The sequence below is a fragment of the Lemur catta genome, chromosome 6 (assembly GCF_020740605.2).
Source record: "Lemur catta isolate mLemCat1 chromosome 6, mLemCat1.pri, whole genome shotgun sequence".
NCBI classification, from domain to species: domain Eukaryota; kingdom Metazoa; phylum Chordata; class Mammalia; order Primates; family Lemuridae; genus Lemur; species Lemur catta.
Genome location: NC_059133.1, coordinates 58,617,144 through 58,678,091, shown reverse-complemented (window position 1 = coordinate 58,678,091; position 60,948 = coordinate 58,617,144). Strand labels below are relative to the sequence as shown.

The 60,948-nt window shown below is 47.2% G+C and overlaps 4 protein-coding genes and 1 long non-coding RNA gene across 8 annotated transcripts; 1 reads left to right on the top strand and 4 right to left on the bottom strand.

Moving 5' to 3' along the window:
• Positions 1-228: 228 nt before the first annotated feature.
• RHEBL1 (RHEB like 1) lies at positions 229-17,144 on the bottom strand. 3 transcript variants are annotated; one of them, XM_045555016.1, is made up of 9 exons: positions 16,976-17,144; positions 3,351-3,530; positions 2,679-2,750; positions 2,055-2,134; positions 1,713-1,795; positions 1,566-1,622; positions 1,315-1,362; positions 896-977; positions 229-737 (listed from the first exon to the last, which is right to left on the bottom strand). In XM_045555016.1, exons 2-9 carry the CDS (start codon positions 3,400-3,402, stop codon positions 648-650), a joined length of 564 nt encoding a protein of 187 aa, XP_045410972.1. In that variant the 5' UTR covers positions 3,403-3,530; positions 16,976-17,144; the 3' UTR covers positions 229-647. The 3 variants fall into 3 exon arrangements, with proteins under 3 accessions (XP_045410972.1, XP_045410971.1, XP_045410973.1); XM_045555015.1 differs by having other exon boundaries at positions 3,351-3,944; positions 16,984-17,050; XM_045555017.1 differs by having other exon boundaries at positions 2,067-2,134; positions 3,351-3,944; positions 16,984-17,050.
• Positions 17,145-17,632: 488 nt separating this feature from the next.
• Positions 17,633-22,497, bottom strand: DHH (desert hedgehog signaling molecule). The gene is made up of 3 exons (XM_045555018.1): positions 21,948-22,497; positions 18,971-19,232; positions 17,633-18,690 (listed from the first exon to the last, which is right to left on the bottom strand). The coding sequence occupies exons 1-3, from the start codon at positions 22,248-22,250 to the stop codon at positions 18,065-18,067; spliced, it is 1,191 nt and encodes a 396-aa protein (XP_045410974.1). The 5' UTR covers positions 22,251-22,497; the 3' UTR covers positions 17,633-18,064.
• A 2,320-nt stretch (positions 22,498-24,817) lies between these two features.
• On the bottom strand, positions 24,818-36,746 carry LMBR1L (limb development membrane protein 1 like). 2 transcript variants are annotated; one of them, XM_045555013.1, is made up of 17 exons: positions 36,326-36,746; positions 33,708-33,792; positions 32,647-32,680; positions 31,469-31,608; positions 31,180-31,283; positions 30,401-30,527; positions 29,808-29,875; positions 29,499-29,564; positions 29,107-29,179; positions 28,928-29,011; positions 28,755-28,831; positions 28,156-28,233; positions 27,933-28,006; positions 27,590-27,680; positions 27,422-27,488; positions 25,604-25,765; positions 24,818-25,401 (listed from the first exon to the last, which is right to left on the bottom strand). In XM_045555013.1, the coding sequence occupies exons 1-17, from the start codon at positions 36,395-36,397 to the stop codon at positions 25,334-25,336; spliced, it is 1,470 nt and encodes a 489-aa protein (XP_045410969.1). In that variant the 5' UTR covers positions 36,398-36,746; the 3' UTR covers positions 24,818-25,333. The 2 variants fall into 2 exon arrangements, with proteins under 2 accessions (XP_045410969.1, XP_045410970.1); XM_045555014.1 differs by lacking the exon at positions 29,808-29,875 and adding an exon at positions 29,704-29,772 and having other exon boundaries at positions 29,499-29,563; positions 36,326-36,737.
• Positions 36,747-49,561: 12,815 nt separating this feature from the next.
• Positions 49,562-53,353, bottom strand: LOC123640424 (tubulin alpha-1B chain). The gene is made up of 4 exons (XM_045555012.1): positions 53,117-53,353; positions 51,340-51,562; positions 51,020-51,168; positions 49,562-50,728 (listed from the first exon to the last, which is right to left on the bottom strand). Exons 1-4 carry the CDS (start codon positions 53,117-53,119, stop codon positions 49,748-49,750), a joined length of 1,356 nt encoding a protein of 451 aa, XP_045410968.1. The 5' UTR covers positions 53,120-53,353; the 3' UTR covers positions 49,562-49,747.
• LOC123640425 lies at positions 52,737-59,899 on the top strand. The gene is made up of 2 exons (XR_006735977.1): positions 52,737-53,200; positions 59,730-59,899. It is a non-coding gene; the product is annotated as an uncharacterized LOC123640425 (long non-coding RNA).
• Positions 59,900-60,948: the final 1,049 nt, after the last annotated feature.

Sequence of the window (60,948 nt, the reverse complement as noted above, 5' to 3'; positions counted from 1 at the left end):
TTGGATGGGAGTGGCAGCCAACTGGGCTCAGCATAGGGGGAACCCAGCAGAATAGAAAGGTGGGAAGGCAAGTGTTACGACTTAGGATAATGGTCCTTAATTAAGTGAGGAGTAAGGAATAGAAACAACATAGGAGGAAAGATTCCCCAAAGACCACAGCTATCACTCATTCCTTAGAAAAGGAGATATTGGCCCTGAGCTCTCCCCAGATACAGAGAAGTCAACAACAAAAGATTTCTCAGTTTATTTGCATATATACATTGTCACCCCAGAAGCCAGCTCTACTTCAGGAGTCCCCAGCTCCCCTTTCCCAGCCAACACCCAAAACCTACACAGGAGGAAGGGCCCTGGATAAAAAATGCCCAGGACTCATATCCCAATCCCACAGGTTCCAACAGAACTCATTTAGCAAAAACAGAGGGCTAGAGGCCAGTGCCCATGAGACATCCTTGCCCCTTTGTAAACATTGACATCCAGGCCACTGAAGCCTGGGGAAAGTGTGCAAACATGAGGATACCACACTGTGTGCCCAGAGGGCCAGTAACACAGCTGGCAACCATACCCATGAAGTCCTGAGGGCATGCCCCCCACTGGAGCCTGGCGAGTGCCAGGGGCAGAAACAAGGCAGTTATCCTACGCCCCAGGGCTCACATGAGATGGCAGCGACGCTCTTGCCCATAGGAATTCTCCACACGCGAGATCTCCTGGATGACTCTGGTGAAGATGTCTTGAGTCAGCTACAAAGGATAGGGATTCGGGGCAAAAGTCAGTTCAGTGCCAATACCATCCAGCTCTGGGGTAAACATCCCACTTCCCCAACATCCCCACCACCAAGCAGTGCTATGAGAAAAACACTGCCACCCCCCACCACCCTCCTAATCTTCAGGCCCAGGACCTGATTGTCTCGAGCAGATGACTCCATAAATGTCGCACCCCAGGACTCTGCCAGCTTCTTCCCTTCAATTGCCTGTACCTCTCTGGAAGCAAATTTAGGATATAAAGATGGAGGAAAGATGTCTCCAAGTGCTCTGCAAAATCTTTAAAATCTAGACTTCTGATCCATCCCACTTCCCCAAGTTTGGGAGGAGGGTTGGGAAGGAGAAAATATAAGTAAACAAAGGAACAATGGGTGAATCTAGGCTAGGACTGAGGCTTGAAATATGAAATTGTGGCTTTTGAGATAGAAACTCTCAAGTCAGAGATGAAGAGAGGTGAAACAACTTGTTTGCATCAGTGGCAGAGCCAGGACAAGAGCCTGACTGATTCCTAGTCCAGCTCACTTCCCTTTGCCCTGAGTGGCATGGATTTACATACCTGTCTGGAGAGAGATCTGCCTTGTTCCCCACTAGCACCACTGGCAGCCTATGAGGAAACAGAAGTTACTACAGGATCCCCCCTCCCTCTCATTTCCCATACTACCCAACTCCTTCACATCAAGGCTGGACAACTCATCAGACCAGGCAGGATCTATGTCCCAGCCTCCCTCTAATTTGGACAATTCTCCCCATTCCTCTCTCCCACCCCCTCATGCCCACACTATGTCTCTATTCCCCAGGGCCACTTACCGAGTTTTCCCGTGGCCTTCATGTAACTTTTGGTACAGACTCCCAATGACTTGGAAGCTTCAAACACAAGAAATGGAGTTATAACCTTAGTTCTGAGACAGTCCTCAGGTCCTCCCAAGTCCCCCACTCACAACCTTGGTCACTTACCTATGCAGAGAGGTGACAGAATACACAAGCACATAACCATGGACCCCAATGATGAATGAATAGGGCAGAATGCTGTACTCATCCTAACAAGAAACAGAAACATCAATACCTAGATCCATACCACTCAGATGACAAAGGTTGTCAGGACATACAGGTGACCCTCCCTGGGGCACTCCCTACTACAGTCTCTTCTATTCAACAAGTACTTATGGAGCAGCTCCAATAAGCCCTATACACTATTAGCAGCTAAAATGCTTTTTTTTACTATTACTGTACAAACGAGCCACAGAGACTACAAGGCTTCATCTCCTAGGGCTGAACTGCCACATTTAGATACCCTACCCCAACTGGTACCTGCCCTGCTGTGTCCACCAGGTGTAGGTGAAACTCATCTTTGCCAAGAGTCACTATCTTGCTGTAAGCTGAAAAGAAAAGAAAACTTGACTGTGAGGTGCTTTGTAGGCCCAGCAATGTATGCCCCCTTACATTCTATTTTTTCTTTAAGAGATGGAGACAGCGTCTCACTGTGTTGCCCAAGGCTGAAGTGCAGGAGCTATTCACAGGCTAGATCATAGCGCACTACAGCCTCACTCCTGGGCTCAAGCAATTCTCCCACTTCAGCCTACCCAGCAGCTGGAACTACAGTGGGGTGCCACAACCCAGCTGCCCCCTTACATTCTTAACCCCAGGGGGTGACATAGATAGACCAGGTCCAAGGAGTTCTCCAGGTAACCAGACAGACAGACATGCTAGGGTTTATTGTCTACATCTATACTACTCTGGATTCAGTATCTTGGAAAATCCACATCCTAGGCACGCATAGAAAAGATTGCTAGAGAAGAGATTAGACTTAACGTCTAAATAAATCAGCCCCTTGGCACCAGGGAAATCCCATATTATGAAGTTGGGTGGGGCACCCACTCTCCCAATCCCATCCCCAGCACACCAGGGGAGAAGTCTACTCACTATTCTCCACTGTAGGATCGTAGCCTTCCAAGAACTTGCCTTCCACAAATTGATGTGCCAAAGATGTCTTCCCTGTGGGGAGCAGTGGTAGTTGTAGCCATATCCACCACCAACATTAACATCCTCTGTTCTTTCAGACTGTGACCCAGGACCAAAGGGGACCCCAAATTGGCCCCCTAGCCTGTGAGTGCCCCAAGCAATATTTTCCCTTGGCCCACTCTCAACCTCTTTTTCCCAGGTCTCTGCACTTTGGCTACCAGATGCATTTAGAAGCCCCCAAGAAATCTTTTCCGCCACTTTTCCCCACCCCACCCTCGGGAAGATCCAGGATTCCCTAAAATCAAGTCCTACCTGCCCCAGGATACCTACAACTATTTGCCCCACGCAGACCCTGCCCCCATCTTCAAATGCTGACCCCACCCTACCTCCAGAGTAATGCTGGGGACCCCTCGGAGGTTCCCAAAGCCAAATCCACATTAACCCTTACGTGCTCCCGCTTCCTGCAGCCCTCCACACACTACCAGCCTTTCTTCCTCCACCCTTCCAATCCTCGCTCTACACCCGCGTTCTTACGATGCCACCATTCCTCCCTAGGTCGCGTTCGCGCGGCAGCGCGCCTCTCTGACCACAAAGCCACTGTGCATCCGTGCGCTCGGCAGGGCGGAGACTCACCTACAGAGCGGTATCCAAGGATGACCACCTTCCTGTAGCGGACCAGCGGCATGGCAGGAGCCCGCTCCAGAGGCTTGCAGAATTGCGGGCTGAGATACCCGAAGAAGAAGAGGTCAGGGTGCAGGGAGGCGCGGCAACCGGTGCAGGAAAGTCGCTCACCGCGAAGCTGCTAGGGGCAAGCTAGAGGGAAACCAAAACAAGCGCCGCGCCCGGAGCGGGCCACGTGATCACAACACAGCACGTCTAAGGCAAGGGAGCCGGGCGCCGGGGGAACTACAGTGCCGCGCCGCTCAGGGCTCCGCCCCCCGGGCCGTTCGCCATTGGTCTATTAGAATGGGTAAGGGCGGGGCCGCCGGCAGGAGGGAAGGGTGGGCCTCACGTGGAGCGGGAGCGCCGGGAGCTGCGCGTGCGCAGACTGGAGTCGGTTCATTCATAAAGAAAAAGAAAGGAACCCGGGGTCCTAGAGGTGTTTGCGCATTTGCAGCCTAGCAGAAGTGGCTGCGAAGAATGGTGGATGGAAAATGCCGGTTGTGTTTAGGCTGGAGTTTCAGGTCAAAAGATTCTAGGCCTCCCTTTTGCAAGGTTTCTGGGATCCTTGGATAGGAAAAAAAGGTAGATTTCAATATATTCCCTCTGCTTCCCCGAGCCTTCAGCCCCAGACCTTTTGTTATCAGCTTTCCAGTCTTCCAGCATCTAACCTCGGAACTGCAATTCTTGTGCTTGGGAAAATTGCTAGAATTTGTGACCAGGTAGTCCGAGGTTTCGTAATCATCATCATCATCATAATCAATGAATTCATTTATTCAATAAATATTTACTGAGCCTGTATACCGCATGTTTCAGGCGTTGCTCCAGCTTTGAGGATAGGGCAATGAACATGACAAACAAGGTCACTGCTCTCAGGAAGCTTAAAACTTGTTGTGGGAAAAACAAACATATTGATAGGGGAATATCAGATAGTGTTAAATGCTATAAAAGATGGTGTGATGAGAAATGACCGCTTTAGATTAGTGGTGCTTTCTCTTAGAGGAAGCCCAATCTAAACTGAGATCTGAATGACAATAAAGAACCAACTAGCAGAGGATTCAAAAAGAATCCATACAGGCTAAGAAGCTAAGATGGAAATAAATTTGGTAAATTCTGGGCAGTGGTGGGAGATAGTTAGCCTAAAGCAGATGAAGTCTAAGAGAATGTCAGAGGCCAGGCTACACAAAGGAATATGGGCTGATTCTAAGTACCTGAAGATGTTTAAACTGGGGCATGACATGATCTGAATTGTTTTCCTAGAAGATCTCCTGGGCTGTGGAGAATGGATTGGGGTTTGGGGGGAACAGGAGCAAGAGAGAGATCAGCTAGGAGACTATTACTTGTAGTCCAGATGCGAGATGAGGGTAGCTTGACTAGAGTGGTAGTGATGAATGAAGTAGAGAATTCGGGATATGTTTTGAAGCTGGGGTCAAGCTGACTTGCGATAGGATTGGATATAGGAGGTAAGGGGGGGAAAGGAAGGAAAATACCTGCATTTTTAGAGACTCCTATTATGTGCCCGGTGCATTTTATTATCTCATTTAATATTCACAACAGCCCTAAGTTTGATAATTGGTATTATTCATTTATTCATCAGCAAATATTTATCAAACAGGAACCATGTCCTGGGTACCTTTCTAGGTGCTGGGAGTAGAGCAGCAAACAGCACACACAAGGTCTTTGCTCACAAAGAGCAAGTATTCTTTTGGGAGAAGACTAACAATCTACAAATAAACAACAAATAAGTTGTAATAAAAAAGTAATAACTGCAATGGGAAAGAAAATCAGAAATTAGTGGGCTAGAGAGTAACACAGCTCTTCTGTGATTGCCAGTAACTCCCTTCCCTCACCCTTCAGGCCTACAGTGGTAACAGCCTTTCTGTCACTCACCTTGGGGTACTGCTCTACACATTTACACATTTGTTTTTTTGTTTTGTTTTGTTTTTGTGACAGTTTCCCTCTGTTGACCAGGCTAGAGTGCTGTGGCTTCAGCCTAGCTCATAGCAACCTCAAACTCCTGGGCTCAAGCGATTCTCCTGCCTCAAGTAGCTGGGACTACAGGCACGTGTCACCATGCCCAGCTAATTTTTTCCATTTTTTAGTAGAGATGGGGTCTCACTCTTGCTCAGGCTGGTCTTGAACTCCTGAGCTCAGGGGATCCTCCCACCTCAGCCTCCCAGAGTGCTAGGATTACAGGCATGAGCCACCAAGCCCAGCCTGGATTTAATAAAGAGACTATTTACAAAGGTGTGGGCAGGGGCCAGGTGTGGTGGTTCACGCTCAAGGTTAGGAGACCAGCCTGAGCAGGATCAAGATCCCCGTCTCTACTAAAAATAGAAAGAAATTAGCCGGACAACTAAAAATATATAGAAAAAATTAGCTGGGCATGGTGGCACATGCCTGTAGTCCCAGCTACCCGGGAGGCTGAGGCAGAAGGATTGCTTAAGTCCAGGAGTTTGAGGTTCCTGTGAGCTAGGCTGATGCCATGGCACTCTAGCCTGAGCAACAGAGCGAGACTTTGTCTCCAAAAAATAAATAAATAAATAAATCCTCTTCAAGCTCTCTTATTTTGATCAGGGAGAAAGTGAAAGGGCTAAGGGCTAAGACAAAGGGCTTTCTCGGCTTGTGGCGTTTTCTTTTTTACTTAGCAATGGAAGATCTCACAGCAGATTTTCACTACATCTCCTTGAACAGAAGTGTTTCATATGGTCATTTTTAGCTAGATTAAGGAAGCTTGGATATTTTAGCAATTTCTTTTCCAACCTTCCACGGTAAAGGAAGACAAAAGACATCCAGGCATCATGGATCGCTTGAGGTGAGGAGTTTGAGACCAGCCTGGACAACATAGTGAGACCTTGTCTTTACAAAAAAAAAAAAAAAAATCTTTTTAAGAAAGGAACCCCAGACATGGTGGCACATGCCTGTAGTACCAGCTACTTGGAAGGCTGAGGCAGGAGGATTGCTTGAGCCCAGGTGTCTGAGGTTGCAGTGAGCTATGATGATGCCACCACACTCTAGCCAGGGCAACAGAGCAAGATCCTGTCTCAAAAAAAAAAAAAAAAAAAAGGAAGGCAAAAGACAAAGTGATTAGAAATAAATGTAAATCCTGCACATTTTATGACCAATGTTTGTTTATTAAATATTTGTTCATTAAATATCAATCATTTAAAAAAGTAATGCATAAATGGTTACTTTGTAAAGATCACAGGTATGTGAAGATCACACATATATGATCAAATAAAGGAAGTAAACTATACTAATGTTGGGTAAATGGACTTGAAATAATATTTCTAGTGACAGCATCATACATTGCTGTCTCAAACAACTGAGACAAAATAAAGATAAAATGTTCCCAAAAAGCTGTTTTAAGTACCTCTGTAAAAAGTGAAAGCATCTTTACTACATCTGCATCTAGATCATATTGCATCTGTTTTCTAATGGATTCCATTGCACAGGTCTTCAGGGCTTGTTGGTTTTCCACAGTTACCAGTTCACCTCCCTGCTGATGTATCAGTTATTTATTGTTGCATAACTTGGTGGCTTGAAACAACAACAATGTATTTTTCTCAGGATTTTGTGGGTTGAATTGGTGTTTCTTCTGTTGACTCTCCTGGACTCACTCATGTATCTACAGTCAGTGGAAAACCCACTGGAAATTGAAGGTCTAACAGGACCTCACTTATGTCTGGGGCCTTGGTGCTGGGTATTGCCTGGGCCTCTCACTCTCTGCATGTGTCTTATCATTCAGTGGTCCAGCTTCTTTATATGGTAGCAGAAGCACCCAAGAGGGCAAAGATAGAAGCTGTATGGCTTCTTGAGGCCTTAGGCTCTGGAACTCATCCAGCATGACTTCTGCCACATGTTATTAGCTGAAGCAAATTACAAAGCTAGCCCTGATTCAAGGCCCAGGGAAATAGACTTCATTTCTTGATGACAGGAACTACAAAATATTGTGGCTATATTTTTCAATCTGTCACAGAGTAGATTTATTATGGCAAGAATTCAATCTGGAATTTTCCATTTACCTGGCCCCCAGGTTTCCACAGCTGTAGTTGAGCCTTCAACTCCATCCTCACCACCCACACCACCTTGGAGCACTCTGATTGTGCCTTCAGGGTAGAGAAGGAGGCCATATACGGCATCTGTCATAGAAGTTGAGTGCTCAGTCTACACTAACCTGAACTTTCTTATATTCGGTCTGTTGTTGTAGTAACTTGGACATTAAGAACATATTTGGATGTAGCTGGGTGTGGTGGCTCATGCCTATAATCCCAGCTACTTGGGAGGCTGAGGCAAGATCACCTTGAGGCCAGGAGTTTGAGCCAGCCTGGGCAACACAGAGACACTCCACCTCTAAAAAAAAAAAAAAAAGAAGAAGAAGAAGAAGAACATATTTGGCTACAGTAACAGAAAAATCAACTTACAATAGCTTAAAAACACAGGGATTTATTTTTCTCATGTAACAAAGCTGGAGGTAAGTGGCATTAGTCTAGTTGCTCCATAATGTCAAGTCTGACATTTCTACAGTTCTCTTGACCTTTTCATTATGTTTGTCACCTCATGGTCACAAGATGATTTCACCTTCAAGTATTACATCTAAGTTCCAAAAGAGGCTCTAGCGATCATAAAGGCACTTATATTGAAAATGAATATTTTCATATCAATATCAGAGTTTGAATAAAACTATTCTTGCAATGTAAGAATAGAAAAGCAGCAAAATAGCAGTATTCTATTATATTATAGGACATGTACTTTTAAATATGTGCAGTACATGGAAGTTAATACATTAAATATTATAAATTAGACATTTGATTATTTAATTCCTAAAAGTGTGTTCAAGCAAGTTGGCCAAACAACACCTTTTCTTTTCTTTCTTCCTTACTTTGAGACACTGTTGCCTGTGCTACAGTGCTGTGGCGTCAGCCTAGCTCACAGCAACCTCAAACCTCTGGGCTCAAACGATCCTTCTGCCTCAGCCTCCCCAGTAGCTGGGACTACATAGGCACAAACCACCATGCCTGGCTAATTTTTCTACTTTTAGTAGAGATGAGGTCTCATTCTTGCTGAGGCTGGGCTCAAACTGCTGACCTCAAGGGATCCTCCCGCCTCGGCCTCCCAGAGTGCTAGGATTACAGGCGTGAGCCACCGCGTCAACCAATACCTTTTGTTTTGTATCTTCTAATTAGGAAAATGAATGATCATTCAGTTGATGATCAAAAGCATCAAATTTTTAAAAATAATATGCATATATAGAGTTAAGATAAAATGCAAACATGTTATGTTTCTTAGGTTTAAATTAGCTGATAAGGCCAGGCACAGTGATCACACCTGTAACCCCAGCACTTCGGGAGACCAAGGCAGGAGGATCATTTGAGGTCAGGAGTTTAGGACTATCCTGGACAACATAGCAAGATCCTATCTCTACAAAAATATTTTTAAGGCTAGCCAGTGGTGGCTCACGCCTGTAATCCTAGCACTCTGGGAAGCCGAGGTGGGAGGATTGCTTGAGGTTAGGAGTTTAAGACCAGCCTGAGCAAGAGTGATACCCCATCTCTACAAAAAATAGAAAAATTAGCTGAGCGTGGTGGCACATGCCTTTAGTCTCAGCTACATGGAAGGCTGAAGCTGGAGGATCACTTGAGCCCAGGAATTTGAGGATTCAGTGAGCTATGAATCCTGCCACTGCACTCCAGCCTGGGTGACAGAGCAAGACCCTGCCTCTAAAAAAAAAAAAAAAAAGTAAAGGAAAACAAAGAAATTAGATAATAAGTTACTTTGGGTGCTCCCTGTCACTTTCTAATCTGAAGATCTTTCTCTAAAGACCCAAACCTTAGGGATATGGTTCTTACTAACCTCTCCACCCTGCACTCTCCTCCATCCTTTATAGACTGCGTTAACGCCCTCTGGTTCCCAGATAGGTTTAGCTAATACAAAGCATTGGCCAGAGACTTGAGAACAGAGGACAGAAGGTTGGAATGTTTATTCCCCTAGTCTCTGCTGGGCCACCTCTTGATAGTGGCTATGCTCCTCTACAAGAGGCCACAGATCCTATTGGATGGCCCTCTCCTTCAGCTACCACTGAAGTTACAGTTCTCTCTGGGTCTTAGAACCCTTTCTTCCTTCAGGCCTAGGGGTGGTAATGGTTCCCCACAGATGGCCAGACTCAATGCTTCACCACTCTTGTTGTACCCCTTCACCCTAACCACACCTTTGTGAATAGCTCTTTTATTATATTCTCAATTCCCCATTTGAGTGTGCCATTTGTTTCTTCCAAGGACTCTGAATGATACACCTCTGAAAGATATAGTAAGGGAAACTACTGAGTAAAAGATTAGAAGGCAAATTTACATTGTCTCATCACAGTAGAAGCAACTATAATAGAAGCAATAAATAATAATATGGGTATTAAGGGACTATAGAAACAGTCATGAAAATAATACAAGGTTTGGGGGGGGAAAACTGCAATAAGCAGTGAAATTTTTGCTGCTTCTTTTGCGGGCAGGTCAGTACCACCAGGAGAGCTCTGCTTTGTAAGGATCACACTGGTGGCCCTGTGGAGGAGGATGTGCTGAGAGAGGGGTTGGGGTTGGAGGCAGGAATCCCTAATAGGAAGCTAATACCCAGGAGGGGTAAGATGAGGGCCTGGACTAGGCTAGTAACAGAGAGTGTGGTGAGGACTCATACAAAGGGCACAGCATATAGAAGTTATGATGCTGGTGACCCTGGTAAAGGGGACAAAGTGAAGGAAGATGGCAATTTCATTTAAAGAATTAGAAGACACATAAAGAAGAGCAGGAATTCTTTAGTGGGGGTATGGGGGACATTGAATAATTGGATTCAGTTCTGACATGTGGATTTTGGGGCACCTGCCACATATTGACATGTTGATGGACCAGTTAAGGACGTATCTCTACCTACTCCCCCCAAAATAAGCAGGATACATGTACAGGCATCTTCTCTGTATGTATGTTCCCTATGTCTGGTTATCCCCTCACTCGTATATATTCCTACCCTTGACTTCTGCCAGCATGGAGTTTGATAAATACCAACCTATTCAGGAAGATGGGAAGTTCTTGGATCCTCTAATGCTGTGGTCCCCAACCCCCAGGCTGCAGCCCGTTCCGGTCAGTGGCCTGTTAGGAAACAGGCAGTGCATCACTGCCTGAACTCTACAGCCCCACACCCCTGGACAGTGGGAAAATTATCTTCCCTGAAACTGGTCCCTGGTGCCAAAAAGTTGGGGACCATTGCTCTAATGAGCCTTTCTCCATCCAGGGACCACAACCAGTAATTTACAAAATAATTGAACCACGACCTGTTGAAGCTGGAAGAATCTCATAAATATTTTCTAGAATTGTCCTTTCTTTCCATCTCCATTGCCACCTCTTTATATCAGCCAACATCATCTCTCATCTGCATACTTGCATGGTCCTTTCATTGGGCTCTTCCCTGAACCAGGTAGTCCCCTTCTAATCCATTCTCCACTCAGCAGTTAGAGTAATCTATTTAAAACACAAATTTAATCAGACCATTCCTCCAAGCTAAAATCTAATTAAATTAATTTAATCCACTAAAATGATTACCTATTTCTCTTGAAAAATATCAGAATCCTTAGTATAGCACAATGCCTATGAGTATTTGCAGAGGAATATTTGTTGAAGGAAGGGAGTCAAGTCTCTGGATCTGGGAAGAATTGCTTTGTCCCTTCCTGAGTTAATTTCCCTTCCTGAGTTAAATCTCAGGGTACCTCCCTACTTCTAACTTCTTGGAAGCGCCTAATTCTAGCCTCTGGCATCTCAAAGTGATTCTCTCAAGGCCACACAGCTGGTGAATAAGAACCAAATAGAATATATAGCCCTATTGTTTTTAACTGTAGAGTCACAGTTAAATAAGAAGCAATCAGTTTAAAAGTGACAACCACTGGCACGATGCTTGATCCTCCCCAGACACTCCCACCAATAGTTTCTAGGCCTTTGTATAGTCTATTAACGATAAAGGAAATTCATCAGGGTAGGGTGGCTCACTCTTGTGATCCCAACACTTTGGGATGCCCAGGCAAGAGGATCTACTTGAGCCCAGGGGTTCAGGGTTACAGTGAACTAAGATTGCACCACTGCACTCCAACCTTGGCAACAACAGAGTGAGACCCTGTCTGGGGGAGAAAAAAAGATGAAGGAAATTCACCTACCCTTCATCTTTAGACAATTCTAACAGTTATTAAAAATCAAACAATTCAAGGCCGGGCACAGTGGCTCACGCCTGTAATCCTAACACTCTGGGAGGCCGAGACAGGTGGATCGTTTGAGCTCAGGAGTTCGAGACCAGCCTGAGCAAGAGTGAGACCCTGTCTCTACGAAAAATAGAAAGAAATGATCTAGATAGCTAAAAATATATATAGAAAAAATTAGCTGGGCATGGTGGCGCATGCCTGTAGTCCCAGCTACTTGGGAGGCTGAGTCAGGAGGATCGCTTGAACCCAGGTGTTTGAGGTTTATGTGAGCTAGGCTGACGCCACGGCACTGTAGCCTGGGCAACAGAGTGAGACTCTGTCTCAAACAAAAAAAAAATCAAACAATTCAAAGAATATTGCATCCTAGTCAGTTTATTGAAAGATAAAGAGAGTAAGGGAAAGGAGGCTATGGGTGAGAGAGAGAGAGACCCACACCCTCCTTTCTGTAGTGGTCCCAAAGTGCTTTGGGCCAGCTGCCTCCAAGAGAAGAAGGTGGGTAACAGGCTCTTGCTCAGTTAGGGAAGAGATCTGTGATATCTATTCTCAAAGATTCTATAAGATACTATAGACTAGCCAGGGACTAGAACAAGGATGGGATGTGTATAGAGGAAATGGATTAATCCCAGCTCAAATGTTGGGTGGAATCCCAGCTGCTGCAGCTGCTGAGGGCTTAACCAGCTGTTCCCTGGGCAGCTGCAATGCTCTGCCCAGGCCTGGCTCTCAGGGTGACAGCTCTGTCTCAGCTTGTGGCCATCAGCTCCAAGCTAAGCCAAGGCTCTGCTAAAGGGATCACTGGAAAGTAAAAGAGAATAGCAGAGAAAGAGTCCTTAGTTCCAAGGACTTCTGTTTGGACACCATGTGGTTTGAAATAAGACAACTGTGTTCTTAGGTTATGTGGTCCCAAGAAGAGAAGTTGAGAGACAGTTTAGGTTTAGGTTTCTGAGAGAAGCAAAGCTCAGGCTGGAGGTATCACCTTCAACTCTGTTTCTATCCTATCCTCCTCCAGTTTCCCTATGCTGCCCCCCACTATCTGCTCCCACAGGATGCTCTGTGTGGGAGTGGGAGCATTTTCTACTTGTGATTAAAACTACAGCATGAACACTCAGATGCTCAGATGAGGACAAATCTACATAGGGATAAGGATAAACACTATCTAAACAGCCCTGTCCAATTGTCAATTCCTTTTGTAAAATCTAAGTTTGATTATTCCTCTTGGTAGGATTATTCCTCTGTTTCAAATCCCACAATTGCTTTTCATATTTAGGACAAAATCCAAAATCCTTAAAGCAGATCACATCTCTCTCTGGCTACACTGAACTTGTTGATGCTCCTCAGATGCATCTTACTCTTGCTCCCCAACCCCAGGCCTTTGCTTGCGCTTTTTCCTCGCTTGGACAACTCACACCCATCTTCCAGGTCTCAGCACAAGTGTCACTTCTCATCTCTTTGACCACACTCGACAACATTCTAATCACTTATGCCTGTCTTGCCAGATGAACTGTAAGAGCCGTGAAGGGAAGGGATTATGTCCATGCCTGCCTTTATTGTCCTGTCTCCACCACACAGCACAATACTTGATGTATAGTAGGCACTCAGTAAACCTTATTGAATGGAAGATAACCCCCTCTCAGAGAGATGTTCCTTTGTATGAATCAAACAAGTCACCTACAGAGACAATAACGGGGGCGGGGGTTGAATGTGCTAATTGGCCACAAAACCCCTCATAGGGAAATAGACCTCAACCAGCTTTCTTTCCCATGGCACCTGTCTCAGTCTCCCAGCCAGAGAGGAAAGCTTCCTCTAACGTAGCACAGACCACAAAAGCACAGTCAAAAATAAACATGTCAAGTTTCTAAGTCAGAAATGTTCATTTTTCAAGAAGCGCTGATTATTTTCACTAAGGTCTTAGCATTGGCCTCTTCCTGCTTCAAAGATTTCTGGAAGTTTGTATCAGTGTGCTAAGGATGTCATAACAAAATACCACAGATTGGGTGGTTTGAGCAATAGAAATTAATTTTCTCACAGTTCCAGAGGCTAAAAGTCCAAGATCAAGGTTCTAGCTGATTTGACTTCTGGTAAGAGTTCTCTTCCTGGCTTGCAGACAGCCACCTTCTCCCAATGTCCTCATATGGCCTTTCCTCAGTTCATGTGCATGGGGTGGGGAGTAGAGCATGAACACTCCAGTGTCTCTTCTTACAAGGGCACTAATCCTATAGGATCAGGGCCTTACCCTTATGACTTCATTTAACCTTAATTACTTCCTTAGAGGCCCCATCTTCAAATGCAGCCACCCTGGAGGTTAGGCTTCAATATATGAATGGGGGAGGGGAACACAAACATTCAGTCCATAACGAAGCTCCACGTCCCCTCTCCTTCTCTAGTCCAAAAAGAGCTAAGAATCTTCTTATGCTTTCTGCATTGGTGTACTAGCCTGCCATGGCTTCCTGCCAGAAACCTATACCAACATATGTATTTCCTTAACCCGATGGCTAGACAGTTTCAGTTAGGAAGGGCAGCTGTCTAGTCAGGAGGAAAAAGAGCCAATGAAAATGAGAGAAAAATAACTGTCAGAAAGCAAGGAGGACTTTGTAGTGACTCAATGAAAGGATTGAACAAGAGTGAAAAACAACTAAGGCCCCACATGATGCGGCCCCATCCATCAAAACAGTCTTATTTCTCATGACTCCTGCTCCATTTCCTTACTTCCCAGCCGTGATAACTTGGGCAAATGACTTAAGCCTCTCTTTCCCTCCGTTTCCTCATCTGTAATACCATCTGAGAGGGTTATTGTGAGGATTAAATGAATGCTCCAATGTGCCAGAACAGGGCCTGGCGTATATTGACATTAAGTTCTCAGTAACCATTAGCTACATATCGTTACACTCCCCAGTCTCCTGCTCTAAATAGGCTTCACATCTTCATCCCAGATTCCAAGTTCTTGCTCATGATGTTCCTTCTGCCTGGAATGCCCTTTCTAGTCTCCTCCGCCTACACATGCTTCAACATCCTAGTCAGGCTCTCCTTCCTCCACAAGGCCTTCTCTGTACTAATATGGCATTTACTGCCAGTTCAACTCATCCCAATTAAGTAACAATGTTGCTTTGGCTGTTACATATTTTATGTGTTTATATCTACTTCTCCAGGAAAGAAGCTGTTTCTTAACCTTTTGTGTTTTTCAGTGCCTACTACAGTGCTACACTGTAGATGTTCAGTAAATCCTGCTAGAAGAAAGGAAAGTAATAAAAGAAAGACCAGATTCTGGGCAATAAAAAGGTCACCTGAACCTTTAAAGGGTGGTTCTCAACTCTGATTTCTCAGTATGCGGAGAGATCTTGCCAGGGTTATCACACAATGCTCCTTAAATTCTCAAAACAAGATTACCTTTAATTATACTTTAGTTCTAAAACAAACCCAAATCTGTCACACACCACCTTCTGAAGAAAAGAGTTTTATCAAATCAAACAATCACAGGTGTGACACAACCCCGGAAAGTTTGCACTGATAATGCTTTTGGTGGAGTGATGAGAAGAGAAGCAGTCAGAGAACAGATAGCAGCAAAGGCAGCAAGAAATGCCCAAAGAATAGATAACATTTACTGAGTGCCTATTGAGGACAATCCCTGTCCATGATCCTGTCAGAGAAGTGTCATTAACCCCAGATCTATGTGACTTCCAAGCCATGCTCTTTCCCTCATCCTCATTGCCTATTTTGTTGATGAGAAGAGCTGCTGCGGTTGGAAGCTGTTGCATGGCCAAGTGAATATGCCCACCTGCTTCATGGAGACAGTGCACTTTGCTGCTTGAGAGCAAGTTATGAATTTCTTTTAGAGAGCTAGGAGGGACCTCAAGGGAACAAGGATAAGAAGGGATGGAAGTGGGGGTGGGGGCGAGAGGTGAGCCTCAGGCCTAAGGAAGTTAGTTACCCACAGGATGTAGTTTAAGAAAAATCAGAGTTCTTCTTTTCCCCAACTTAATAAGTTGGGGAAGTTGTCCCTGGACAACTTATTAAAGTGTTTGGAGTTGCCATTATGGTTTTATGATTAAAGGCTTTATTTTCAGCAGGCCTCTAAGATACATGCATTATCTGGGAAGGACAGTAGCAAAACCAAGGAGCCCATCAATGCAGGAGGACTAATTAGTTTATCAGATTAGTCATCACCTGGGGCGACATAACAGGAAGGTACTAGGATCTGATAGAAGGAAACAAGAGGTTTGGATAGAAAATAGGAAAGGTCCAAGCTTGGAGTGTGTTTCTGAGACCAGGAAAAGAGAGGATGGCAACAGGCACCTGGTGTGGACTGAGGGCAATGGTGGGTAGAAGGACACTAAAGGCAAACTTAGCCCCACTTCCAAATACTGCCTTTACCAAACACTACCTGGAACCCTATTATGCTCTCACCTCCTTGACTACTGAACTCAAGGGTCACAGGGTGAAGGGCATGAGGAGGCAACTTCGATGTGTAGGGAAGTCTGGACTACCAGAGGTATACTACTATACCTCTAGCTTCTGGGAGCCACAGAACTAAGTTAGGCATGACGGATGTAAAAGTGCCATGGTCTGGAAGGGCTTTCCCAAAAAAACAGGTGGCTCCTTGACAACTCCTAACACGTGTGGCCCAGTCCTGGCAGGTTAACAAGGCCCACCACCTCTTCCCTCCCAGGAGAGGCTCGTTTGCGCAGGTCCAGTACACCCATCCATGTAGCATAATTTTGTGGTCCCCAAACTCCGGGCCATGGCCTGGTACCGGTCCGTGGCCTGTTAGGAACCCGGCCGCATCACCGCCTGAGCTCCGCCCCTGCCCCGTCCGTCCGTGGAAAAATTGTGTTCCGTGAAACTTAAGCACCTAGCCACGCAGCAGGAGGTGAGCCGCTCCCCATAGCACGCATCTCCGCCTGAGCCGCCCCTCTTACCCTCGACGTGCGTAGAAAAATTGTCTTTCATGAAACCAGTCAACCGCTGGTAGCCACTTGCCTTGCATCTAGGTGAGAACCATATGCGTACGCCTAAATTCTCCTGGAGGCCACCAGAGGGCGGTGTATAGCAGGGAGCGCACAGCTGCTACAGGCAAGGGCGGGCTCTCTGCGGTACCAACAACCCGAGACTATCCGTCCCCTCTCGCCCCCCACCGCCCTAGACACTCCCCTTCCCAAGCAGCCCAACTTCCTCCGAGCTTGCATTTCTAACTCAGGGGCACCTGTCTGGATTCCAAGTATCTACTGCGTTGGAACCCAAAGGTTCCCAAAACACCCAGGCCAGGGAAGCAGAGCCGGTGATAATGGCAGAGGGAGGAGGAGGAGCGACAGGGGGAGCCAGTAGAACCAACAACGGGGCGGGCAATCGGGAGGGGAGCTCGGGTTGCAATACTTACATACATACCCTTGCTTGGGAGCCTATTTTCCCCGCATACACTCAGGCTGAGCCCTTCACTCTGCGCAGCCCTTCGGTAAGGAAAGGTTCCAGCACCACCCCCATCCTTTTCTTAGGCCACGAGTGTGTGGGAACTGTAAATTATTAGCTAGAATTCCCGTGGGTCATCAGTAGGCCCAGTGACATTCCAGAAACAAACATCCACCTGATCCAGACGCTGCCACCAGGGTAAGACGTGGGCCAGGCTGATTCATGGCCTGGAGGGTGGGGCCAGGACTGCTGGCTAACAATAGGAGACTGAGATGATTTAAGTACAGTACCCATAGCGGCCTGAGCCCTCCGTGGAGCCCTTATAAACAGAGAAGGGATGTGTACTGGCTTTCCTCCTCCCTGACAACCCTGGACCTTCCAGTCTGTATGCAAGCTCAGGGCGGATTGCTGGTCCTTCTCTGGATGGGAGGTGGAACCACTCCCACCCCAAGGGCATGACTCTTCTGGTCTCCATTGCTGATGGATTGGGATGTCCCCTTTGAAAGGAGGAAAAGGGTCCAGAAGACTCTTCTGAGAAAGGAGGGGGGAGCCAAAAGTAAGGTGTTGGCTCAGGTTGGTCCCCTTTCCCACCCTGTCTGGAGGTGAATCACCCTCTGGATAGAGGTGCTTTCCAATAAGCTCCTGGAAGCCCTCCCTTTATTAGCCCACCAGGAAAACGTCAGACATCAGATTGGCTGGCTGTGTCAGACGGTGTTAACGGCATGCCCCAGCCCCTCACCTTGGCAGGCTGGGCAAGCAGATCATTATATTACAATTTATAAATAGAAAATAAAATTATTGGGTGGGATTGTGGCACTGGGGAAGAGGCTATATAGTCCTTGTCAAGGAGTGCCCACCATCATCCCCACCTACCTAGGACCGCGAACACCTCCTCTCAGTTCAAAGTTGCCCTTAAACCAGACAGTTCCCACAGAGCCCCATTTTTCTCCCTATCCCTCCCTCCCTCTCCCAATCAGCATCGTCTACTGCCCGCAACCCCAGATCTCAGCCAGCATGCCCCGTTTCGTTGGGCGCCTCAAGGTTTCTATGCCTGGGGCGCTCAGCCCAGCAGCTCCTCCGCCAAGCGATAGAGGAGCCGAGAGTACCAATGCATGCCAGTCGGCTGGACAGCCCCGCCAGGGAGGAAAGCCCCCAGCGCATGCAGCAGGCGCAAGGGAGCAAAGGCGCGGTGCGCCCACTGGTGACTCTCTAGAACAGCGTAGCATGAGGCCAGAACATCGTTGACCAGCAGCGTCCCGTGTGCAGTAAGCGGCGCGAACACGCCCACGGCTTCCTCACGCGCCACGCGGGCCACGCGCGCCGGCCGAAGTGCATCCCCGCCTGGCGCCAGCACCGAATCCCCAGCGCGTAGTCGGCGCGCAAACACCGGTGCAAAGTCGGCTGGAGCAGGCGCCGGCCCTCGAGCGGCAAACACCAGGTGCCAGGGAGTGAGCAACAGTTTGCGCGGGGGCCACTCGGTCTCTACAGCCACAAAAGAGGCCCGGCGCTGCAAGTCCCGGTCCAGAAAGAGCAGGACTGGAGTGGGCACCACCCGGCCTGCCGCATCCGCCGCCAACACCCAGTCTCCGCGGTGCAGTTCCCGCAGCCCCTTCCGCTCGCCGCTCCGCAGGCGTACAGTGGCATTTCCCGGAAAGCAGCCGCCCGCCCGTACTGCCAGTGAGTTATCTGTAGGGAACAACCATAAGGAAGATTGAATCGAAACCAGCGGTTCCAGAATGTTGGGACAGATTCTCAAAGATGTGAGTCAAGCCCAGGACAGACCTCACCAGTCCTGCACAACGCGATTTCCCATTAATGTGGCCCCAACCTGGGTAGGAATGGAAGACCGGTTTACAACACTAACGCCCGCTTGGTCTCCTCTAGGGTGGCAACAGGGCTACTGCAGACTCAGTTTCCTGGAGGGAGCCTCGTTTGGGCAGACCTTACCACCCGCCCCCTACTGTACCAGCTTTGACCGACACGTGGACGTGGTTGCGGGACTCGTAGTAGACCCAGTCGAAGCCGGCTTCCACTGCTAGGCGCGCTAGCAACCCATACTTATTGCGGTCGCGGTCGGACGTGGTGATGTCTAAGGCACGGCCTTCGTAGTGGAGTGAGTCCTGAGCGTGGTGGCCGTCCTCGTCCCAGCCCTCGGTCACGCGTAGGCGCACTCCGGGCCACATGTTCATCACTGCAATAGCCAGTGCGTTCACCCGCTCCTTACAACGCTGGCGGGGAATAAAGAAGTCAGTCTCCCCACCACGAGTCCACCACCATCGGGGCAAAAGGGACCTTGATAGGAGGATTGATTCTTCTTTGTTATCTGAGCCCTACTCCTCTCCCTCCCAACATTTGAGTGCCCTGGGGAAGTGAGAATCTGAATAGGTGTAGTCGCCAATCTGCCCTCTTTTCCCAGGGTGCCGTTGGAGAACTGTGGGGTCACCTCTGAGGTTGAGAGGGGCCACCCATACCTAGCTAGCTGTTTCCCCATTTTTAATGACCGCCCCCCACCCCTAATGGTTCTGGGACCTCGACTTATCCTGGGAGAGGGCCAGAGTTGAGAGAGCGGTTGGAAGCGTGGTCCTTGGTGTGGTGGTGGGGGGTTGGCTTCTGGAGAGCAGCCCCAGTTTGAGCCTGGCCCCCGCCCCAGGCCCCGGCTGCCCTCCCTCCGCCTGATTCATCTTTTGTTTCATGGCCTTCCCTGGCACTGGGCATCGCTTCCTTCCTTCCTTCCTTCCTCCTCCTCCTTTCGGCCCCTAGCATTAACCCCTTCGTGATCTGGGTACCCCCCCACAGAGGTGCCCGAGAGGAGCTGTGCGGGATCAAGGCTACTGGGAAAAGGGTTGGGGTGGCGGGGGCTGTGCGAAGTACAATGGCTATTCTCCGGGATGACTTAACCGAGCGAGAATCCCGGGCCGAGGCCGGGGACGCGCCGGGAGAAGCGGACTCAGCAGCTCCAGCCACAAAGGCGCTTTTCAGCCGCCCCGGCTCAGGGAGAGGAAAGGGCAGAAAGCCGCGCCCCCCATCCCTGCTCCCGCCTGCTAGGTCCCCTCCCCCAGCGCGGCCAGTCCTCCCAGTTCCAGCTAAGGCTCTCTCCATCTCTGTTCCAGATGCAGCCCAGAAAGGCGTGGGAGTAGCACCTGAGGATAACGGGAGCTGCCCATGCGCGGATCTGGGAGGCCCCCTGCAGGGTGGGAGTGGAGAGAAGGAAAAGAAGCAGCGGCTGGAAGTCTGCACCCGGGGGAGTGAGACCACAGTTATCTTGGCCGCTCCAGTCTGGGAGCTGGAGACCTTGGCTCACACCATAGCACGAACACCGCGGGAGGAGGCACCGAGAGGACAGCTTCCTTTTCTTCTTCCCCCTCACACCTCTCACCTCGGACTTGGCTTTCTCCTAACTGCCAGAGGGACACTTCCCCCTTGCCCTTCTCGGGTCGTCTCCACCTCCGCAGGATTGGGGGGGAAGGAGGCAGAACAGGAAAGTGGTAGCTCCTTCCAACTTCTTGTCGTTTTGTCCCCTAAGGAGGCCCTGAGGCCCTGACCTGCGGGGGCAGCAGCCCAGTGCAGAGCCAACTCAATGGAGGCCTTTTGCAGCCAGGGTGTGGGAGATAAGCAGTGCTGAGGGGGTTCCCAGGCCTGTCAGAGCCCCTCCTGAGCCTGTCCCTTGTTCCGCCCCCTCTGCTGCAGGTGGCAGCCAGAGGAAAGAGCCACTATGTTCCATGACCAAGGAGGAAGGAAGGAATGTCCCCTTCCCAAACTCTGGTAGCAGCAAGGCTTCAGGGCAGGAGCAAAAAGGAATTCTTTCCCCTAGACAGGTTTTCCTAACAAAGTAACCTGGAAAACTATGATGATTAATCAGAGGAAATCCGTACCCCTCCCTCTCTCCCCACCTCCCCACTGCATACACAATTAGGTGGTGTAATGGAAAGTATATTGGGCTTAGAATCAGGAGTCCTGAATTCTAGTCCCAGCCATGCCACTAATTAGTTGTGAGACTTTGATTAAATTGCTTTTCCTCCTGGGAAAAGCCCAGCTCTCAGATGTAAAATGGGGGTGGAGTTGGGTGGAGGAATGTTTTCTTTCAGTTCTAACATTCAAGATCACTGGCCAGAGGTGGTCCTTCTCTTTCAAGGCATCGCTAACCTCACCCTCAGTTGTTTCAGTTCCAGACTACAGCAGATACTCAATGATGGTTGTTGAATTTTATTTAATTCTTTAATTCCAAGGAAAGTTCCTCAGCTAAACTGAGCTTGGGGGACCTGGGAGTCCTCTGACTCTCAGGTGGGCCCATCTGTTCTCATTGAGGACTGCTTTTTACCCCAGGACTGTCGTGTAGACCCTAGAATAGCCCTGTCCTAGTTCTAGGACACCTTTCCTGTACCAAAGACAATTCCTGCCCAGCCCTTCCTCAGGTAGATGGTCTGATGACCTGATCCTTGGCCACCACTTTCCCAGCCCCCTTCAGTCTCTTCTGTCTTTGGCCCACCACAGAGCTTTTCCACAATCAGGTCAGGAACCAGGCTAAAGGTAGACCCTTCTGCCAGCTGCCTAGCTAGCTCCTGGCCCCCAGCTCACCCCAGCCCTTCCTGCCTGGCTGGGTGGCTGACCCCCGGTCCACGCCTCAGCCATTTCCCGTCTCGCCTGCCGCCATCCTCCCCTCCTTTCCCCGCCCTGGCTGCCTCTCCCAGCTTCACTCTCACTAGTCAGTCCCTCCTCCCCCTCTCCATCCCAGCTTCTCCCAGTTGGGATCCTTCCTAACCACTCTGTCCCGCCAGCAGGTTCCCCCACCTTTTTTTGGAGGGAGGTGACAGGGCAGGGGCGGGGAGGTCTTTCTTTAAGACTAAGGTCTCTGTAGATGGAGCCCGTCTCACTCTCCTGGGCCACCGTAGGAAAACGGAGGAGTTGGCGGTGCCCTGGCGCAGGTGGGGAGAAGCCCTCCTTACCTCGGTCATCAGGCGGTCGGCGCCACTGTTCTCCTCATCCTTGAAGATGATGTCTGGGTTGTAGTTGGGCACGAGGTCCCGGAAGCGCTCGGAGCCCCTTGCCACCCTCCCCTCGGCCGGCCCACTGGCGCCTAGGGTCCGCTCGGGCACACTGGGGACAAATTGCTTGTAGAGCAGCGGCACGAGCTGCTTGCGCACGTAGCGGCGCCGGCCAACCGGCCCTCGGCCTGGCCCGCAGCTCTGGGCCGGCAGCGCCAGAAGTGCCAAGCAGCACAGCGGCAGCAGACTGGCCGGCAGCGCCATGGGTACAACGGATTGGGGCCAAAAGGGAGCGTTCTTGTCCTCACTAACTCGCCTGTCAGTTGGGCATCTCCACAGGCACCAGAAAGGCAGAGCTGCCCCCAGAGTGCCCTAGAGCTCTCGTGGCTCTGCGCACCTGGCTGCTGCTAGCTCTGCCCACATGTCCCCAGGGGGTCTGGAACCTGCTACTGACGGACCATTATAGCAGGGAAGGGGGGTCGTGGGTGAGTGCCAGCCCAGCCCTTCTCTGCTGCCCGGGTCTGGTGCTGTCAGAACGCCCGGACTCCGCCTTAAGTGGCCCCTGGCCCCGCCCCCCGCCCATCTCCCAGGACCGTCCCGCCCCTCCCACCCGGGCGGGGGATCTAGCAGGTTACCGCTGGTCCTTTTCGCGACTAAAGTATGTCCCATCCTGGAAACGAGGCAGGCACCTGCCTAGTTAATCCTTGTAGCTTTACAGTCCTTGGCTGCCTGGATAAGCATCCTTCTACCTCCAAGCCTAAACTTGGAACCAAACCACTCTCCCTCTGTTACTTGAATTGGATCTTTGCTCTTCCAAAGCCTATCCTGGCAGGCCATGCCCTCTGCTGTCATCCAGGAAGTGTGGGTTCCAATTTCTGCCCAAGGCCAGCCAAGCCTTTTGAAACACAACTAGAGCCTCCCTTCTCGGTGATTCTCCCCAAACCTCCCCCGCTCTCATCTCTCCTCACACTCACTAGCAACCAGGACTGGGAGGTGTGGATAGCAGGGGTCCATTTTCCCTAGTAACTTTACAGCCCTCCAATGAGAACTTCCTCAGACCAAGGGACAAGATTGGTACTTATAGTGCGGGTTAGGATGTCCAACTTTTGTCCCTTCTCTTCTTTGCCAGGCATCCAACAGCTGCTTCTTTTCAAATGAATAACTTGTCAATAGGAAGCTGCTAAAGGGCAGTGGGCACTTAAAGTCTGTAAAAGGTTAAGGGTCACCTCCCTTTACCATCCATTTAGGCACCTCTCTAGCCTTCTCCCTCTCTGGACTCCAGGGCTCTACTCTCAGCCACTCGTATCTCACCTCAGGCACTTCACCTACCAATTTCTATCATTTAGAAATCACTTCTAAGAAGCCATCTCTGATGTCCCAGCACCACCCACCTGTGTTCCCTTGAGAAGCAGTAACTAACTGCTGTGGTGTTACAGTATTAGAATTATCTGGCACCCCTACTAGACAAAGCAATTCTTAAGTACAGGCTTGTTTATCATGTATCTCCAAGGCTAAGTGCCTAGTCGATAGCAGGGTGCTCTGCAAGTATTTGTGGAATCTACACATTTTTGTGTTCCACATTCACCCTCCCCTCACCCTGCTCTCACAGCAACTTTGTGTAAAATAGAAAAAAAGCATCCCTTCAAGACATCTGCCATTTGAGAAAACTGTCATAGTAACTATCCATACAATGACTCTGAGGCAAAAGGTGCCTCTAGAAGTTGTACAATGCACAATCCATATAACCCTAAGTATAAATTTTGCCCCTACCCCCAACATAGCAAGGGGACTATTCAAGGAACTGATAGCTCCTGGAAAGATGAGGTAGGAATCAAAACCCTTGTCAGCCATTTCCTTTACTCTTTATCCAAGTCAGGGAGGACAAGGCTGAAGGTGTGAGTGTACAGGGGAGGTTATCCTATTCCTGTGCCCATGTCCTACCCACAATACTCAAGGTACAGAAACAAGGCCATAGGCTGGGTGTGGTGGCTCACACCTGTAATCCCAGCACTTTGGGAGGCTGAGGTGAGAGGGTTGCTTGAGGTCGAGAGGTCCAGACCAGCCTGAGCAAGACTGAGACCCTGTCTTTACCAAAAATAGAAAAAATCAGCCTGGTGTGGTGGTGAGTGCCTGTAGTCCCAGCTATTCAGGAAGATGGCTTGAGCCCAGGAGTTTAGGTTGCAGTCAGCTATGATGACACCACTGTACTCTAGCTGGGGGACAAGGTGAGACCGTCTCCAAAAAAAAAAAAAGCAGAAGACAGAAAAAGAAACAAGGACAAGGCCATGGGTATAAGGAAGAGGTCAGGGCACCAGCCAGCTTTAAGTAAGCAAAGCTGGCCGGGCGCGGTGGCTCACGCCTGTAATCCTAGCACTCTGGGAGGCTGAGGTGGGAGGATCGCTTGAGGTCAGGAGTTCGAGACCAGCCTGAGCAAGAGCAAGACCCCATCTCTACTAAAAATAGAAAGAAATTATCTGGCCAACTAAAAATATATATAGAAAAAATTAGCCCCGCATGGTAGCACATGCCTGTAGTCCCAGCTACTCGGGAGGCTGAGGCAGTAGGATTGCTTAAGCCCAGGAGTTTGAGGTTGCTGCAAGCTAGGCTGATGCCACGGCACTCACTCTAGCCCAGGCAACAACGTGAGACTCTGTCTCAAAAAAAAAAAAAAAAAAAAGAAGTAAGCAAAGCTAAGGGAGGAGGAGTTTTCCACTGCCCAATTATATGGCCTAACACCAGATCCAAGTCCCTAAAGGATGCTAAGAATGCAGAAGAAAGGGAAAGAAAAGGATGGTGGGAGCAAGGCTGTCCAAATAGACACAGAGACAGGCTTTTTAAAAAAACAAAGCAAACTCTGAGATTAACTTTATTGCTGATGGGTGTAGCCTCCTTTTCCCTATGCCCTTACTCTTGCCGGTAGTCCAAAGCCCCTCCAGGATAGAACAGTGCTTAGGCTCTGCTGGGCCAGAGGCAAGGGAGACAACCTGCCTCCTGGCCTGCCCTGGCCCAGTCCCTCCCCTCCCCTACCCTATTGCACATCAAATCATGTAAACATGGCTACAGGCATGGCCCGGAACAGCAGTGAGGCAGATTGATGTGTAAACAGATTTGGGACCAGGAGCTAGAGCCACTCACCCAGCCTTGCCCCATGCTGAGTCTTGAAAAGCTGGGGGGCCTGGTCCCAAACTCTGGCTCAGATTATGCAACAGTGCAGATGGCTCAGCTCCCCTCTGCCATCCACCCTCTCAGACTCCTGGTCCTGAGGTCCAACTACCCTCAGGCTCCCCTCCAGGCCTAGGCAGCAGATGGCAGTGTCCAGTTTTCTCCCCCCCATCCCCAGCTGGAGGTCACTGGTGCTGGGTCTTCCTAGATGCCCGGGGGAAACTGGAGACAGGCAGCGGCAGTCTGTCCAACCCTGCAGAAGAGGGGGAAGTGGACAGTCAAAAGCAGGGCATAGGTCCAGTCCCCCAGGCATAAGACAACCAAGCCACAGTATGGGTGGGTGAGGTATGTTACACACAAAGCAGGAAGCACACCCTCTCCCCTGCTGGGATGACCAGTGGTCCAGGGTGCCCCATCTTACAACCACCCCACCAGGCTGCCCCCCTTCTTCTCACCAAAGGCCCGGATCAGCTCTGCCCGCACAGCTGCAGTGAAGGTCTTCACCAGACAGAGTGTGGTGAGGCCTGCAAAGGCTGCGTTGTAGAGGAACACGATGTAGAAATTGCCCAGCCAGTTGAAGCGTCCAAAGTCACCCAGCAGGTCAAAGCGAGTGAGCCCTGGAGTACAAAAGCCAGGGTGAGAGGTGGGCTCCCCAGCCCCTCTCCTGCTACCAGCCCAACTTTCTGCTGCCTCCTGGTGGCCACATCTCAACACTGCAACTGATAGGTTAGCCTCTCCTCTGAGTCAAATTCTCCTACCTCCCAAGCTCTGTCTCAAGGGCAATTTAGGGCTGTTGAAGGACGTGTCAACAGCTAGGCTTGCTCCAACTTCCTTTCCAGAGTCTGGCATCTTCTCCTCCAATGGAGACCCCTCTGGCTACAGGCGTCCCTAGGAGCTCCTCAGGCCTGCTACTTACTTGTTTCTGGGCCAGGAACCTACAAGCTGCTCACCAGGTTTCTTTTAACAGACAGAGCAGTGTGGCAGCTAAGAGCTCAGACTCTGATCAGGTTGCTTTGGTTCATATCCCAACTCCACCCCTAACTAGCTGTGTGATCTGGGACAAGTTCCTTAAACTCTCTGTGCCTCAGTTTCCTCAACTATAAAGTAGAGAAAAGAATGGGACTGTAAGAATTAAATTAGACAACACACATGAAGTACTATATGTGCCAGGCACTATTCTAACATTTACTGGGCCCCTAATAATATTGTCATAAATCAAAAGTCTGCCCCCGCCTAAATATTCCTATCTGCATCCAATCTAAATGAATTAACTGGTGGACCCACAAGTCTACTTCCTTACTAAATTCTCATGGCATAAGCACAAATGATATAGTGGGAAGAGTATAAACTTAAGAACTAAATAGAGATAATTTAAATATGAAATCATTTATAAAATACAGAGGATGAAGTGGTGGTAGGGTTGTTACCTCTGTAGCTCCCGTACTGCCTTAGGGTGAACTAGTTACATTTCTAAACTTTTTTGTCAGGTAATTCTAGATCATAGCATTAAAGGCAGGAGAAAGACTGGGTGGGTGTATTACCTGACACCCCAGTGTGTGGAGAAGGTATTGGACTAGGGTTCAGGAGACAAGAGTTCTAGATTGACTTGGTCTTGCCTAAAGCTGGCTTTATAATTCTGGGTCTATCAATAAGCTTCTCTGTGTCTCTCTCCTTTTCATTTTTTTAGAGACAAGGTCTCACTCTGTTGCCTAGGATAGAGTACAGTGGCATGATCATGCCTCACTGCAGCCTTGAACTCATGGGCTCAAGTGATCCTCCTGCTTCAGCCTCCTGAGTAGCTGGGACTAGCTTGCACACCACCATACCCAGCTAAATTTTAAATTTTTTGTAGAGATGGGGTCTTGCTGTGTTGCCCAGGCTGGTCTCAAAGTCCTAGCCTCAAGCGATACTCCTGCCTCAGCCTCCCAAGTAGCTGGGATTACAGGTGCATGCCACTGTGCTTGGATGTTTCTCATCTTTCAAATGAGAACATTTATTAGATGATCCACCCAGAAGGAAGATTTCAGGAAAAGTGGTGCTCTCCCACCAGAAGTAGAAGTAAATGGGAAAAGCATTGAGATGTAGCAAATGTAAAAAGTATGAGCTTTGAAACAACACTACCCTGACACTCAGTGTAGGCACCTTATAGAGCCTCAGTTTCCCATCTGTATAAACATGGGGATAATATTAATACTGACTCAAGTTTGTTGTGGGAATTAGAGCATGTAGGTACTCAAAAAAAGCCAATTCCCTTACCTCCTTTTGCTACTTACCCAGGGTTCGAGAGAAGACGGGAAGTGCTGAGCTTAGGACCAGGAGACAGACACAGTTCCCAATTATCTAGATGGAAGTAGGGAGAAGAAAGGTAAAGGTAGCAGAGCTGCCAGCACTTAGTACCCATCCATGCACCCAGGAGGCTTCCCCTACTCCCTCCCAGCTACCTGCGTCATGGCTGTGTCATGCCATCTGGGCCGCAGGCTCCGAAAGAGTGAAGAGCTATAGAAGCCCACAACTGAGGACACCATCAGGTAACTGCCACTGGGTTAGGGAAGAACTGGCCAGCTCCCAAGGATTAATACTTCACCTTAAAGGGAATAGACCTCTCTCCCAGCCCTCCTTTCAAAATCATCTTCTCCTTGTTTTTGAACCCAAGGTTCAAACTTGCCCCCTTTCCCATCACTCCCTTCCAGAGTCCCAGAGGAGACAAAGTCCAAGAGGAGCTCTGTCCAGAGTCCCAGGAGACAGATTTGGAGAAGAGGCAATGGTGAGTTTCCAGAAGGATACAAGATGAGTACAACCTGAATGACGGCACCAAAGGAGCCCAGCTTGGAGAAGGAGACCTGGCCCAGGGAGGCACCCTGAGGAGGGGAGCAGTGTCACTGTGGAGCACTCCCCACCATCAGCACCACCCAGTACCCAGCCCACCCTCTGTCTTCAGCTTCTGCCCCTTCTCCCCAGCCTTGCCTAGGCCCTCTGCAAAGGATATGGTGAGAGGGCAGCCCAGTACCTGCATGCCTCGGGGCATGGCAGCCTCATCAATGAGTAGCTCCAGGATGTGGATGGCCACAATGAGCACAGACAGGCCCTGTGGGAGGCAAGGCCACAGACTCCCATTCCTCCCTGAGCCCACAGCTGCACCCAGATCTGAATGTTAAGAGCAGAGACTTTGGTCCAACATTTTTAGTTTCTAAGCCTAGTTCTGCTTCCAATTAGTTGTGTGGGACCTCCTCCAGGCCATTATTAGCAACAGAGTGCCTTTGATGCTATTACATGATACATCTCTTCCAGGTGGAAGGATTGCAAATCCTCGAACTCAAAGACTGGAGAGGAATGGACTGGATTTAAATGCTTATTCTCATCACAGAGCAAACCTGCATAACTACTCAATGGCTTTGTGTGACTTTGGGCAAGTTACTTAACTTCTCTGTTTCATCATTTACAAAATGGGGATTCATGGCCTCAGCATAGGATACAAAATAGGCACTCAATGAGGCAACCACTATTATTAACGGTAACCAGGTCCCCTGCATCTCCTTCCTCCTCCCTGAGAAGGCCTAAAGCGCTCAAGGGCCCATTCCCCACCCCCACTGAGGGCGGTATACCTACCGTCAGCACCAGCAAGCACAGCATGGCCAGGGGGTAGCCCAGGTTCCGCTGCCAGGCTGAAGCCTTCCGCCGCTTCTCTGTGCAGGGATGGGAGGCTGTTAGCAAGCACCTAGAACAAGGGGCTACTCTCCTTGGGGAAACACAGCTATCCTAAGCCCTACTAACCCACATACCCAGCAGGACCCTCTGTGTCTGCAGGGCCAGGACCTGTCTGTGCAGCAGCTCCACGTCCAAAGGCAGCCAGCAGGAGGTGGGATCTGAGGGCAGGGAAGACAGTGCTTGCTGTCCCCCAGTCCTGCAGTCCCTGCCCAGGCCAACCCCACCATCCCAGCTGGGGAGAACTGCAACTCACTACAGATCCTGCGGGTCAGAGCTGCCTCCTCAAAGGCTGAGCAGTACAGCTGCTCCTCCAGGTCTTCCAGCAGCTAGGGGCAGGGGAAAGGGAAGGACTAACTGTCAGAGGCTCCCTGACCATCCCAGGGCTCCATAGTCCCAGGCCTTCCCCTAACCTTCATTCGCCACTGTGGCCAGCAGCTTTGTCCAAGCCCTCCCAATTGCCTTGTGTTCTGCCTTGTATGTCTGATGACCAGCTCCAGATGACAAGGGTACAGAATACAGGAGTCAACAAAGGCTGTAGCCCCCTGCAGGTTGTGTACTATACAACTATAGGGGTGTTTCATTGTTTGGCTCCAGCTTTGCAGAAAGCTCACCCTGCAGGATCAAAGGGCAAGGAAAACTACATACCCGGGGCTTGACCAGCAGCTTCCCAGTGACCGAGAACATGCGGGCAAGACCTAGCGGAGTACACACTGTGGGAACAAGAGCCAATCACCTGCCAGACCCTTCTCTCCACTCTTACCCTTACCCATCCCTCCATTCCCTCTCCTTCCAGCCTAGTTGCTCTGGCCCAAGGACCCTACCCATTCTCTCCCAGACCCTGCACACTCACCCAGAAGCAGCAGGACCCCGAGGAAGGAGATGCATGAGTAGAGGTAGGGGAGGTAGTACTCCCAGAAGTCTAAGGGTAAAAAAGAAGCATGTCAGCAGAAGGACCAGAAGCAGCAGGACCCCGAGGAAGGAGATGCATGAGTAGAGGTAGGGGAGGTAGTACTCCCAGAAGTCTAAGGGTAAAAAAGAAGCATGTCAGCTCATCTCTCTCCTCTTGCTTACTGGGGGCTGACAGGCCTCAGAGTCTAGATAGGACACAGTACAGAAGCCTCCAGGGGTTAGGCAAGTGCTGCAAATGAAGAAAGCTCGCCAGCATTATAAGAGTGAGTGGCACGGACTATAGTAAACTGGAGATCCTAAGCCCTAACTAAAGGGCACAACTGCTATTTGGCCCCAGTTACCAGGGACTAGTATAGCCAGATTCTCTTCCTTGTCAATCAAAGCCAGATATCTGGATATTAATGTGAAACCTCCAAATTCACTGAATCATATATATTTTTTAACCATTGCATGGGACCAATGGAACATTTCTACAGGTTGATTTAGCCAGAAGTCCCTCAGTTTGAATCTTCAGTCTAAGGGAGAGGGTGCCAACCTTCTCTCCACTTCAGAGGGATACAGTTGTTCCAGGAAAGGGGACATGGGCCAACTGAAGTGCCACTCAGCCTGGAGGCAGGGGAAAAAGCTGAGCCTCTCACCATAGAGTGACTCTCTGCTGGCCTTGTTGTTGTCCACAATGGCTGACGCCACCCATACCATGCCCAGCACCAGCAGAGTAAGGAGCATCAACATCACCACCGTCTCATAGACCCGGCCCAGGACACCCTACAGAGGGAGGCAATAGGTAAAGGGGACAAGGGGGTCAACATCAGGACAGTGTGGGTGGAGAAAGACATCGGTGATAGCGGCTAAGCTGGGGGAACCAGAGAGGTCTGGATTCAGGAGGAAGGAGAGGGTGTTTCCTTCTTGCTCTCCAAGTTTATCTGGAGAAGGTCATCTAATATCCTTCATTTGCAACCCCTTCCCCAGATCCATTCCTCATCATTGTCTGCCCTGAGAGGCTGACCTCTGATGTCTGCATCACCCAAGCTCTTTGCCCCCCAGTTTCCCGTTCAGCTTGCCTAATGGGAAGGACCAGCAGGAGAATGGAAGGTAGGAAGTTTCCTACCTGTGTTTCCTCCCATCTTTGGCACCATGGTGTTGGCAGTGGCTATGACTCTAAGACAGCAGCTCCTCTGCTGGGCGGCCACACATCCCCAGCTTCAGCTATCAGTGGGTTCTAGAAACTATTTCCTCCATTTGTCCACATAGGCCTAGGGGTGGTGATGACTTCCTACTGTCACTAGAGCCTCAAATTCCTTGTTTGTTCCCTTAACTCTGACTAAACCTCTGCAAATAATTTCTTTATTAAAATCTCTTCAGTTGAACCATTTGAGTGGAATCCTATTTCCTGCCTGGATATATATTCCCTACTCACCTTTCTGGAGCCAGCGAAGCCCTCAGACTCGGTGAAGAAGTATGCAAAGGGCATGAGAAAGATGAGGGATAAGTTGGAGAATAGAAAAACGAGGTTCCAGAGGCCTGAAGCAAAAAAGAGAAAGCAGAGGTGGTCAGTAAAGGGAGCAACCCACAGGGGACTAACCACATGGTGGAGGAGAGGGTGAGGGAAGGGTGACAGATGACTGATTAGCCCAAGGCTGCCTGAGCCTGCCTCATGCTACGTGCTCCCCATCCCCACCTCAAGCTGTAACCAGGAGCCCACGCACCGTGGATGAGGGAGCCGTTGAGCCACTGGATGTAATAGTTCCGAGGGAGTGAGAGCAGCACCTCGTTGCTGATGATGGAGAAAGGGAGGAGCAGGACAGCACCCAGGGCGACCGCCAGGGTAAAGGTGCACAACTCGAGCCTGGGCAGAGAAGGGGAGAGTGCCCCTGCTTAGTTCAGCACTCACTGCCCTGTGCCTAAGAAGCGCTATTTGTCCCTGGGGGCACATGTGGCGTCTAGAACCTGCTGTAGCAGTGACTGACCTAGGGAAGGAGCTGTGCTGCTGGGGCTCTATCCACTGCTGCCACACCCTAGGCCTTTAGCTCCAGGGAAGCCTTGGCATGTGGGATGGGCACATCAGACATTCATGGTAACCTGGTCTCCTGCCATGTCACTTGCCCAGGCTGACCCCAGGTATGTGATCTTCCTGTACATGCCTATAGGGTGTGCCAGGCATGATGCCAAAGCTAAGGGTCCTGGCTTATCTTCTCTGCTCAGAGATATGATTTCTAAGCTTGCCTCCTTCGGCCTGCATGAGAGCAGGGTCACCCCATACGGCTATGCCGTGCATGAAGGCAAGAGGGCAAAGCAGGACAAGGGGGAGCCGAAACCCAGCTTCATAACCAAGGCCTGTGCCCTGGACTGCAATGGCTGAAAAGAAGGGACACTTTTATCTAGTTGGTCCATCAAGGGTGGAGGGCTGCCTTCTAATCTGTTGACCCAGAGGGGTCATCTCTCTCTCTCTCTCTACATGTGTCAGTGAATAACAGCACCTGGAATAGGGCCTTCCCCTCAGAACCAAGCATGCCACCCTCAGGAGTTTCCACCTTCCCCACACCTGGCTCTGTTTCCATCAGTCTACACCCCCACCTCACTCCCTCCCCACTGGCCCCTGGGAGGTGAAGCCAAGCTGAAGCCATTTCCAGTGACTCAAGTCCCAGTTGACAGTTCCTGGACGTGAGGTTTCCAGAAGCTCCTGGCCTAACCAGGGAGACAGGAATAGCAGCTTTTCTGCGTGTCCTCAGGTTGAGCTAAGGCCGGAAGAAGCCAGAAAGGGGATGGAAGCAGAAACTCTCCCTTCACTGTATGAGACCCCCTTCTCCCCCCAGCTCCAGAGGCCTCCCCTAGATCCCACCTCCTAATGACTACTGATGTCAGGTGCTGAGGCAGTGACACTTACGCAATTTTGTTGACTGTGGCATCTTCATCATCCACTACAAGAGACAGAGGCACAGGGAAAGAGGCAGGATGTCATCGGGCAGCTCTGGAAGCCATCTGTTACACTGTGGCCCCCTGCCCCTTCCCCAGCCCCTGAGAGGAGGCAGAGCTGAGTAGGAGGCTCTGGGAGACCTCACACTATGAACCCCACAAACTATTCTCCAGCCAAGGTGGTAGCTTAAAGATCAGTGTTCCCAGATGGAAAGAATACAGGCCAGAAACTCCCCTACTTCTCCCCTTCCTTCCCACATCTCTCCCAGCACAGGTTCCTCTTTGTAAGCGCAAAATATAAACAACTGGTCTGTGAGGTTGGTTATACCAGTGGCTGGGTGCAGGGAAGGGAAAAGAGGGGAAGGGGAAGGGGACATTCACAGAGAAAGTCCCCAGGGGAATTACACTAGGGTAGCTGCCTTGTTAGATGGGGGCTCTTGAAGCCATCCTGAGAGGAAGGAAGGCTGGAGCCAGGACAGGATGATTTGGATAGTCTGGGGCTAGGAAACAGGGCAAGTGTGTCCCCCTTCAATCACACAGTGTCTATGGGAAGGAAAGTGCCAATCTGAGCACACTTAGGTTCTCTATAAAAGGAAAGGCCACCATCATCAGGTCCTGGTGCCCCAGAGGTCTTTGGTCCTGGCTATGGGAGCACTAGGAGAGGAGAAGACACAGAGCCTGTTCCCCTAATGACATTCGGCCTGCAGTTGCCCACCAGGTTCACAAAGGGCTTTCACATTAACTGTCTCATTTGGTCCACATAGTGGACTGGGTAGATACTGTAATGCCCATTTTGTACGATGAAACTGAGGATTGGGAAAGTTACATGACTGGCCCAGCAGACACTTCCATCTAGACTTTCCAATATACCACCCTGTCCCAACCTGTGAGGAGGGGAGGCTGAAGAGGCAAAGGCTCAGAACAGCCCAGCAAAGCCACCTCTCCTGTCCCACCAGGCACCTTCGGTCCAGTCCCCTGAGGCTGGCCCCATGGCAACAGGAACCCTGGCAGAAGGGAGAGAAGTCACAGTACCTGTGGTGAACTCAGCAGGCTTCTTGAAGCGGGTCAGGAAGATGTGGCAGAGGATGTAGAGTGTCGCAAACAGAAGGGTTGAGATCTGTGGCAGAATGTGAGCTGGGATGAGAAGCTCTAATCCCCAGCACATTCCACAGCCCCAAGGGCCTCTCTATTAATTCTGTTGGGTCACTTCCCCAAAACAAGGCTCCCTATTTCCAAGGGTTCCTTCTTCCTCCCCAGCAATTCCTTCTAGTCAGGGCCTCAGGAACCTCTGAGGACCAGACAGGGGCTGTCCCCATGCACCTGGGGAAACAGCACCATTCCTAGTCCTACAAGCACTTTCCTGGGAGAAAATAGCTTCAGCCCAACCCTGGTTGGTAAACAGGCAGAAAAAATTCCTAGAGATGCACATGCACACACACCTAAAATAGGCCATGAACCAGAAGGAATTACTCTGAGCACATTATTGGAAAGGGAAGCAGGTTTGAGGGGAGCAAGAAGTCTGCATTTTCCTGGCACTCCACCCCTACCCCACCCCCACTCTGCCTTGACCAAAGCTCTAGGAGAGAATAAATAGGAATCATGTTTCTAGACCAAGTCAGAATTTCTACTCTATGTTTATCCAGGGGCCATGAAAGATCAGGTCTGCGCTGGGCCAAATCAAAGCCTCATTTAATCCTCTGCCCCTAAGAGCAACCTTAGTTGGGGCCCACCATCTACAAAGTTTCTACAGCCAGCATCAGCTACTTTAAAGCCAGTCCATTCTTGGCCCTTACCTTAAGTGACTTCCAACTCTAAAGCCAGGCCTCTCAGGGTCTGTTCCATACCCTTGAGTGGCTGGACCTCCAATTGACAATTATGGCAGAACTCGGCCAGGTTAATCTGCACATGGATCCCTACCCTACCACAAGTAAGCTGCTATAGCAGAGGAGGGGCTATGATCAGCTTTATAATCAAAACCAGAGAGTCTCAAGAAGAGATGATATGGTGTCTGAGGTAGGACAAGACATGATCAGTCTCATGGGTCTTCCAATCTCCAAGAAGAGCTGATCCCACAGGGAATCTGCATACAGGGATGGAAGAAGCCACAGAGACTCAGGAGAGCCATGGGTCTATGACAAAGTTGTAGCTTTTGACATTATGGAAGCAGAATAGAAGGAGCCACTCAGATTGCAGCCGCAGGATTTTACAGCCTAGCCTTCTGCCCTGGGCTTGCGTAATAGCTAGGAACTGGGGAGGGATCAAAAGGTCAGGCTGGAGTTCCACGCAGCTCCATAGGAGGTTAGGTTGCTCCCTAGCCTCTAGATGGGAGCCAGGTGGGGGAGGCACCAGAAGTCTTCAGTCTGCCCTTGGCCAGCACTGTTATCCTCAGCTAATGGGATTAAGGATGGGGGAGACATCCAAGAGGCTGCATCTGTCCAAGGTCTTATCCCTCCCTGTTCTCTACTTTCTCAAGGCCTGGGTGTACCTCCACAACATGCTCAACCCCACCATGTGGGACTGTCTACCCAGGAACATGCAAGGGAGGCTTCCTGAAAGCAGACTTCTACTGGAGTTCCACACATGGACTAATATACTTTCCAGCCTTCACCCATAAGGGCAGACCTAGTTAGTCCTGCCTCACTTTACCCCTCCTCCCATCTGAGGCTGCTCAGGGCCAGCTAGAGCCCAACCTGAGAAAAATGAAGGACGACCCATTAGTGGGTTCCTCCACTCATTAACACCTCTAATTCTTCCAAACTGTTCCCTTTCTATTTAGTATTTGGAGACGACAGGTACCCTGGGGAGCTCTGGGGAAGGAAACAGGAGAGGGATGAGAATTCCAAGTAAGCCTGACGAAGATATGGCTCCCTAGGCTCCACTGGGTGCCCCTATCCCAGAAGGGTCCAGTGCTGCGCGGCAGGTTCAACGGTTCAACGGCCAGGTGCCCTCTGGAGCACTAGGGGGACCACTCACAGGGGAAATCTCTGAATGGCTGGGAAGTCTTTCAGAGTTTCAAACAAACACCAAGAAGAGAGAAAAAAGAGAGGGAAACCTTGCTTGGTTGTTGCTCGTCTCTACACATTAGAATCCACCCCAGCAAGAGTCCTTTTTTCCAAGGTGGAAGACGATCGACCAAGTCCTTCGGTTCCTCCCGCCTGCCATCCCTACGCTTCCCAAGCCTTTCCTGGAATCTAGCTCAGAGTGACGATGCCTCCCCTCAACATCATATGGGTTTGCCCCTCAACCCAGTTTGAGGGGCAAACCCAAATCAACCCGCCCGAAGCAAATCCATCCTTCTCCAACGATCAGGCAGGTTCGCCAGCCTCAGACACACGGAGACCCACCGCCAGAACAGCCGCGGGGTCGCGCACAGGAGGAAGGGCGGGGGGAGGGGCGAGCAGGGGAGGAACGGAAACCGACGGGCTTTGTTTATCGCGCAGGGACCCAGCTGATCCGATCTAGGGGTTCGCCAGCAGGGCACCCGCCCTTCTGTCCGGACGGAGGCCTTCGTCGCCGGTCCCTGATCCAAGCAGGGTCTGACAGCGCTTTGAGCCCCGGTGGGCTCCCACCTGAACTTCCACCTCTCCCTGCAGCACCCGGGCTGCTCCTCGCCTTGGTCCTACCCCTTCTTGCCCAGGTCCCGCACTCACAATGCACTCGCGGACCCTCTCGTGGAATAGCTGCTCTCGCACGGATAGCACTTCGTAGTCAGCTGCTTCCATACTCTGCTCAGCATGACTGGAGTTGGGGTGTCTCCGGGCCCGGGGAGGACGAGCGGGGATGAAGCCGCCGCCGCCGCCAAACACCCGGACCCAGCCAAGGAGCCTTTCCTCGCAGCCTGCGACGGAAACTCGGGGTACTGCAGAGCTCGGATTCAGTCGTCGGCAAGCCCCGCCCTTAAAGGGGCAGGCACCAGCCCGCCTAGTTTTAAAGGACTCCGGTCCCCCCTTTGTTCCCTCCCCTTTAAGGTCAGGCCACGGTCACGTTTCAACGCAAACAGCAGCCACCAGGCTCGCTACGAGGAAGCGGCGGTCTGCTTCCACCTTTTAAGAAACCGAGTGACGACACAAGGGATGGGCGGGTTACTTCCAGGGAGCGGAACTCATTGGTTCCTAGAGAGCTGCCGCTCATCACTGGAGGAACGCTGATAGGCTCGCTCCATGGAAGGAGGCGGGATCTTTTGGGCCCACAGACGCTCATTCTAAAACTAAGCAAGTGTCTCCTCCCTTGCTGTTGAGAAGTGACGGTTCCTGGACTTTAACAGCGGCTGAGACGTTAGTTTGACCTTGGTTAAATGAACCACTTGGATCAAGCCAGACAGGCAGGATGTGAGCGCACCATAGCGGTTCTGAAAGGTACCGCTGTCTAGTAACCCAAGGTCCGGAGCAGCATTTTCTGTGTATTTGTGTTGGAGTGCTCCCCACCCTCTGTCTCCTCGCCGCCAGGAGTTTTCACTCAGTCGTTTTTGTGGAGGGCCTCGTGTGTGCTGGAACAAATACTAAAGAAAACTGGATAGAGAACTACAGAAATGTCCCGACACTTTGTGAGGTAATGCTCACAGGGGATCATTGGTGAGGCGGGCTGAGTCTAACATTAGCTTACCACCTACTATGTGCCGTTCACTTTAGTCTTTTTTTTTTTTGAGACTGGGTCTCGGTCTGTCTCCTGGGCTAGTGTCATCATAGCTCACAGCAACCTCAAACTCCTGGGCTCAAGTGATCCTCCTGCTTCAGCCTCCCCAGTAGCTGGGACTACAGGTACGTACCTCCACCCCTAGCTGTATATATATATATATATATATATATATATATATATATATATATATATATATATATACATATATACATATATATATATATATATATTTTTTTTTTTTTTTGTAGAGACAGGGTCTAGTTCTTGCTCAGGCTGGTCTCGAACTCCTGGCCTCAAGTGATCCTCCAGCCTCAGCCTCCCAAAGGGCTAGGATTACTGGTGTGAGCTATCGCGCCTGGCCCTTTATAGTCGTGATTGGAATTTTATTTTATTTTTTATTGATTGATTGATTGACGGTCTCACTGTGTTGCCCAGGCTGGAGTGCAATGGCTATTCATAGGCTCCGTAATTGTGTACTACAGCCTCTAACTCCTAGGCTCAAGGGATCCTCCTGCCTTAGCCTTCCAAGTAGCTGGGACTACAGGTGTACACCACCGCCCCTGGCTTTGTGATTAGAATTTTAGAGATTAGAAAATAATGAAAGGTGGTGACATACCCAAGTTCACACAGTTAAGGGATATAAATTACCTTCTTGTGACCTGGCTACCTGTACTGTTTAGGATGTCCCACCTCATGGAATTGAACCCTTTCTCTAAATTGGAGGGAGCAGTACACACACACACACACACACACAAACACACACAGTATATACTTGTCTTTGGTGATAGCAAAGTAATAAGAGGACATGAAGAGCTGATTTCCCTCTTAGCAACCAAGCTTGGAGTGAAAACTCCAATGGAGAGAATGAATAGAGACAAAGAGGAGAAGATAGCTGGCTGGGTCCTTGGTGTGCTGCAAGGAAGGAAAGGAAAGATGCAGGGAGATGCCTTGAGTCTTTTGAGTGTGTTTTAGGAACAAACCTGAATAGATCAAGGTCCTGCCCCGGAGGAGGTTGCAGCTTGTCAGGGAGGGAGGGCCCTGGTGCTAAACCTTTCTTCTCAGGTATTTATTTCAAATATGAAAAGCAATGTGCTTTAGTGGTATTAATAAAACACAAATCAGATCTTGTCCCTACTCAAAGCCCCTCAAAGGCAATCCAATTGCATTTAAAATTCACCTCCCTTAAACAAGTCTGCAGGGCTCTCAGAAGTTGCAAAATGTTAGCCTTTGGGCTACGTTAGACAGGCTGCTTGGTTTGGCTCACAGCGTTTTTAACAAATTTGAACCAACATTTAAAAATAAGGAGGCTGGTCCAAGTGCAGTGGTGTTTACAACTAATTGATCACAACCAGTTACAGATTCCTTTGTTCCTTCTCCACTCCCACTACTTCCATTGACTAGCCTTAAAAAAAAACAAATAAATAAAAATTTTAAAAATAAAATAAATAAAAAGAAAAATCAGGAAATGACACTTTTAAAATTCAGATTCCTGTCTCTTAAACAGAAGGTCTGGCATAACTGGGCAACAAGGACCTACGCTTCTATCAATAGGGCAGGATGTGCTCCAGTCTTCCACATCCCTCATCGCTCAGTTTTATACCTCACCAGTTTTTCCATTTACATCGTCAGCCCAGCTGTACATTTGAGTTTGTGACCCATGACCTACCCCCTCTTTACTGCAACTTGGCATCATCCTCACCCTGGCTAGTCAGTCCCTGGTAGACACTGCCAGGTTCTTTCCCACCTCTGGACTCTGGACTTGCTGTTTCCTTTGCCCAAAAGAGCTCTCCCCTTCCTCTCTTCCTTCCAAATTCGCTTTTGGCTGGCTCCAGTCTCCTTCAGGCTTGACTTTTTTTTTTTTTGAGGCAGAGTCTTGCTCTGTTGCACGGGCTAGAGTGAGTGCCGTAGTGTCAGCCTAGTTCACAGCAACCTTAAACTCCTGGGCTCAAGCAATCCTTCTGCCTCAGCCTCCTGAGTAGCTGGGACTACAGGCATGCGCCACCATGCCCGGCTAATTTTTTCTATATATGTTTTTAGTTGTCCAACTAATTTCTTTCTATTTTTAGTAGAGATAGGGTCTCGCTCTTGCTCAGGCTGGTCTCTAACTCCTGACCTTGAGCGATCCTCCCGCCTCAGCCTCCCAGAGTGCTAGGATTACAGGCATCAGCCACCATGCCCGGCCCTTCAGGGTTGACTAAATGTTACCTGCTCAGAGGAGTCTTCCCCCCTTACCTTATCTAAAGCAACTTTTTTTTTGTCATAATATTTATCACAAGTGGCCACAATTGTATTTAATTTGTTTGCATTTGTTCATCAGCCTTCCCCCATATAGACTCCTCAAGAGAAAGAATCATGTCTGTCTTAAACAGGGCTATTTCCTTAGACCTTAGCCTGGTGCCTAATATCTATAGGCACTCAAACATTTGCAAATGTGATAAAATATGGCAGGAATTGCTAATAATCAGAAGAGCTGGGTTCTAGCAGCCTGTCTGTCATACTGAGCTATACTTCCCCCTCATCTCATCTCATTTCATCTCATCTCGTCTCATCTCATGTCATCTTATCTCATCTCATCTTCAGATTGCTTCCCAAATCTATGAATATAATGTTCACAGTACTTTATAGTTTACAAAGTGTTGTGACATCACCTGAGTCACAGACTATTATACTTACAACAACTGGTTAGGATGGATTCTGCTTGGAGACTTATCATATAGAATGCATAGATGTGTACCACTAAAATGAATTTTAAAAGCAAAGTATTGGGCTGGGTGCGGTGGCTCACTCCTGTTATCCTAGCACTCTGGGAGGCCAAGGCGGGAGGATCGTTTGAGGTCAGGAGTTCAAGACCAGCCTGAGCAAAAGGGGGACCCCCATCTCTACTAAAAATATAAAGAAATTAGCCAAACAACTAAAAAATAGAAAAAATTAGCCGGGCATGATGGTGCATGCCTGTAGTCCCAGCTACTTGGGAGGCTGAGGCAGAAGGATTGCTTAAGCCTAGGAGTTTGAGGTTGCTGTGAGCTAGGCTAACACCATGGCACTCTAGCCTGGGTAACAGAGCAAGACTCTGTCTCCAAAAAAAAAAAAAGGCAAAGTATCAATAAATGCATCAGTTCAGAACTGCATATAAGACAAGCTCAAGCTCAGAACAGAGAGAAGCAATCTAGAAGACTTCCTAGAGAAAGTAATTTTGAGCCTAGCAGCAATCTGATTTAGTTGCTTACAGTCCTGAGCCCTTGTTTACAAATCCATTGGAAGCACAATAACTTTCTTTCCAGTGCCTGTGATTAGAATTGGTGAAGGGTTCTCTGTTTACTGAATTACCATTCAGAACTCTGTACAAAAAGACACTATACAATCTTTCTTTAAAATTTACCAAATTTCCTTTTTTTTTTACTAATCCATTATATTGAAGCTATCATCAAATCTTCCTTCGTCCAAATCATTTTTTTGTTGTTGTTCTTTTTTTCCCCCAACACGTGTTACTACTGTTTATGTCCAAATCCTACCTACTTCTAAGACTGAACTGAAATAATATCCTTTCTCTAATCCTTTCTTTGTTTTTTTTTGTTTTGGGGGGTTTTTTTTTTGTTTTTTTTTGGTTTTTTTTGGTTTTGTTTTGTTGTGAGACAACACCTCACTCTGTTGCCCAGGCTAGAGTGCAGTCGTGTCATCACAGCTCACTGCAACACCAAACTCCTGGGCTCAAGCCATCCTCCTGCCTCAGCCTCCAGAGTAGCTGGGGCTACAGGCATGCACCACCACACCTGGCTAATTTTTTATGTTTTTAGTAGAGATGAAGTCTCACTCTTGCTCAGGCTGGTCTTGAACTCCTGAGTTCAAGCAATCCTCCCACCTTGGCTTCCCAGAGTGCTAAGATTACAGGTGTAAACCACTGCACCCGGCCTATTTTTTTGTCTTTGCTTTTTGTAGAGGGTCTCCATATTGATCAAGATGATCTTGAATGCTGGCCTCAAGTGCTAGGATTACAGGCATGAACCGCCACATCCAGCCTCTCCAGTTCTTTCTTAAAGGAACTTCCACCTCCTCTAAATTTTTAAAGTAACATCTAGCTGTTCAGTGGGCAATTAACAATTGGCCATATATGCACTGTCTCATAACATTTGTTATCTTGAGCTGTTATTTAAATCCTTTGTATTGTTTAACTTTATCTTCATTTATGTCTTTTCTCCTTTCCTCTCCTCTTCCAGAGTTAGAAACATGTATTTGGCTTCCAATTTACCTCCCTCATTCCATCCCCAATTCTTAACCCAGCACAGTTCTCATAATTAACACTTAAAGGTTTGTGGATTTGATCTGCCCGGGAGATTAGTTATGGATTTTTGGTAGGGAAGAGGCCACCTTGACCATGTAGAGTATATTTCAGGGTCTTCAAGCAACAAAGGTAAGGGAACTCATCCAGATTGAGCCTCTACTAAGTGTTAAACATTAACAAATACTTTGCACAGATTAGTTTATTGAATGTTACAAGGATACTGCAAAAAGGACTTCATTTTTTCTTTTTATAAATGAGAAATCAGTTCAAAGAGATTAAGTAACTTGTGCAGGGGCCTACAGTAGTAGTGGTGGAGCTGGGATTTGAACCTGACCTGTCTGACTCCAAAGCCTCCCTTTTTCCCAGTATTCTGCTGTTTCGTCTTAGTGGATTACATCCCCTAATTCCCATATTCCATTAATTACCACACAGCTTAAATGCTAAGTGTAATAAAAAGCTAAAACTTGAACTTCAATACTCTTGAGACCATGGCACCCTCCCCTCTGTATCTTAAAAGGCTCACTGTTCTGCTCCTTCCTGTGGGGCTACCTTTGAGCTTCTGAATGATGAAGATTTATTACTGAACAGCATCTTGAGTAGACTAGACAGAATACCCAGGAGGACCTACTCCCAGAGGTGACTGGGGCAGGACAGGTGTAGAGGAATTAGGAAGTCACCCTTTTCTTTCTTCTTCTTCTTCCTCTTCTTCCTCTTCTTCTTCCTCCTCCTCCTCCTCCTCCTCCTTCTTCTTCTTCTTCTTCTTCTTCTTTCTTCTTCTCCTCCTTCTCCTCCTTCTCCTCCTTCTTCTCCTTCTTCTCCTTCTTCTCCTTTTCCTCAAAGCACACCCTTTTCTTTAAATGAAGATTTCAGAACTCTACATTCAGATTATGGGTTATTTTTATTTTCTCTTTGCTTACCTGTATGTCCTGAGTTTCCTATAGAAAACACAGTAAGTACAGAAAAATTCCTGCTCACACTAAGACTACTTTCTGAGTGGTTTTGCTCCCAGGAATTCCTGGGTCTTTGGGAAAAACTCATGCAGCTCTGAGGTGAAAATACTACAGGCTTTAACCTTTTTCTTCTCTGTAGTGGAAATAGGACCAATTCCTAGAAATGAGCCAGCAATTTTAGAATTGCGCTCCTGTCTAGGGTGCCAGAGAAGGCAGAGGATTCCCTTAGGCAAGGCCTCCCTGGGTCTTAGAATTTTTTGTTGATGTTGTTGGGGTAGGGAGGAGAAAAGTTTAAGAAGCATGCTTTGAGAGATTCTATTTCTTTGTTCCTACCTATCTCTGACCTCCCTAGAAATATTTGAGAAAATAGTCATAATGAGAGATTGGCTTGAGAAATCAGGAAAAATTGTGAAGTCTTGGACTCTGGGAATGGAGAGGGATCTTAGAAGTCATCAGGTCTACTGTTTGTACTTCATGACATGAATGGCATAGTGGTCCATTGTTGGTCCTAGCTGAGTTTTAGAAAGTGAGCTGCCATGTTCTTTCCCATATTTTCTTGTACCCTCTGGGGTTTTGAGTGAGTCTACTGCCATTTTTAGACAGCAGTCCTTCAATGGGTTTCTCTTCTCTAGGCCAAACATCCTCAGTTCTCCAAGTTTTTCTGTCTAGTACCCCTTACCACTTCACTCACCCCTTGGAGAAAACTCTCATCTATGTCCTTCTTGAAATGACATACCCAGAACTGGATAACAGATTGCACAGTAGGGTGACCAGTGAAGAGGACAGTGGGAATACTTACTTGCTTATCTTTGATCATTGTGGTATAGAAGAAATGTCTAAGGTGACAGTAGTCTGTTCTGGCAGCTGGGTCATATCTTGGTTCATGGCACCCAGTGATTCCGTCATTGTGAGCCAGCAGAAGTTCCTAGCATGCCAGTATCATAAGACACTAGAGCTGTGCCAGAGAGAGGCTGAGCAACCTTCTTTGTGAAGAATCTTTAGAACAGAGGAGAAATCTTTCTATCCACCTCCATTTGATGTCACTATCCACCCTCTACTCTCTTGAGGCTCCTTAGAGCTTCGAGCCTAGGCTTAGTCTGAAAGGAGGGAGGAAGTGGAGGAGGTAGTCATCTCTAGCTTGAAGTTAAAAGCTTGAATCTCTGCTTTTGCCTGAAATTAATTCTTAGAATACTTATTGAGTGCCAACCATGCACTAAGCATTGAGCTAGGTAATTTGTGATACAATGATAAACACAATAGAGAAGGACTTGTAATATCTGGTGGAGGAGAAATATATTAATTAAATAATCACACAAATATATAATTACAAAATGTAATAAATGCTATGAGAGAAAAGTAGAAGTTTCTATGAAAATATATAGTAGGGAATCTGACCTAGTCTGACCTAGCCTCCAAGTCCTTGAGGAGATAACATTTGGATTTCCTTCACTGAAGGAAAGAGTATAAGTTACTGGACAAAGGTTTGGGGGGCACTTATGGCTATAGAAGGTATTGTAGGCAGAGAGAAGAGTATGTTTGAAGCCCCCAGGCAGGAATGAGGTGATGAGCTTGATTCCATCACAGTTGGATATAGTAACATACAGCAGGCATCACAGTTGGACGCAGTAACAAATAATAGGCTGTCAGTTGGGAGATGAGTTATTTGGTTGATCAGTTAGGAGGGGTGGGGTAGGGCATATATTTTGGTTTATGGACCAGATGGTGGAGAGGAGAGAGCTGGCCTTAGCAATACGATGACATCGGTATCTACACGATGATGCCCACATTATCAGATGGTTATTGACTTTGTATCAATATTGAGTTTAGATTGATGTGGCAACATGCTCTTCCTTTACTACATGTTGACTGCAGGCCATATTTTTATACCCATCCCACCTGGGAGGAAGCATCCTTGAAGCAGGGGCTGGGGTCAAGAAACTCCTTGGGGGTGGTGTTTCCTGTGGCCGCCTGATTAACAGCACAAGGCCCAGCTGTCTCCAGTAATGGACAGAACACAAAGTGACAAGTGTGTGAACGATACGGATGCCAGGTCAGTCACTTCCTGCTTGTTGTGAATCTTTTAGCCTCAGCTCCAAGGTGACAAGGGCAAAGTTCACAAATCTGAGCTCAAGCTCCCAGACAGAGAACTCCTTGTCAGTGGTGCCATCTGCAGGGCATTAAGGAATTTGCCAGGAGCTTGATGGGACTGGAAGGGAAAAATGGCATGTCCGCATCAAAAGCTCTTCCCTTCTCCCTCACTCAAGCCTCATAGTCTGAACATGTCCCTAAACTATGCTGAAAGATTCATGTCCCCTCCATTCTTGTGGCAGGCAATATTTAAGGCTCCTGGTCCTACAAGGTGGGACACAGAGCTATAGTATCGCTTCTCTTCTTCCCTATCAATTAAATCTGTCTTCTGTAAAATGAAGCACTGGACTCCTCCCATTTTAACAGTGACCTCAAGGAGGTGAAGAATGCTGGGTTGTAAAGGCATTTCAGGATTCTAGTGTTTAAAAAAGAAGGTGTTTATGTAGTTAAGATTATCATTATTATTATAATAATGTTATCATTATTATTATTATCGTTATCCTGTCACTTCTAAGTAAACCCTCCTTGGACTTTTTCTATTTCTTTTCTGAATAAATGGCTCATTCTTCCTTGGTAGTGGCTCTGGGGTATGGCCGAACAGAACTGTCAAGACCTGGGGTGCACTGTCCCTCATCTCCCAAGCATGGAAATACATCTCTAAGCTTACAGGCCCTTCTCAACTTCATTGCTGTACTTGCTACCCGCTCTGAGAAAGGCAGGATGGACATCTGTAGTGCAAAAGGGAAAATAAGCCCAGAGGTTAAGGGGGCCTAACTAGTGACAGAACAAGAGGCTAAATGTCTCTCTTTATTCCCAGGAATGTCTCTCTTTATTCCCCTCAACTTCTCAGGAGGTGCTTAAAGAAGCCTGGGCATGGAAAGAGAGTGAGTAAATAAGTTTTACAAAACCTTAGAGTTTAAAGTTTACATTGAGTAGAATGATAAGGAATCTGGCTTAAGATGGAAATACACAGTGGCTCATGCCTGTAATTCCAGCAACTCTAGGGGCTGAGATGGGAGGATCCCTTGAGGCTGGGAGTTCAAGACTAGCCTGGGCAACATAGTGAGACCCTGTCTCTAAAATAAAAAAAAAAAAAATTAGCCAGGCATAGTGGTGTGTGCCTGTAGTGTGCTTATAGTCCCAGCTACTCGGGAGGCTGAGGCAGGAGGATTGCTTGACCCCAGGGGTTAGAGACTGCGGTGAGCTATGATTGTACCACTGCACTCTAACCTGGGTGACAGAGTGAGACCCTGTCTCTAAAAAAAAAAAAATGAGGGAAATAATCATTATCTATTTTTGGTTCCTTAGGAGCATTCTGTGGGCCATAGCATTACTAGGCATTGTGGTTGCTGCTAGGGCAGAGATATCTAATAAGACTCCAGTGCCCCCGCAAAGGAGCGCTTGATGGCATATTGTGGCTGCCTCAGCATTTCCTTATAGCCACCTCTCCCCCATGACCCACACTTGGTATCTGTCTCATGTCACCCAAGGCCTTGACTTACAACTATCAGTGGTCATCTTGACATATAAGACAACTGGGAACAGAGGGAACAGACGGAAATACTGAACATGAGCAGCAAGTTGAGTCAATAACCAAGCAATTAGGGTAGAAAGAGTATATAGTTCAGGAGAGGTGCAGATGGGAGAGATTTGTTCTAAAGGATAGCTTAAAAGGCAACCAAGCTGGGCACAGTGGCACCAGATGTAGTCTCAGCTACTGGGGAGGCTGAGGCAGGAGGGTCCCTGCCCAGGCGTTCGAGGCTGTAGTGCACTATTAACAAGCCTGTGAATAGCCATAGCACTCCAACCCAGGCAACACAGCAAGATTCTGTTTCAAAAAAAAAAAAAAGGCTACCAAAAATATTGAAATTTGGGCTTCGGCTATAGAAAATGGAAAATCTTTTCTCTCTAAACTACAGATTTTCCTCCCTTTTTAAAATGAAATATTCCAAGCATATAGAAAAAAAAAAAAAGAATAAGGTAAGTGTGGTATTGCTCTACTCTATGTAAACATTAAACCTTAGGGTTTTGTATAAAACTCCCAATGATTCTCACTTCCTGTCATTGTGCAGTTTTCTCTTCCATTGAGTAAGTCTGACATAAAGAATAAGATATTAGAGAAATAACAATATGACTTTTGAGGTTAAGTCATAAGATATTGAGGCTTCCACCTTGCTTTCTTTTGGATCACTCACTCTGAGGGAAGCCTGCTGGCATGTCTGAGGACAGTCACACAGCCCTATGGAGGGGTTCATGTGGTGAAGAACTAAGGTCACCTATCAACAACTAGCACTAACTTGCCAGGCATATGAGTGAGCCATCTTGGAAGTGAGTCCTCAAGCTCCAGCAAAGCATTCAGATGACTACAGCCTCAGTCAACATTTGACAGCAACCTTATGAGAACTATCCAGCTAAACTACTCTTGCATTTCTGACCCACAGAAACTGCATGAAGTAAAACCACATTTATTATTTTTTATTTTATTTTTATTTTTTGAGACGGTGTCTTGCTCTGTCACTTGGGCTAGAGTGCCGTGGCATCAGCCTGGCTTATAGCAACCTCAAGAAGTCCTGGGCTCAAGCAATTCTCCTGCCTCCGCCTCCTGAGTAGCTGGGATTACAGGCCTACGCCACCACACCCAGCTAATTTTTCTATTTTTAGTAGAGATGGGGTCTCGCTCTTGCTCAGGCTGGTCTGGAACTCCTGAGCTCAAGCAATCCTCCCACCTCAGCCTCCCAGAGTGCTAGGATTACAGGTGTCAGCCACCGCACCTGGCCCCACATTTATTGTTTTAAGCCACAAAGTTTGGAAGCAATTTGTTATACAGTAATAAATAACTTAGTTGGGCGTGGTGGCTCATACCTGTAATCCCAGCTACTCAGGAGGCTGAGGTAGGAGGATCACATGACCCCAGGAGTTTGAGGCTGTAGTGAGCTATAATGATGCCACTGCATTCCAGCCTGGGTGAGAGTGAGATCTGGTCTCTAAAAAAAGGTAAAAAATTAAAAAAAAAAAAAAGATATAACTTAATAGCCAATACCAATGCACCTACCACCATTTTTATTAATTTTTTTTAATCTTTTCTGTATCATTCCAATTTTAGTATATGTGCTGCTGAAGCAAGCACAAACTTGTCATCTTAACATTTTGCCTATTTATTGCAGACTTTTTTCTTAAAAATACTAACCCTCCTACCCCCACCAAAAGTAAAAATAAAAATAAACCAAACAAACCAAAACATTACATACAGCTGAGAACCCTGGCTTCTTCTCAGTACTGCTTCTGCCCTGTGCCTCAGAACTGTGAAAAAGCACCATGGCACTCTCTGCACTGACAGTGTGCTTCCTTGATTTTAGACCACCTAGAAAGCAAGCTCTCCTTTATCAGTTTGCTGCTGCTTCTCAGGCTGTTGTATAGCTATCTTTCCTGCTTGCTGTGCAGAAAAAAAGAGGACATGATGTTTCAGAGGGTCTACAGACATCTCTCAAGATGGTCTTCCTTAGTGAGTTCAGCACTAATTCAAAACCTTTAATCCCCATTTGGTCACTAAATCAGCTACAGTCCCATAAGTGGTTTAAAACTCTGGTGTCCACCTTCCCCTGGGGCCTGCAGGCCACCCACCAGAAATTTTCCTCTGAAATGTTTCTCTCAGGAGCTGAGGACAACTTCAAGTCCCTAGGTATCCTTGGGGGATTGGTTCCAGAACCCCTTAAGGATATTAAAATCCATGGATGCTCAAGTCCCATATATAAAGTTATATAGTATCTGCACATAACCTATGCACATCCTCCCATATACTTTAAATCATGTCTAGATTGCTTATAATACCTAACAACATAAATGCTATATAGTTATTATACTGAACTGTTTAAGGAATAATGCCAGGGAGTCTGTACATGTTCAGTATGCATGCAGCCATCCATTTTTTTCCCAATATTTTCACTCCACTGTTGGTTTAACCCATGGATGTCTGAACCTAGTGGACATTATGCTACAACAAAACAAACATCCACAGTTGTAGAACCCACAGATAGAGAGAGCTGACTTTATTTTGTAAATTTATAGGGTTTATGGGCTAGGAAAAAATATTTGGGAAAATTGTAGCTTTCATTTCTCTTAAACCAAGACATCATCAATGTCCTTGGCAGCCTTAATAATTGTCCCTGCGCTTTCTGAATTTGAAATCTATTTTCTCCTAGGTTAAATCCTGCATTTGCATCCTTTGCCTACCTCCTTTACATGCCAATTGCTACAAATTGTCAACTCCTTTCTAACCTTTACAAATGTTGCTACCTCATCCTCATGTAATGCAGTCCTTTGCCAATGCACATGACTTATTCTTCAGTGTTTTTCTTTCCCCCTAGTAGAACTACTTGTTAACTACCATGAATTCTGGTCCTGCAACTTTTTCCTATCATTATAGGGCTGGAAACACAGCCTTTACCTCATCACCCATTATTCCCTCCTCTAGCTATTTTCCAGTTCAAGGATAATTCTGGGATTTTATAAAAAGGAATTAAAAATTACATGGACGGGTTAGCAGGTTCCTTTAAAAAGCAGTGATTTTCAGGATACTCAAAACTACTTTTGTTTCTCAATTTTTTTCTTTATAGTGACAAAGATCTCCCTATGTTGCTCAGGCTGGTCTCAAACCCCTGGCCTCAAGTGATCCTCCCACCTGTGTCTCCCTAAGTGCTACTACTTACTTCTTACACCTAACCCATTAGCAACTACCCAGTCATATTCTCAAGAGCTAAATAAGCTCTGGATTAACAGAATGATTTCCATCGTTTTTCCTGGCCCCCTATGAAAAAGTTGAAGTGACAAAAGATGAGTGTTAATATAGTATCATCATGTTGCAGGGACTAACTACAAGTGTAGATGAACTGCAAAAATCAAGACAGATTTAGAAAAAAAAACACAGGAGAAAAAACTTTTTCTTAATGCCTTTACTTTAAAACATGATGGAAAAAATCTTACAGATACACATGGAAAATTAAGACATGATCACCACTGAGTGAAAATAATCTAACCAGAAAGCTTTAATGACTGTCAGCTAATGCTGAAGCTGTAATTCTGGGAGTATGACATGCTGCAGCGGGGCTGAAAGGAATGGATAATTAGTATTCCTCTCCTTCTTCCTCACCCTCTCCTTCAACAGAATCCACACCAACCTCCTCATAATCCTTCTCAAGGGCAGCCATGTCCTCACGGGCCTCAGAAAACTCTCCTTCCTCCATCCCCTCACCCACGTACCAGTGAACAAAGGCACGCTTGGCATACATCAGGTCAAACTTGTGGTCCAGGCGAGCCCAGGCCTCAGCAATGGCTGTGGTGTTGCTCAGCATGCACACGGCTCTCTGTACCTTGGCCAGGTCACCACCAGGTACCACAGTGGGAGGCTGGTAATTGATGCCAACCTTGAAGCCAGTGGGACACCAATCCACAAACTGGATGCTGCGCTTGGTCTTGATGGTGGCAATGGCAGCATTGACATCTTTGGGAACCACATCACCACGGTACAACAGGCAGCAAGCCATGTATTTACCGTGGCGAGGGTCACATTTTACCATCTGGTTGGCTGGCTCAAAGCAAGCATTGGTGATCTCTGCTACAGAAAGCTGTTCATGGTAGGCTTTCTCAGCAGAGATCACAGGGGCGTATGTGGCCAGAGGGAAGTGGATGCGGGGATAGGGCACCAGGTTGGTCTGGAATTCTGTCAGATCAACATTCAGGGCTCCATCAAATCTGAGGGAAGCGGTGATGGAGGACACAATCTGGCTAATAAGGCGGTTCAGGTTAGTGTAGGTTGGGCGCTCAATGTCAAGGTTTCTACGACAGATGTCATAGATGGCCTCATTGTCTACCATGAAGGCACAATCAGAGTGCTCCAGGGTGGTGTGGGTGGTGAGGATGGAGTTGTAGGGTTCAACTACAGCTGTGGAAACCTGGGGGGCTGGGTAAATGGAGAATTCCAGCTTGGACTTCTTGCCGTAATCGACAGAGAGGCGCTCCATCAGCAGAGAGGTGAACCCAGAACCAGTTCCCCCACCAAAGCTGTGGAAAACCAAGAAGCCCTGAAGACCTGTGCACTGGTCAGCCTGTAGAGGAAGCAAATAGAAAATGTAGTATTTTAATGCCAGGACACATTTTCTTAGTTATGAACCATGTCAGACTGATGTTAAGCATGATGAATTGGCAAAACAGACACAAAAGCAAGTTGTCCCATAACCCAGGACTGTCTGGTTTAAAAGTCTAATTAATACAGTAAGTAGTCTATTCCACATTTTGGCAGGCCCTAAAGAATGAATGTTGTCATTTAACCATGCCACCAAACTTGCACTGTAACTCTCTCACCCCATTTTAAAAATATATTTTTACATGGTGTTTACCAGTTTACGAATTCGGTCTAAGACGAGGTCAATGATCTCCTTGCCAATGGTGTAGTGCCCACGGGCATAGTTATTGGCAGCATCTTCCTTGCCTGTGATGAGCTGCTCAGGGTGGAAGAGCTGGCGGTAGGTACCAGTGCGAACTTCATCTGGAAAAGGAAAACAAACCAGCCACCCATCACTGAGTTACCTGCACTGGCCTGCTCAGCCCTGGCAGGGGATGGGGGAGACACTGTGTGTGTGTAATCAATGGAGCCCCCAGGACAGACTTTCTGTCCCAGCTCACTAGGATCTCACTTGGGTTACTGAGGTCAACTCACCAATGACTGTGGGTTCCAGGTCTACAAACACTGCCCTGGGCACATGCTTGCCAGCGCCCGTCTCACTGAAGAAGGTGTTGAAGGAGTCATCTCCTCCCCCAATGGTCTTGTCACTTGGCATCTGGCCATCAGGCTGGATGCCGTGTTCCAGGCAGTAGAGCTCCCAGCAGGCATTGCCAATCTGGACACCAGCCTGGCCAACGTGGATGGAGATGCACTCACGCTGTGGGAAAGGGGAAAAACAAAATAAAACAAATCACAGCTTAAACTATCTATTGGTGACTGTCAGGTGGAAAAAAAAATATCCATGGAATCATTATCTTACAAATTTCCAAAAACAAACAAACAAAAAAAAAACTTTTTGAAACAGTCTCACTCTTGACAACTAGGCTGGAGTGCAGTGGCATCATCATAGGTCACTGCAACTTCAAACTCCTGGGCTCAAGCGATCCTCCTGCATGCTACCACACCCAGCTACTTTTCCTATATTTTTTAAAGAAATGGGCTCTCCAACTCCTCGCCTCAAGCAATCTTCCCACCTTGCCCTCCCAAAGTGCTAGCCTTATAGGGGTGAGCACACAGCCACAAATTTCCTGTTTAAAATGACATCCTCCCACTGCTAAATCAAGGCCTCTTTCTAGACCAAGAAAAAGGCTTAGTCACAACTTTCTCCATTGGAGGACCACGATATGCAGGCGGCCATTCATCCTCCACTCAGACCCCAAGAATCCCACCTTAGACTAGTTGGCCACATTTCCGGGCAGCTCTTAGCACAGGAAACACGTGGCTAGAAAAAGGTAGAAGATATGTCGGGCCCAGGGACAAGGGCGGGGCTCTGCGGCACAGGATGAATGAGCAATTCAGGGTGTGCTCACTCGCGCCACCCTGCGGCCAGCGGGGACGTGCAGCTGCAGAGGCGCCGCCTTGGCCACCCATCCTCCCTTGCCCGCAGGCATTGGGCACAGCCTAGCACCTCCACATCTGTCCCTGCGCAGTAGGGGATTATCGGCGGCCCAGATCCGGGGCAAGATCCGATTTCCATTCCCTCAAAATCCCTCACCGCCACCACCTGCTCCCTTACGAATTCCTAAGGCAGCAGGGAGGAACAGATGGCCTATACAGGCTGTTGGGAGCGAACTGTTCTAATCCACTGGTGTAGTGCGGTACACTGCCAAGTTGACCTTCCCCACATTTCTTATTGCTTTCATTAAAAAAATAAAACTGACGGTAACAGGAGACACACCCTACAGCAAGTCCAGGGCCGACGCGGCGCGCATGCGCAGACTGCAGCGGCGCTTTCCCGCCGCTCCTCGGCGGGAAGGTAACGGTCGCGCGTGCGCTTTCGTCTCCCGCTCCTTCCACCTCCGCTTTTCGCGCAGAGGAAGTGAGGGCGGGGAGAGTCCGCGCGCGCCAGCCAAAGGCGGGGGAAGGAAGGGGGGAAGGGCACGCGCAGGAAAGGATTGCGGGGCCTTAAGGAGCCACTTCCACGAAGGAGTTAGGTGCTGAAAAAGAGCTCAAATGCGGCGGAGGGGAGCCGGCGCCCAACCATCCCTCCCAGAGTCCGAGAAGAAACCCCAGCGACCCCCTTCTTGCCGGGCCCCCGCCATTCTCCACAAACCGAAGTCTCATCTACTCCCGCCCTCGCCTGTCGTCTTGCTTTCTGCCCTCCAAATGGAGGGCATCGGTCGCAGCCCTGTCTAGAGGCTCTCCGCGCTTCTCTGACTCGCTTTTCCCCGTTTCCCCGAACGAGGCCGGACACCGCGCTCGGCCCACTCACCATGGTGGCTACGGGTTAGGAGGCGAAGGCGACAGGAGCAGACACCGGGTCCCGGTTACCGTCCCCGACAAGCTAAGAGTCGAGGTAAGTAACGCACTGAGGCGGGGGCGGCGCCGGAGCCTCTTAAGTAGCGGCTGGGGAGGGGCGGGCGGGCACAGGCGGTGCGGCGGCCGCGGCCACTCCCCCGGCCCGGCGCGCCCACTCGGCGCCCGGCCTGGCCGCCGCAGAGGCGGGCTCGGAGCCCGGAGCCCCCTCCCGTCCGCGGCCTGCTGGGCGGGGTCCTCCGCGCCTGCAGGCCGCGCGCGCCAGTGCTGCAGTCTGCGGCGCATGGCTGCAAGGGCCTGGCGGGGGGCGGGCGCGGAGTCGGAAAGAAACGTACAAGGGAATGGCATAGGAATGGGAGAGGAGGCTTGCCTTAATTTGGAGGAACCCTAAGACTTTCGAAATCCATACAATTTTAAAGAAGCACTATTAAATGCAGAATTCTGATCCGGATAGCTCAGCTGATAATTTTTCATGTTGCCACAGCTTATCAGTGAGTTTTGTCTCCTTATTTTCTCAGTCCTTTAAAGGCATCTACTTAGATGATAATGTGGAGGACGCGGCCTTTAGAAAAGGGAATAGATTTATTCGGTTTATTGTAAAGACTTGTTCTCGAAACTAAAGTACCAAATGCTGGAATTAAATAATATTTCAATCATTCGAAGAGTAGTACCTAAGCATTGAAACTGTTAAAAGGGCAGAAAGGCCCCATTTTTAGACCTAAGCCATCAGTTTTATGGAACAGCCCTAGGGGCTGTTAAAAAAGGAGATTTAAAAACACATTTCAAACGTGGCAGCTGAATTGAAGAAGTTAGGAAAAACTTGGGTAAGGAGGAAATAAATTCACACTGAAGGCTATGGGGAAGTAAGGATTTCTTGTACTATTTAGAATTTTGTAAATAAGACAGCTTGGCATTATGTCAAGATACATCAATCGGTTAGTGATAACTTAGTGCTTGGAAGCTCAGATTATAGTGAATAGACTAGTTCGTCGTCCGTCTCCTCCGAAAATCTATTTCAAGACCATAAACTACATTGCTATCCTTGGAAATACATAAAGTGGTTACAGTTAAAATGTGGTTTTAAAATGGTCCTAGCAGAAAGCTATTACTGTTACTAAACTTCAAAATATCTTCCCAATGATAGTGTGTAACAAAAAAGTAAACATAAGACAGTAAAAATTCATAGTTCATATTCAGTTATTACCTTATTCAGATTAAAAAGCCTTCATCCTTCATTTCAGACAACTAACAAATTCACCCTATCTGTGTATTTTGTAAGGGGAGATATATATAGATAGATAGATAGATAGATGGATAGATAGATATAGATATATATAGTCTCCACCTGCGTGAACCTGGACTGCAAACTGGGAGATTCTTATTTATTTCTGATAAGTATTTTTTGTAGTCCTATTAAAAGGCATTTGATTCAAAATCCAAAATTTGCACACATTTTCCAAACTGGGTTAGAAGGGGGCAGGAATATACTTGAATATTTTTCTCACTTGTTCTTTTTCTCTCTTTATTCTTAAAAGGAGACTGGAAAAAATTAGCTTGCTTTAACTGGAAGAATGAGCGTTAGGGAAACACCCTGCTGAACTCCATTTTGCTGTGGGCTCTAGATGAAAGCCATTTGAAAGCAGGCACCTCCCTTCCAGCTCTCTGGAGAATATCAGAGCTTTCACTGAGGGATTTGCTCCTGTGGGCCTATGTGTCTCCCCAGATACTCTCCTAAAACCATTAGCTTTGCTAGCCTTGTTATCTGTGTATTCCCCTGTTGTGAATGAGGAAGTATTTTGAGGGTTTTTTCAGGTCCCTGATAATACTTCAGGCTTCATAGCATAACAGAACTAAAAGAGACCTTTAAGTCTAATCTAGTATTTTATGCCAGAAAAATATTGGATAATGATAATTTATTTTGCCACCTCTTTAGTACCTGAAAGACTTTAACTTTTTTTCCTTTTGCCGATACTGAACCTACATGGGTCCATTTGTTTATATTATATAGGCATGTATGTACTTTGTCTATATTTAACAGCTAAATAGCGATTATTTATGTCTGGAACATGTAAACACAGTATTATTTACTGTCTTAACATTTTAATTAATTGTATAGGTCTTTTGTTAAACTCTTTCAGGCCTGTAACTATTTGCTTTGAGTCCGTGTAGAGGAAAAACCCTATGATGCAGTTTGAGCCACTCTCATCTTTGCTATGTATCATGGCCGTTTGCTACTGTTCTAAGCAGTCAGTAACTGTTTTGGGTAGTTTCTATATTGTGGGTTAGATACAGAAGTTCACAAAATACTTTGTTCATTTTATCAGCTGTACAAGGAAAGAAAAAAATAACAAATGGCAAGAAATTACCAAGCACCAACTGTTTATAAATATTTGGCCTTTATTCTTATTTATTTCATTGTTACAAATTTATATATGCTATTTTGTGTTCTGCTTTTTCCATAGATAGATGTTAGCAGAAAGAAAATTGGCTTAGATGTCACATAGGACTAGATTCAATTCTAACTTTGTCAGTTAGTAGTAGTATGACTTTAGACACCTAATTACATTTCTTGAGCTTCATTTATGAATGAGAATCATCTTTTTCCCATACATTCTATCCTATTAGGAAATTTTGTCAGTTTATCTTTAAAATACGCCCACCACTTTTTTTTTCTTTTGCCTGCTGCTGCATGGGTTGAAAGCCCACCACTTTCTATCCCATTACCGTATTACTTCACAGCTCTTACAGAATCTGAAATTATCTTATTTGTACATTTATTTACTTGTTTACAGTTTCTCCTTTTATGTAAATTCCATGTCTGTTTTTGTGGATGTCAATCTTGGTTGTCCTTCCAAAAACCACCATCTTCCATTCTTCCTTCCAAGAGAACCTCCCCACCTCCCACCCCCACCTTTTAAAGGAACAAATCAATGCAACCTTGTTTCCCTTCGCCAGATATTTGCTTTTTCAGTCTCTTTCACAGTTGGACCTAGTTCTGACCAATGGGACATAAAGGAAAGTCAGCTGGGGAATTTCTGGGAACGGTTTTCCTCTCAGATGAAAAGAGATTGCTCCCTTGAGGAAAGCGCTTTTGTTTTACTCCTCTCTCTTGCTTTCTGCTTTTGGAAATGTCCTTTAAAGATATGTTACCTGGAACCAATTTAAGACCTTGAGGGTCTAGTGCAAAGAGAATCATAGGAATGCCAACTCAGTGGTCTGATGTTGTGAAGCTGCTGACCCAATGTTAAAATACCTATCCCAAGATTTATCATTAAGGAAATAGCAAATGTCCTTATAATTTAAGCCAATGTAAGTAGGCTTTATCCCCAGTGCCTAAAATAATGTCTGGCACATAGTAGATGCTTAATATGTAATTTGTTGTTGGGTATTGAACTTGGAGATTGATTGGATATGGGTTGTGAGGTAAAGTAAGGAATGGAGGTTATTTTGCAGGTTTCTGGTTTAAATAACTGAGTGAATGGTGGTGTTTTTCACTGAGATTAGAATAATGAAGGAAGAAGTGAGTGGGAAATGGAGAGGAGACATGGGAGAACCTAACAGTTCAGCTTTTGACACATTTTGAGGTTTAAGTGTCTGTGGTATATATACCTGGAGATGTCTGTTACAGAGACATATATGCATATATATAGAGAGGAGAGAGATAAAGACTTTGGTATCTTAAGCATAAAGATGATAATTAAACCATGGGAATGGATAAGACCAGTTAGGGTGAATGTATAGAGCTAGGGGAGGGGTGGCCTTGGTAGAAAACCCTAAAGTAGAGAACCTGGCCTTAGTAGGGAATCCAAAGAATGATCATATTTGAAGTAGAGAAAAGAAGCTTATAAAAGGAGTCTGAGAAAGAATGATCAAAGAGGGAGAACTGGGAGGTCTCACTATCCAAGTAGAGAGTTTCAAGAAGGAGTACAGTGTCAATGCTATAGAGAGGTTAAGTAGGGTAAAGACTGGAAAATGTCCACTGTATATATTAATAGAAAACAATATGGCTTCTATTTTTATTTGTTTATTGGTCAAACATTTATTCATAGCCTACCATGACAGATACTCTTTTTAAATGTTGGGTAGATATAACAGTGAATATAAACTCCCTCATGGAGTTTATAATCTAGTGAAGGCAAAAGAAAATGAACATATAGCAAAGAGATATGAAATATAATCTCAGGTACTAATAGATGCTATGAAGCAAAATAAAGTATGGAATAGAGATGAGAGTTACAGAGGGGTGCCATTTTAGATAGCATGATCTGGGAAGGCCTCTTTGAGGAGGTAATTATTTGAACAAAGACCTGAATTAAATGATAGAGTGGGGGGCTGGGCATGGTGGCTCATGCCTGTAATCTTAGTGCTTTAGGTGGCTGAGGTGTGAGGATTGCTTGAGTTTGAGACCAGCCTGGGCAATACAGCAAGACCCTGTTTCTACAAAAAAATTTAAAACTGCACTCCTATAATCCTAGCACTCTGGGAGGCAGAGGTGGGAGGATCACTTGAGGCCACCAGGAGTTTGACACCAGCCTGAGCAAGAGTAAGACCCCATCTCTACCAAAAATAGAAAAAATTAGCTTGGCATGGTGGTGCACACCTGTAGTCTTGGCTACTTGGGAGGCTGAGGTAGGAGGATTGCTTGAGCCCAGGAGTTTAAGGTTGAGGTTATAGTGAGCTATGATGATGCCTTCTGCTCTACCTGGGGTGACAGAGCAAGACTCTATCTCAAAAAAGAAAAAAAATTATCTTGCCATGGTGGCACCATAACCCTATAACCCTTGCTAGTAGTCCTAGCTAGGACTAGTAGTGCTAGCTACTAGGGAGGCTAGGGTGTTGGGATGGCTTGAGCCCAGAATTACAAGGTTGCAGTGAGCTATGATTGTGTCATGTCAGTGCACTCCAGCCTTTGCAAAAGGATTCAGTAGTGTAAAATGAAAAGGAGCAGCTTTTGGTGTTGGAAGAAAATAATGAAGAGTGTGGTGTTTTGGAAACCAAATGAAGAAAGTGTTTCAAGCAGGAGCAGGTGATAACTATGCTTTCTGGTTGGGTAAGATGAAGTCTGTAACCCGCTGTTAGATTTAGCAGTGTGGAGGTCACTGGTGACCTGGGCAAAAGTGGCTTCAGTAGGGTAGTAGGGATGAATGAAGGCCTGATTGAGGTAAATTCAAGAGAAAATGTAAGACAAGGGAAGTGAAGAAAGTAGAATTTAAATCTTTTGAGGAATTTTGCTCTAAAGGATCAGAGAAAAGGCTAATAATTGGGATAGCTGGATAGGAATGTTCAGTAAAAGGAGGATTTTGGTTTCATCTTTTTTTCCCCTTGTATCATCCATTTATTACATTCATTTCATTTGTACATAAGTATACAGAAGCATATATATACTATATATAATCATATATAAAATATATTGTTGCTGCCAGGTGGAGTGGCTCACTCCTGTAATCCTAGCACTCTGGGAGGCCAAGGCGGGTGGATCGTTTGAGCTCAGGAGTTCAAGACCAGCCTGAGCAAGAGCGAGACTCCGTCTCTACTAAAAATAGAAAGAAATTAGCTGGACAACTAAAAATATATAGAAAAAATTAGCTGGGCATGGTGGCGGATGCCTGTAGTCCCAGCTACTCAGGAGGCTGAGGCAGTAGGATTGCTTGAGCCCAGGAGTTTGAGGTTGCTGTGAGCTAGGCTGACGCCATGGCACTCTAGCCTGGGCAACAGAGTGAGACTCTGTCTCTAAATAAATAAATAAATAAAATATATCGTTGCCATTATTATTTGAAAAAATGATTCTTACATTAGATCAATTAGGATTAAGAAAAATAATTTTTTAAAATTTTACCTTCACTTACTCTTCCTCTGATGGTTTTTTTTTCCCAAACTTTTTTAAAATTTCAAAATATAACAGGGGTACAAATGTTTTTGTTACGTGGGTACCTAATATAATGCTTAAGTTGGAACTTTTAGTGTGCCCATCACTGGAACAGTGTTCATTGTAGCAGAGAGGTAAGTTTTTACCCCTCATCCCCTCCCACTCTTCCCTCTTCTTGGTTTTGTTTTGTTTTGTTTTAAGATGGGAGATCTTGTAGCATATTTGTTTGCTAATGAGAATAAACAAAAGGGGGAAAATTGATGTTGTAGGGAAAAGAGGAGATAATTGAAGGGGCAAAGTTTTAGAGTAGTGAAATGGGAAGGGATCCAGTGCGGGTTAGCCTTGGAAAGGAGCACAGTATTCATTCACTGACACACAAGAGGAAGCCAGGTTGGCAGTTAGATTTGGTGGTGGAACATGTGGAATTTCTCTTCTGATTGCTTCTTTTTTCTGTTCCACTCCAGTGAAATAGAAAATAGATAATTTCTCCTCATTCTCCCTCTCTTCCTTAACAACAGAACCCTGCCTGATTTGTTGGGAGCAGGGTGCCCAGCTTCTGTTCCCATTACACCAGCAGTGTCTGTGTGACTAGGTTCTGCTGAGTTGTTAGTAGAAGTTGTTTGGTGGGGCTTCTGAGAAAGTTTCTAAAACAGGATTGACTGAGTTGGCATATGTCTTTGGCCCTTTCTTTTTTCTTGCCTAGAATGTGGAAGCACCATCTCATGACAATAAAGCAACCTTAAGACATATGCTAAGGATGGAGGAAGATAGAGTCTAGGTCCCTGATGACATTGTGGAGCTGCTGCACAAGCCCTGGATTGCCTACTTCTGGACTTCTCATTATGGGAGAAAATAAAGCAATTTGTTAAGCCACACTGGTCTTTTTTTCTGATTTTTTTTTTCTTCTTCTTCTTTTGCAGGTGATTGTAATTCATAATTAATGTGGTGGTGGGACCTTGTGGATTTTTTTCTTCTGATTTTTTTTTCTTTCCTTTTTCAGTGAAACAGGGAGGGGGTCATTAGCTAAATGTAAGGATTGGGGAAGGAATATGGGAGGTGTGTGAAGAGAAAATGTGAAATAGTCATTTCTGAATGGTAGAGTGAATTACCTAGGGATATATGGTAGAATTTCCAGGTATTGTGGAAGGAATAAGTAGGTCATTCAGACATTTATGGTTGTAAATATAAAATGAGATCAGTCAACTTGGTTATGTTTTTCTCTAGTCAGGTTCAGCTGCTTAGGTGAAGGTATGAAATAGGTAGGGAATTGGATTTAACCAGGACTGGTGTTTTGCTACAGCTGTGATGTCACTATCTGTGAAATAGAAGACAAGGTAGTCTAGAGTAGCTGAGAAGACAATTGAGTGGATTTATAAAACCATGTAACTAATAAAAACAATAGATTTTTGGATACATACTTTTTGAATAGGTAAAAATTCCCATGGCTCAAATGTTGAAGAGATAAAAAGATATACAGCCGTACTTCACTTTATTGCACTTCATAGATATTGTGTTTTTTCACAAATTGAAGTATTGTGGCAACCCTGTATCGAGCAAGTCCATTGACACCATTTTTCCAACAGCATTTGCTCACTTTTTGTCTCTGTGTCACATTTTGGTAATGCTTGCGTTATTTCAAAGTTTTTCACTATTATTATATTTAACATGGTGATTTGTGATTAGAGATCTTTGATGTTACTATTGTAATTGTTTTGGAGTACCACAAATCATGCCTATATAATGGCAAACTTAATTCATAAACAGTGTGTGTGTTCTGACTCCTCCACCAACCTTCTCTTTAGACCTCGCTATTCCCTGAGACACAAGAATATTGAAGTTAGGCCAATTAATAACCTTACCATTGCCTGTAAGTATTCAAGTGAAAGAAAGAGTTGCATGTCTCTCACTTTAAATCAAAAGTC

Excerpts from the sequence above, each read along its gene's own strand:
- RHEBL1 (XM_045555016.1), bottom strand. The coding sequence starts at position 3,402 with ATGCCGCTGGTCCGCTACAGGAAGGTGGTCATCCTTGGATACCGCTCT. Across the intron at positions 1,623-1,712 it reads TCTGTCACCTCTCTGCATAG|CTTCCAAGTCATTGGGAGTC; the intron begins GTAAGTGACCAA and ends TTGTGTTTGAAG. Across the intron at positions 1,363-1,565 it reads GAAGGCCACGGGAAAACTCG|GCTGCCAGTGGTGCTAGTGG; the intron begins GTAAGTGGCCCT and ends GTTTCCTCATAG.
- DHH (XM_045555018.1), bottom strand. The coding sequence starts at position 22,250 with ATGGCGCTGCCGGCCAGTCTGCTGCCGCTGTGCTGCTTGGCACTTCTG. Across the intron at positions 19,233-21,947 it reads CCGACCGCCTGATGACCGAG|CGTTGTAAGGAGCGGGTGAA; the intron begins GTAAGGAGGGCT and ends ATTCCCCGCCAG. Across the intron at positions 18,691-18,970 it reads CCACGTGTCGGTCAAAGCTG|ATAACTCACTGGCAGTACGG; the intron begins GTACAGTAGGGG and ends TGTTCCCTACAG.
- LMBR1L (XM_045555013.1), bottom strand. The coding sequence starts at position 36,397 with ATGGAAGCAGCTGACTACGAAGTGCTATCCGTGCGAGAGCAGCTATTC. Across the intron at positions 27,681-27,932 it reads ATTCAGGTTGTACTCATCTT|TTACCTGATGGTGTCCTCAG; the intron begins GTATCCTTCTGG and ends ACCCAGTGGCAG. Across the intron at positions 27,489-27,589 it reads ATGACACAGCCATGACGCAG|ATAATTGGGAACTGTGTCTG; the intron begins GTAGCTGGGAGG and ends ACTTCCATCTAG.
- LOC123640424 (XM_045555012.1), bottom strand. Across the intron at positions 51,169-51,339 it reads CCTGGAACCCACAGTCATTG|ATGAAGTTCGCACTGGTACC; the intron begins GTGAGTTGACCT and ends TTCCTTTTCCAG. Across the intron at positions 50,729-51,019 it reads TAGACCGAATTCGTAAACTG|GCTGACCAGTGCACAGGTCT; the intron begins GTAAACACCATG and ends CTTCCTCTACAG.